The sequence below is a fragment of the Porites lutea genome, chromosome 4 (assembly GCF_958299795.1).
Source record: "Porites lutea chromosome 4, jaPorLute2.1, whole genome shotgun sequence".
Lineage (NCBI taxonomy): Eukaryota > Metazoa > Cnidaria > Anthozoa > Scleractinia > Poritidae > Porites > Porites lutea.
This window is the reverse complement of record NC_133204.1, coordinates 46729635-46801723: the sequence shown is the minus strand read 5'-3', so window position 1 is coordinate 46801723 and position 72089 is coordinate 46729635. Positions and strand designations below refer to the sequence as shown.

The 72089-nt window shown below is 38.7% G+C and overlaps 3 protein-coding genes across 5 annotated transcripts; 1 reads left to right on the top strand and 2 right to left on the bottom strand.

The window, feature by feature from the left end:
- Positions 1-4460: 4460 nt before the first annotated feature.
- On the bottom strand, positions 4461-5114 carry LOC140934769 (uncharacterized). The gene has a single exon (XM_073384338.1). The coding sequence runs from the start codon at positions 5112-5114 to the stop codon at positions 4461-4463; it is 654 nt and encodes a 217-aa protein (XP_073240439.1).
- A 41995-nt stretch (positions 5115-47109) lies between these two features.
- On the top strand, positions 47110-49376 carry LOC140934768 (adenosine receptor A2b-like). The gene is made up of 2 exons (XM_073384337.1): positions 47110-47988; positions 49012-49376. Exons 1-2 carry the CDS (start codon positions 47211-47213, stop codon positions 49362-49364), a joined length of 1131 nt encoding a protein of 376 aa, XP_073240438.1. The 5' UTR covers positions 47110-47210; the 3' UTR covers positions 49365-49376.
- Positions 49377-49847: 471 nt separating this feature from the next.
- LOC140933837 (ras-related and estrogen-regulated growth inhibitor-like) lies at positions 49848-70516 on the bottom strand. 3 transcript variants are annotated; one of them, XM_073383497.1, is made up of 5 exons: positions 70414-70516; positions 54938-55091; positions 53033-53089; positions 52540-52613; positions 49848-51550 (listed from the first exon to the last, which is right to left on the bottom strand). In XM_073383497.1, exons 2-5 carry the CDS (start codon positions 55020-55022, stop codon positions 51113-51115), a joined length of 654 nt encoding a protein of 217 aa, XP_073239598.1. In that variant the 5' UTR covers positions 55023-55091; positions 70414-70516; the 3' UTR covers positions 49848-51112. The 3 variants fall into 3 exon arrangements, with proteins under 3 accessions (XP_073239598.1, XP_073239599.1, XP_073239600.1); XM_073383498.1 differs by lacking the exon at positions 70414-70516 and adding an exon at positions 68545-68612; XM_073383499.1 differs by lacking the exon at positions 70414-70516 and adding an exon at positions 56827-57059.
- Positions 70517-72089: the final 1573 nt, after the last annotated feature.

Genomic DNA, 72089 nt, shown 5'->3' with positions numbered 1-72089 from the left:
AGTTAGTTTGTTTGTAAATTGTAACACACGCGACGACCTTCCCCTTTTTTTGAAAGATCGTATAGACGTACCATTAACACTCTGGTCCAAGGGCTCTGAAGTGAATGAGCCGCTTACAGGTGTATAGGCATGCAGGGACCTCATACACTTCTTTTTAAATGCAAATGTGCAAAAAATAAAGAGTGTTAAACATTCCTGGAGAGGCATGTTTTACAACCTCGTCCCCAGGGCTTAATAAAAAGGTAGAAAAAGGTAAAGCGACCATATTTTACGTCAATAACTCGTGACAGTAATAATAAGTGATAAACTTGAGGTCGACGGTGCGCTCCTTTTACCCCCCTCTCTCCATTAATTCTTCGTTTTAAAGGTATTTAAAGCTAGTCAAAGCTACACAGAAAAAAGAGAAGTTGAAATAAGGAGGTGTTGACACCGGGCTCGAACTCGGGACCTCTCGCCCCGAAGGCTGCGCACTAACCAACTGTGCCACCCTTGCTCCTCCTTTTCCCCCTGAGGACGAGGTTGACATGTTTTAATCATTATCTCAAGGACAGGGTTACCAACGAAGCAAATTATAATCTAATCTTAGCTACACAATTACAAAGTGGGCGCGTTGTCAGTTACGGTTCATGAGGTCGTTCATGTGGCATGTCAAACTTTACGATTTTATCGTTTAGGATGTAATACATTTGAGTTTTATGTTATTGTATGACATCTTTGAAAGCTGGCTTTGTGATCTGTTTAAATTGATATGTAATGATATTATCACTGGCAAGTCTTAGCAGTGTGACACTGATAGCCGCACAGTCCGCACAATGAACATGGCCACACTTACCGTGTGGAGACTGGGCACTAGTCAGTATTATGTACATGTAAAACTATTTTGAATAGTGTAACAACAACTAAACATTACCAAATTAAAACCTTAAAAATTTGCAACAAATGTTTTTTAGCCAAATCAAACAAGAAGAGTACTCACCACAGGACACCCAATCTGCTATTATAGGTGAAAGTTAACCCCCCCTTTTATCTGTAATTAGGACCATTTGTAACGGGCACCCCCTCCAGTATTAATCGGTAGGTGCTAAGGAAGCTCTGTGCCAAATTTGACACTTTTGTCACGTCTGTAACGATCCGGCCTATATTTTGCACTAAGAGACCTGACTATAGCTGGGGGCTTCCGCACTCGGACCGGGTATCGTCTAACAGGAACAGGTTCACTCAAATTTGGTGGACTGCTGGCTGAAGGGTCAGCCACTGGACTTGGTGGTAGAACATCAGTCTCCATTTCGCTGGCTGCTGGCTGCTCACTGGCTACAGACACTGGGTCCTCACGACTCTCAACCTGGATTGGAAGTTCTGAGGTCTGGGTAACAGGGTTGCTGCTTGGTGTTACTGGAATGCTGGTATCCCTCAGTTGGTCTGTGTGTCGACGCCACACTAAGCCAGGTTTGACTTCTACTTCGTAAGAAAGGGGGCCAAGTTGTGTGCGGATGATGCCAGGTACCCACTTTGTACTACCAGTGTAATTTCGTGCTATCACTGTCTGACCGATGGAGAATTCTCTGGTTACAGCACCACCCTTCGTGACGGTTTGGTCTATCTGACGGTTGCTTATCTTCAAGCGGAGATCTGGTTTCAGCAAGTCCAGTCGAGTGCGTAATCGTCTTCCCAAAAATAGCTGAGATGGCGCTTCTCCAGTGGTTGAATGGGGGGTATTTCTGTAAGCTAGCAAGAATGTTGCCAGCTTAATGCTCAGAGGTTTTACTTCCGTTTCACTTTTCATGGCTGATTTGAAACTCTGCACACAGCGTTCGGCTAGACCATTGGTGGCAGGGTGGTATGGAGCAGATGTCAGATGTTTGATTCCATTTCTCTTGAGGAACATCTGAAACTCTTCAGATTTGAACTGTGGCCTGGCCCATTGTCACTCACTAACTGGGATGGCACACCATATCTAGCAAATAAGCTTTGCAGTTTCTCGATGGTTTTGGTTGAGGTCGTGGTGTCCATTTTCTCTATTTCCAACCATCTAGAATGGGCATCCACGACAATTGAAAACATGCAGCCGAGGAAAGGTCCGGCAAAATCAACAGGTGCGGTACTAGGTTCAGCCTGCATTAGCTGGCAACCCGAGCAAGTCTTCGCGGTTTCCTCAATTTCCTTGTCAATCCCTGGCCACCAGATGTAGCTTCGCGCTAGGGCCTTCATCTTCACCACTCCAAGATGTCCTTGATGGAGTTCTTCAAGCACTTGTGGACGAAGTTTTGGAGGTACTATGACTCTGATTCCCCACATCAAACAACCTGAGTGTACTGTTATCTCATCCCTGCGAGCGTAGAAGGGGTCCAGTACAGGAACATGGCTGCTTAGCCATCCTTTAGTCACCATCTCATGGACTTGACTCAAGACAGGGTCCCTTTGGGTTTCTCTTCGGACATTGTCAACTGTGATGGGTAACGGCTCAAACTGCATCATATTGAAAACATTTACTGGATCCACAACTTCTTCTGCTCTCTCTTCGGTTTTAAGTGGCAGCCGGGAAAGGCCATCTGCATTGCTATGCACTTTAGTGTTCTTGTACTCGATTTGGTAGTCATATCCAGCCAAGAATAATGCATAGCGCTGAAGCCGGGCTGCCGTAACCACTGGAATGCTCTTGTGTGGGTGGAAGATGGATGTTAACGGCTGATGATCAGTATACAGGGTGAAAGATCGGCCAAACAAATACACATGGAATTTCTTGACTCCCCAGATTATTGCCAAAGCTTCTTTGTCAATTTGCGCGTACCCTTGCTCAGTTTTTGTTAGTGTCCTGGAAGCAAAAGCAATGGGTCGCTCAGTCCCATCATTCATCACGTGGGATAGCACGGCACCAATTCCCACAGGGGATGCATCACAAGCAAGCCTCAGTGGCAGACTGGGATCATAGTGTGTTAATACTTGCTCTGAGGTGATCATTTCTTTCACGCTGTAGAATGCGGTTTCGCATTGGTCCGTCCATTTCCATTGATGGTTGTTCTCTAACAACTGGTTCAAAGGGTGTACCACTGTGGACAGATTGGGTAAGAATCTGTTGTAGTAATTAACTAACCCCAGGAACGACCTCAGTTCAGCTACATTGCTTGGGCGAGGCGCTTTCAAAACTGCTTCCACTTTCTCTGGTGACTTGTGGAGACCATGACTGTCAATATCATGTCCACAGAAGGTTATCTTCTCTTTGAAAAACTCGCACTTTGTCTTGTTTGCTCTTAAACCATGAGCCTGTAAGCGACGTAAAACTTCTTCTAGGTTGGCAAGGTGCTCATCATCATTCTTTCCAGTGATGATCATATCATCAAGGATACAGCTTGTTCCAGACGTCCCTTCTAACACTTGATCAATGGTGCGCTGCCAGATAGCAGGTGCAGAGGTGATACCAAACACTAGTCGGTTGTACTGGAACAGTCCCATATGGGTGTTGATTGTGAGGTATTTCTTTGAATCGTCTTCCATCTCTATTTGGTGATATGCTTGGCGGAGGTCGATCTTTGAGAATTTCTGCCCACCAGCAAGGTTTGCAAAGATGTCTTCAATGCGAGGAAGAGGGTACTGCTCTGCTTGTAGTTCTGGATTCACTGTGATCTTGTAATCACCACAAAGTCTGATGGAACCATCTTTCTTGGGGACAGGCACAATCGGTGTGGCCCATTCACTCCACTCCACTTTAGTGAGAATGCCTTCATTCTGGAGTCTCCGCAGTTCCTCCTCCACCTTCGGCTTTAATGCATACGGCATCGTTCTGGCCTTGAGAAAGCGTGCTTGGCTGTCGTCTTTAAGAGTTAACTTCGCTTTGGCTGATGTAAAGGTGCCCAGTTTATTTTCAAAAACATCAGAGAACTTGTCTAGCATAACGTCCAAACGCTCTTTAGGACTTGAGGTAGCTAGTGAAGCCTGCAGCGACTTGATAGAACACCAGTCAAGGTCTATGGTACGTAGCCAATCTCTTCCCATTAGAACAGGACCCTTATTCTTGACGACATACAGGTCCAGCACCTCTCTTTGGTTTTGGTAATCCACGGGTACTTTGAGCACTCCTACTGGCATAATGTTTTCCCCGGTGTAGGTTTTCAAGGACAGTCCAGTTTTGTGCAGGGGAAGCCTGTTAAATTTCTGCTGGTAGAGGTCAAATGAGATGATAGACACAGCCGAACCTGTGTCCAGTTCCATCTTAAGTGGTTTACCATCAACATCCAAATCAACCCAGATAATATCATTGCTCTGTTTCCGCACATTGTGTACCTCGAAGGTGGCTAATATGTCTTCATATGCATCAACATTAACATCAACCTCAACAGCATGTACCTCTGGGGTTTTGGTTGCTTGCTTAGGCTTGCCTTGCTGTTTGGAACGACAAACTCGCTGGATATGGCCCTGTTTTCCACAGTGGTGGCAGATCTGGTCCTTGTTAAAACAATTGTGTGTCATATGTGTGTTCCCACCACAGCGGTAGCAAGGGGGGGCGGGGGGGGGGGGGTGGTCGCCGGTTTCGCTGGGGTTGGTTTGTTGTGTTCAGTCAACTTGTCAACGTGAGGGACTGGGTTGGGGTTGAGCTCACTTTGTAATTCTGAAGCATCGCGGATGGCAGTTTCCATTGCTACAGCAATCTCCACAGCTTTGGAATACTTCAGTTTGGCTTCTGACAGTAATCGCCTTTGGATCTGCATATTTCGAAGTCCACAGACCAGTCTATCTCGTAGCGCTTCGTTCAGATTCCCGCCAAAATTGCAGTGTGTCGCAAGCTTCCTTAGTTCGGCCACGTAAGACAAAATGCTTTCTCCTTCATGTTGGTTTCTCTTGTAGAAACGAAATCTTTCCGCAATTTCCAAGGGCTTTGGGTTCAAATGCTCCTGGAGAGTGGTAACTATCTGTTGAAAGGACTTTGTAGCTGGCTTCTCCGGTGCAAGAAGATCCCTCAGCAGAGTGTAGGTTTTCCCGCCGATCAAGCTCAACAAAGTTGGCACTTTATGGTCATCATCAATGTTGTTCGCCAAGAAAAACTGTTCTACTCGTTCCACATAGGTTTCCCAGTTCTCTTTTGTGTCATCAAAACTCTCGATCTTCCCAATAGTGGTCATAATTACTTGAATTTTACCTCGTCGCCACTGTCATGTCTTTGATTCGAACGGACTACGTTCCGGAATGGCGCATAAGTGCGCATGCTCAAAGTGTATTGGCCGCTGGCCAAAAACACCACAGTTTTTACATTTGTGTTGACTAAGGGACTTTTTTAACCTCCCAGACTTTTTAATTTCTACCTTCTATTATGCTCCATTGCTTCAGTTCCCGGAATCAGAGGCAAGAGATTTATGACGGGTCATTTATGTCTTAGAACTGATCAGTTGTATAAACTACATGTCTGCGAAGCACCGATGACTTTATTATTCTGCTTTTTCGCTTTGTCTGTTACCTGTGGTTGCTGCACGAATTTATTTTTTTATGACTTGCTAGAATTGCGTTGATATCGTAAAAACCTCTTCTTTGTTTTTGGATTATGTCAGTTCGACGAGTCTCGCTATTGTCTGTTGGTGAAAGAAAAAGAGTTGTCCTGTTTATGGGAAGTGTCCACACATCTCCGTGCGGGCTTTGTTTGTGACCGCGAGGAAAGTGGATGTTAGCGAATTTCAGGTTAAAAATTAGGCCATTCTGTGGACTCCAACCTCGAAAACCGATATTCTAATTTTTCTCGCTAATTAAAGCTTTTGGCGGAAACAATTTACATAACTTTTCTTACCTACCTAAAAGCTATCTATGGACAAAAAAGCCGGAAAGAAATCGATTTGTCAACTCTTGCCACTAATCAAGATTTAGCTCAATTTGTCATGACCGTCGCTCTAAAGAGGGCGGAAACCAAGCTAACTGCATATGGACCATGTATTAAAAACATAATAAAGACTTTAAGATGCAACGACTCGACGGCAACGAGAACATCGCTATCATTCTATATCGCGATAATTCCTACCCATTTACTTTGTCAAACGGAGGCGAAAACTCCTGAATTTGGATTCCAAAAGACCATTTCCAAGTTCAGAAAGAGAAATAAAATCTCGTTTTGCTTGTCTGCGTTCTCCATAAAACGCGAAATTAATAAAATTCATGTCGTAGTTGTGCAAAAACGGCAAGGAAATGTACAAAAAAGAGCGACGCACGTGCAAAGTTGTTGTTTTGCTTATGAAACCTATTGTTGTTATTTTTTTGACGTTCTCGTTGCCGTCGCGTCGTTGGATCTTAAAGTCCGTCCCTAGTATTTACAGTAAAAACCCGCATACAAGAACGCCCATTTTCGGGGTTCAGGCTGATTGGGTTCTTATATATCGGGTATTTTAGGTGAAATCAGCCTGAAAGTGTTCTTAAGTGTTCTTAATTTTTTACTTCGAAAAAAATGTAACTTGTTGTTGTACATTTGCTATACACAGCAAGTGAAATTACTAGCATTTATACAGAGATCTCAGTGCAATACCACAGTAAAGCTGCAGACACTGTTCTATTAAACTGAAAAGGGAAGTGTTTTTATATATAAGAACAATTTTCAATTTTCAGGCTGAATGTGTTCTTATATATATGCTCCTTTTTTACCAAATTTCAGCCTGGGTGTTCTTAATCCACATGTTCTTGTATGCGGGTTTTTACTGTAGTAAGAACCTGATAAGTTATCAAAGACTTATTTCATTTAGAACTCACACAAACCCATATTTCATCATAAGTCTGGCTAAATTCGCCATGTTACCGTTTTACCGGGAACTATAGCGTGCATCACATTACTGAATCAGGAGCCGATTACTTGGAACCTCCATACGTGCTGTACCCTTGAGTCAACCCTTTCCGATAAAGAATTATTTTTAGAACAGGCTTTCCCGCGAAATTAATTTTAATTAATTGTTTTCGAGGACGTCCGCATATTTCTGTAGTGAGAAAAAAATGGCGACGAAAGAGGGAAATTGACTAACAAGTTTACTCCTTGTTCCATCACCGTAGCTCCTGCCTCCGTTCCTTCCCTTACAACAGAGGAAAGCTGGTTTCGAGTTAATATAAATAATATGTAATCTGGCTTAAAAATATTGCTATATTTTGTTGCAACGCACGAGGTCGTGTTTGCTGTTGTAGCACTGTACGGATGTTTAAATTTTGCTCGTAATGTTGTATTCCATCGCCCTTATTTAAAAAGAGCTTTTCGAAGAATTAAAAAGTGAAACTCTTTGTTGGAGAGCCAGACTGTTTAAAAGGGAATTGGAGCGCTTGCAGTAAGGTCTGTATGGAACCGGCAAATCGGAGGCAATTTTGCGCCAACTGTCGTGTCTTCTTTGTCTTATCTACCGCAACCTGGGACAGCGAAAATCAAGATGTTTCTCATGATTTTGAAGGATTTCATTTAAAGAAGCAAAACGTCGAAGTGAAGAAAGGTATCGGTTTATATTATGTTGTCCGGATTTTTATTCATTTTGATGGTGCTATATAAGTTATGACATTTGCAGACTGCAGACTGCAGACTGCAGAACACAGACTGCAGACCACAGATTGCAGATTGTAAATTAAAAGACACCAAAAATCTTCCTAATAAAGGTGACACCATCAAAAATATAACATCGTGTGAAAGTGAGAAAGTAGCCAAGTTGGCCTCATTTCCAAGATGCTGTTGGCTATTATTGTGAATTGATAATAACAAGTAGCAATGCCCACTAATGACTGTCTAAATAGCAGTCTTCTGTAAAAAAGAGTTTTTAGATTGCGAGCACTTCGTGCTCACTACAGTTACGTCAACAAAAACAACTAGGATAGATCAAGGACATTTAACACCTTTTAAATAGCCTGCGTGGCAGGCGCAAAAAGGGAGGGGGGAGGGGGGAAGGGGGAGGGAGAAAGGGAAAAGGGAAGGGAGAACAACAAAGGGCCTAAAATTGAGACAAACAGACAGACAGATCACTAGATAGATAGATAGATAGATAGATAGATAGATAGATAGATAGATAGATAGATTGATTGATTGATTGATTGATTCACTTTTATTTGAATACGGTAATTTCATAAGTTACATAACTTCTTTACATGAAAGCCGTATAGAAACAGAAGTAAATACTGTACAACTACACTAAAAATATGTACAAATAATAAAATATAGTAAAATGTAGTCAACAGTTTGCCTGCCTACTAGCCAGTTTTCTTTTAAAGATAGCTTTAGATTCGGACGCTTTTATGTCATTTGGTAAAGAATTCCACAGCATTCCTCCTCTGTATGAGAAAGACCCCTTATAATATTCTGTTTTTGGAACGTGGTCCAGTACAACATTATATTCCGCATTTCTTAGCATAGAATTATAAGGGTTGTTCTCACAGACATTCGAGAAAGGATCGCTTAAGTAACTAGGTATATTTCCATTCACTGTATCATACATTAATAGACTTAAGTGCCTTTGACGCCTCGAGGCAAGCTCTTCCCAGTTTAGTTGTTTTCGTATTTGTGCTGAACGAACGTCATAACCTTGAAAGGTTATTATGCGTGCAGCACGATTTTGTAATTTCTGGATCCTAGTGGCAAGTCCCTGGTCTAAATTGTCCCAAACAACGTCGCAGTAGTCGAACACAGGCTGGATAAGAGATTTGTAAATAGTATTTAGAACATCTAATGGTACACAATCACGTGCCTGTTTTAGACCACTGATGGATCGATTGACTTTTGAACAAAGTTTGTCAACATGCTCGTTCCATTTAAGATTTTCATCTAAGTGAATTCCTAAATATTTTGTTGTTTGGACTCGTTTAACATGATTGTTGCCAATCTTAATTGGAAAGTCTCTTCCTAAGTTAGATAATTTGAAGGTAGTTGTTAAGAACGTATACTCCGTTTTAGTGACATTTAAGCTTAACTTATTTGCAAGAAGCCAGTCCCTAACGCGAGTTAGGTCATTATTTACCTTGGCATATAGTTCAGCAGTGGATACAGAGGACGCATATATCGTGGTATCATCGGCATACATGTGTGCTTTGGTATGGAGAAGACATCCAGGGAGATCATTGATATAAATTAAAAACAACAAAGGGCCTAAAATTGAACCCTGTGGAACACCACAACTTATCAACTGGGGCTTAGATACACAGCCCTCTACTACACACTGCTGTTGCCTATTTGATAGGTACGAGGAAAACCAGTCGAGCGTTACACCCTTCAGACCATAGAGCTGAAGCTTTTTTAATAAAATATGATGTGAAACGGTGTCAAAGGCTTTGGCAAGATCGAGAAGTACAATCAAATTGGTCATGCCTTTGTCAATGTTAAGATACCAATTATTTGTTAAATGTAACAGCGCTGTCACTGTAGAGTGAAGGGAACGAAATCCAGACTGGTTTTTTGTCAACAGGCCATTTGAATTTAAGTACCTGTATAGTTGATCGTAGACTACCCTTTCACAAATCTTAGAAATGGCTGGCAAGACAGATATTGGTCTATAGTTTTGTGCATCTGTGCGATCATCCTTTTTATACAAAGGAAATACTTTAGCCATTTTCCACTGTGAAGGAAAGAGGCCAGTATCTATGGTTTTGTTTATGATACAGGTTAAAGAAGTGGCAATAATTGGGCCAGCTTCTTTTAGAAGCCGACATGAGATGTTATCAAGGCCAGTGGCCTTGTTCGGAGATAATTTACCTAATAACTTTAAAACTTCAGTGGCAGAGGTATGTTGTAAATTAAAAGTCGTGGAAACAGGCTTTATGTAAGAGTCAAAACTTGTATTTCCACTAGGCAGTGTGGAGGCTAGGTTTGGACCGACAGATGTAAAATGGTCATTTAAAATCTCACACATTTCTGCGGGTTTTGTGAACGAATTATCACCACTTTTTAGTTCACTTATTGAAGAGTTACTAGTGCACTTACGATATGTTAATTCATTGATTGTCCTCCATATTTCCTTCGGGTTACCCACATTTTGTTCCACTTCTGATTTATAATAATTCGCTTTTGCCATTTTAATCTCATTATTTATTCTATTTCTTTCTTTTCTATATTTATCCCAGATAGATGGCTGTTTTGTTAATATAGCCTGCCTTTTCAGTCTGTTTCGACCTGTTATCAGCTCCCTCAGATCAGCAGTAATCCAAGGGGATTTTTTATTTCTTACTCGCCGCGTTCTTATGGGCGCATGAGCGTCAGCTATTTTTAAAAACATATTTTCCCAGATTTCAACCATTTCATCGGGAGTAGTGCAGTTTCTTAGGCTATCCCAGGGCGCTGACTTTAGGTCTTCTCTGAAAGCACTTGCATTAAAGTTTTTAAAAGAACGAGTGATCACATGCTTATGAGTGTTTTTAGATGAAATAGCAAACTTACGTACTGCATAGACCATACTATGGTCACTTAATCCCATATGCACCACTCCTGATTTTAAAATCCTTGACGGTTCATTTGATAAAATTATATCAATAAGTGTACTAGAATTTGGCGTGATTCTAGTAGGTTCATTGATTAGTTGTTGAAACTGATAGGTCGAACTTAATTGCTTCAACTGAGACAGGTGCATGTTATTTCTATCCGATAGATAATTGCAATTTAAATCGCCTAAGATAATTTGTTCCTTAGATTCCATGTCAATAATGCGAACAATAGCTGCTAAAGCTTCAAAGAAGCCAACCGTACAGCTAGGGGGCCTGTAGGCCGCAGTTATGTTAAAAGCTTTACTATTAGGCTTTTTAATATCAACACTTAACATTTCAAACTCGTTATTGGGAATTATTTCATTTCTAAGGCAATAATTAATATTCGATCGAAGATAAATGCACACGCCGCCGCCATTACGGTTTCGATCCTTTCTTAGGATTGAATAGCCGTCAATATGAACCAAGTTGTCAGTTATTGTAGAATCGAGTCTAGTCTCATTAACAGCTAGCAGATCAAGACACTGATCAGCCATAATTAGTCGAAGCTCTTCAATATGCAGCGGGAGACTAGCAACATTAATACTCGCAATTTTGAAGCCCCTTACTTTCAAGGCAGGGGTCATATCATCATAACAATTTGGTTCACATTCAGGCAAAAAACTGTTGACTTCTTTAAATCAATAACAATTACTAATATGACTCAAAATATTTTTAGCAAGTGCTGCGCTCCTTTCTGATTTAGGTGCAGGCCACTACTGTTCAGCATGCTGCTTCCTATTTTGCTGTTGTCAATAAAACTTAAGTCACGGCCACTTACAAATGACTTGATAATCCTGTTCGTTTCGGTTACTTTGTCCCCCATGCTTGGCTCGTCTGTTCTATGAGTGAGGCCTGAAATGGTTACACTAGCTGTGGTATTCTGCGATATGTCTTCGCACAGATTTATGATATCTTCTGCGACTTCTCGAGGAGATCTGTTGCGAGGATCGTTCGTGCCAACATGTAGTATGATCTCACTTGGGATGGCATAGCTTTCCATATCGCTCACTGTAGCACCCGGGAAACACCTCATCTGAACTTTAGTGTTATTTTTTGACATTTTCCACCATTGTAATCCCTTCACAGTAGAATCGCCAAGAATAACTACCCGATTTTCTGAATCTTGTTGGTCAGATTGCCGATTGAAGCTTGTGCCGGGCCGTGAGTTACTTGATTCTAACAATGTATTCTGCGGGGGCCGTGTTCCTGCTCTTTTTTCTTATCTTTTCTGTTGCCACTGCCTTTCTGGTTCTTCTTCTGGCTCTGGTTCTTTTTGCCGTTTTGATTGGTTTTTGTTTGCAGGGCTAACAACAGGGATACTTGTTTGCGTGACTGCTTCTGATGGCGTGACAGCTTCTGTTATTGTCCCAACAGCCGTAAGATTATATGCCTCATCTTGACTGAGCTTTAAATCATTTCGTTGGAGAATTCTTATCGTTGAAATAAGGGTTGATTTTTCGCTTTCAAGGGTTCCTATCACTTCCTTCAGCTCGGCTAGATTATCTTTCGCGACTTTCAGTTGATTACGAAGTAGATTATTCTCTTCCTGTAATTTGAAATTCAGATTTTCAGTTTCAGCAGCACCAGCAGAAGATATGTTAATTTTCCCGCCATTATTCAAAATATACGAGATATCATTTTTCATCATCTTTATCTCCTCTTTTATTAGTTGTAAATCAGATTTTACCTCATCCTGACTTGTAGTAGTCAAAGCATCCGTCGGATCTAATTGTTCTATTGCATACGTCTCAATATGTTCATCTGCTGCCGAAGCTTCGCTTTGCTGGCCGCCATTAATACTATTCATTGCTTCATCTCCGTTGTCTTTAACGTTCAAAAAGTCGGAGAATGCCTTTGTCAAACTTGCACTGCCAGAACCTTGAATAATGATCTTCTTTGTAGTAGTGTACAATTTAATTGTGCAGTCCGCGGCCTTGAACGAGAGCATTTTGTGATGTTTATCTTCGTTCACCTCGGCTGAAGCAATCGCCGTGTTCTTCAAAATTTCCGACACCAAAATCTTGAGTGAGTCAACATTACTTGACCAAAGAAAGTAATTTAAAGTACTATCATATGATAAACAATCCCTTAGCGTAGAATTTTCCATCGTTGAACGTACTATTTTGAGCAAATAATCCGATTTGTTTAAGAGTCGCTTTCAGCGTGTGTACACGTGGTTCATAGAAGCTAACCGTGAGATAGATAGATAGATAGATAGATAGATAGATAGATAGATAGATAGATAGATAGATAGATAGATAGATAGATAGATAGATAGATAGATAGATAGATAGATAGATGGATGGATGGATGGATGGATGGATGGATGGATGGATGGATGGATGGATGGATGGATGGATGGATGGATGGATGGATGGATGGATGGATGGATGGATGGATGGATGGATAGATAGATAAATTAAGTAGATAGATAGACCGATAAATTAAGATAGATAGATAGATAGATAGATAGATAGATAGATAGATAGATAGATAGATAGATAGATAGATAGATAGATAGCTGGATAGATAGATGGATGGATGGATGGATGGATGGATGGAGGAATGGATGGATGGATGGATGGATGGATAGATAGATAGATAGATAGATAAATTAAGTAGATAGATAGACCGATAAATTAAGATAGATAGATAGATAGATAGATAGATAGATAGATAGATAGATAGATAGATAGATAGATAGATAGATAGATAGATAGATAGATAGATAGATAGATAGCTGGATAGATAGATGGATGGATGGATGGATGGATGGATGGATGGATGGATGGATGGATGGATGGATGGATGGATGGATGGATGGATGGATGGATAGATAGATAAATTAAGTAGATAGATAGACCGATAAATTAAAATAGATAGATAGATAGATAGATAGATAGATAGATAGATAGATAGATAGATAGATAGATAGATAGATAGATAGATAGATATAGATAAATAGATAGATGGATAGATGGATGGATGGATGGATAAGTAGATAGATAGAGAGATATATAGATAGATAGATAGATAGACAGACAGACAGACAGACAGACAGATAGATAGATAGATAGATAGATAAATTAAGATAGATAGATAGATAGATAGATAGATAGAAAGATAGATAGATAGATAGATAGATAGATAGATAGATAGATAGATAGATAGATAGATAGATAGATAGATAGATAGATAGATAGATAGATAGATAGATAGATAGATAGAAAGATGGGAACTAATATCACAAGACGGCACTTTTATTCATTACCATGTTTTTTTGCTGAACATTCCTCTACTTACCGAGTCTAAAGTGCCACGCAGCTTATCGGAATTGTTTTTCCGTTATTTGTTTGTTAGATAAATAGATAGTTTATTAAAGTGATACGGGAACTAAATCCGCTTGATCGACGCGAGTGACTCTCACAACCCAATACGTCTTACGGTTAAACTTTTTATTATAAGGAGACTTACTCTCTTCACAATATTATTCTTCTGTTAACTTCTAAGCTTTCTTCTTCAACTTAAACTTCATTGATCTTCAACAATTCTGTACTTCTTTCTTCAACTAACTTTGTGTCCCTACAAAGTGTCTACGAAATCAGCTCGGAATGGTTCGAGGCATTACAATTGACCTGTACAATTGGTGTTCACCGACTAGTGCCAGTCCTCCTCTAAGTAAAATTATCGACAGGAGAAAGACGTTTATTGACCTCTCCTCATTCCGATTGTTTTTACGAGACGACTATCAGTAGCCACTTTTTGGACCTACTAAAGAAAAACGGTTTACTCTCTTTCTGGTGGGGATTTCGACTCAAAGGATTTCTCGATAAAACAGGGCGTGGCTGGTCCCGTGATGTAGTTATGAACAATTTTTAAAATGAAATTGCAAGATTTCTTGGTTATGATTGGCCTTAAATTGTTAGTCATGGGGTGTCTTGAAAATACTGTACGTTATACCACCCCCCTTTAAAAATTCTGAAAACTGTGTAATGACCCAGGCCTTAATCTACTTGAGGACGCGAGTGACTCTCACAACCCAATACGTCTTACGGTTAAACTCTTCATTATAAGGAGACTTACTCTCTTCACAATATTATACTTCTGTTAACTTCTAAGCTTTCTTCTTCAACTTAACATTCATTGATCTTCAACAGTTGTGTACTTCTTTCTTCAACTAACCTTGTGTCCTCTGAAGTTCACTTTCTTTCTCTCTAAAATCTACTCCTTCGCATCTCGCTATTTATCTGTTTGATGGTCATTGTTAATAGGTTCACATACAGCTATTTCGAGAAAGGTTGTCCGAAAAAGTGCACGCGACAATCCCGATAGGTATTGTGGATGGTTTTGAGTTAACTTTTCTTCGAAGAAATTTGAAAGAATAGCACGAGAGGCTATGGACATATGTTTGCGAGTGCTAAAAGGAAAGCAACAAAAGAAGGTGCGACAGCTACAGTCGTCAGGAACTGTGTATTGGTCATATCCCATATTGCCATTCGGGATTCTCGTGCGCACATTTTTTTCCGACAACCTTGCTTGAAATAGCTGTATACAGGGTGTTTCAAAAGTTCGTTCCGATTATAAATTGTATTTTGCGCGAGGTATTTAATGCTTCTTTAGGCAAATGTAAACTGGTACAGATATGAAATTTATCTAAATAACCGTTCAAAGCAATTTCACACTAAAATTTGAAGAAATTATAATTTTTTTAAATTTTTGCCCTAACTGTACAAATACGCGAGATTTTTTCCGCCATACTTTTCCCGCCCATTTTGTAGGTTTTCTATTTTGGCATTTTTATCGTTTTCTTTTATTTTCTCTACTCCTTCATGAAAATAAAGGCCTACAATGTTTGTGCTAGATCTTGGGTATCTATTTTTATGGTCTTCTGGCTATTCAGTAAAAAAATAAAATTGTCAATTTGTTGAAGAAGTCTGTCGATGACCGAGCAAGTGGTCAAAAACAAAGACCTTAGAAGACAAACCAGGGAGTGGATGGCCGTTTTTTCACAAACTGTTTGAGAAATAGTATCGAAAAAACTGTAAGTATATGCGTAATAACTCCACAAAAACAGAAAGGTAAAAAAAATTCAACTTCACATTATCGATCAAAGTTTCGAGCACAACAGTACGAGGATAAGTTACCAAAAAAAGTTAACAGAGAAAAAGGCGGTGCACACTTCATGCACGCATGGTGTAAGATTTATACCTAAGGAGGACCGGCCGTTAAACTCATGTGATGTGAACCCCCTAGAGACCACCTGGATTATCGTAAACGAGACAACATACAAAGATCCAGCCCCCAAAACACTGGACGAGCTAAGACAGTGACTACGCTTCGCCTGGAAGTTTGTGACTTTGGACACGCTTTGGGAACTCGTACATTCTATACTTCACTGCTAGAAAATGTCGGAAAACATACAGGAAGACATTCTGGTTACTAATATTTTAGTTACTCAATGTTAAATGAATAATGAATTACATACTAAGTTTTACAAGAGGGTTTTTTAATAATTAGTGAAATTTAAGCGAATAAAAAATCGGAACGAACTTTTGAAACACCCTGTATAATAATGCGTAGGACGTATCTACCAACAAAAACGAGCCACAAAACTTATGCTTCCTTAGTTAATTACTAAAAAGGTCGAAATGTTCATTTAAAAGATAAGTATCTTCCAAGGGACGTCAAGTTTGGAGACAAGATCTCCCACTCTCAAAAAGTACACTGTTAATATTTATCTTTCTAATTAATGAAAAGCTTATTAGTAAATTGGTTATTCAGCATGTTTCATTTTTTAAGGTAAACACTTAGAATGTTCTAGAACCTTAAAAGCTTATTGATCGGATATTTATCGAACTTTCATTAACTTTCCATATATCTTTAAAATCGGGGAGATAATTCCTGTAACAAAAGCTTTAGAATTACAGCTCTAGAGCTGAATTGGATAAAACTTTACACATGCATATAAACAATTTCACTACGCTAAAATGTAAACCCATAAACATCACCTCATGAAATCGCCTGTATACAATTGCTGTAAAAAATTAATCTTTAGTCTGTCCTTTTACAAATAGAAAGTGAAATCCTCGGTTATTTCTCGGATTAAAACTATGTCAATCATTTATTCCATGTTCCTCGTTTTAAAGAAGAAAGGACACAAAGGATAAAATTTGCCGAAGAACATTAGCTTCGGCACGTTAGAGATGCACTGTTGACCTATCTATACCCCCAGTGGTAAAAATCCATTGCACGTACAACTTAACTTAGAATCTACATAAAATTAGCCAAGACACTTTTATGGCAAAATCACAAGCTTCATTGCTAATTGAAAGGCATTATCAATTTACTTTCTTGACTTGAAAGATTTAAGTATATATCAGATAGAGGTCACTGTATTGTATTGGGGATCCCCGCTATTTTTAACACAATTACACTTTCATTTTCGGAACAAACAGTACATAGGGGAGACAAAAGGACGACATAAGGACACAAAAAAGGACTCAAGGGATATTTTTTCTGCTAATGAACAAAGACTTACCGATTACCCATCAATCAAACCCGCCCAGCACCCCTCCCCCCATCCCCTTATCCCCCATATCCGCGCGCGGCTGATGACAAATTATGCCAGGAACTTTATAACCTTTAAATCAGCAATATTAATCATCAATAGTGACGTTGAGGTAAATTCCTTTTGTGGGTAGAGAAAAAACTAGAAAGAGGTCTGGGCACACTACCGCATGCCTGCGGTCAGGACTGCGGTGACTTAAGAAAGTACATGTATCGCCATCGCAGTTGTCCCTTTCGTAAACGGTCGCTGCCATTTTTGACAGAAATTTTGACCTGTTATTGAAAGCGTTTCTACTAAAAAGAAAGAAAATCGCAACCCAGGGTCGAACCTGAACCTCGAACCCGGACACTTCGGTTCCTAATCTCTCAGGCTACCTTACCACTACACTACACACCGACCCGCCAAAATTCCCCCAAAATTTAGTACATACACTAGCAAACTGTCTTTCTTAACTGTTTCATCAATAACAGGTGACCCTAACCCTTTCCATAATTTTTAACGTAAATTCAACTTGAGCTTTAACTTCGTTGTTTCTAAGACTCTTCAAAAAGGCGTATTATTTGCCTTATTGTAACTTAATCCAGGGAATATATTACATCTATCATGACTAAAGGCTTGGTTACTAATGGTGGCCGTGGTAACGACCGTTCACGAAAGGGAAATAGGCATCGCCATCTTACAGTTCCAGTCTCTCAACTTACTAAGATCTGGGTGAAAGGAGAAAACGAGGTACCATTAGCTGTTTGACCTTGTGATACGCTTTGAGCAGTATACCGCTGCACCACTTAACTGAAATTTTTAAAGTGGAAGAAAAATATCAGGCTGCTGTCAAACCAGTTCAAACAATGGGGAGCTTCCCAAGCAAACAGACTATCGTGACGGTAAGATTGTATTTGCGAAATTTTGCATCGCTTGAAATTTTAATAATATCGCACATCTAAGTTATTGCTTTCGCTACCAAAATGAATGCAGCTCAGTAGTCTGGCTCATTGGAAGACGGCCTTATGGACCGTCATATGTGGCCCGTCAAAAGACTTCCGCTCAGCCGAGTTACGTCCCATTTCTGTTCGATCGGATATAACTGTTACAGTATAAGTGTCGTTCTTAGTAACGATCGGGTAGGGCCAACGTATGGTGGTTGGGCAATCTCGAAATTTTACCTTTTGCTTCCTATCTGATAAGATTGTGATTGGTGATACTAATATTACTAGGCCTGTCTCGATTGTGCTCGGCAGCTTTTGAGCAAGTTTTGGTGTTTGCAGCAACTTTTTGTGGTTCTAGCAACCTAGAACAAGTTTCGCTTTTTGAGAAAGTTTTCAGCAAAATTGGTTTAGGGCACATATCAATCAAGAAAAAGTTAACGATTTCTCAGAAAACTTCAGTCGAATTTCTTGAATGTTTTTCAACCTTTTGAACACATTATCTTTCACTTGAAAACGTTTTGCAGGTCTAAAAAGGCATTTAAACATGCTTAAGAGTCAGCTAACAAATACACGCAAGAAAGCTCTACGGGTAAGCTTAAGAGCGAAATTCAGTGCACATTTTGCTAAGCTATAGAGTAAAGAATATCAGTCTCATCTTATGATTTTTGCCGTATGAATAATTAATTAGCGTGGTTTTTCTCACGGGTTCTCGGAATCCTAAGACGCCTGGAACGCAGTTAACACATAAGTAAACACAAGATAATATTCAACAATTATTCCTCGAGCCCGAATGGGCTCTGAGGCAATAGCCCATGAGGCCGAAGGCCGAATGGGCTATTGACTCAGAGGCCATGAGGGCGAGAGGAATAATTGTTTTGGTAAAATCCAACGAGTTGGTCAAAAATATCGAGAATAAAAAAAATTTAGCTGCTTAAAGCTACTAGTGGGCTTTAACATATAGCCTAGTAGTAGCTCAACCAATCAGGGCGCAGTATTAATAATAGACCACTAGTTGGAGTTTACTAAGAAAGGTAAGAGTTTAAAGGAAAAATTTGCTCAATTATTAAGACTCATGTATCGTCTAACAAGTGTTGCCGTATGAATAATTTATTAGTATCCTTGAATTTCACCCATAATTGCGAGCAAGTCCGATGTTATGCATTTCAGGGGGGTTAAACATCGCAAAAGTGACAATCCGTGCTTTCAACAACTTGTGCATTGTCAAGGGTTTTAATCGCAAAATGGAAATTCACATAGCGTGACGTTCTCGGAAAAACAGGATGCTTGTCAGACGCGTTGGACTCATTAGAGTCTCATTACCATAATAATTATATACATTTAGCCAGGACTAAAAGCAAAGCTCCCGTTAATAAATTTATAATGACTTTTGAGGGAAAGGCTAACTGATTTTACTGATTTTAGAGAAAAATAATTAGCAAACAGTCCAAGAGTGAAACAAATCTTACATCGAATTAATAGCCTTACGGTAAACCCAAAAAATAGCAATCATTTTCGATCACAGTCAAGAGCATAATGGCTCTTGATCACTGTAGATTATAGGCCTGGAAAAAAAATTCTTCCCAAACAAAATAACCCAGTCGTCCACCTACACCACCCTTATTTTATAAGGTTAATTGGACAGCACCGAAATTTAATTTTATGTTATAAAGGTCGGTTAGAAGACACGATAGTCCTCGGTGGCAGCCAATTTACACGTTATAGTTTATAGGTTACATTCCTCTATATAAAAGGGAGGCTAAAATAAAAAATCAGGCCGAATTTTGTTTGGCTTTCGACAAGTTTACTTTAAACAATTTTGCCCACAAATCTGGTGGCGTGTAAAGCAGCCTTTTATACTTTTCAGTTATACATCACATCTGAGGTAAACAGTACTACGAGACGCTGTTTTTTATTATACAGACCTCGGACATAATGCAGTTTTTCACAATTTTGCAAGACAAATTGCACTCATTCAGTATTCAGGACGATCGAAACACGCGCTTCCTTTTCACAACAAATTAAAGAACTGACCACATTATAAAGCATTTTCATGAAGAGAATTCCATAATGTCGGAACTGTTCACTCATAACAATAACAATCTGCTCCTATGTGGTATGCAAGGTAATAATGGGCTTTTAGTCAAAACGTTCAAAAAATTTCCAAAATAACCTTTACGGCTAGTCGGTTCTTACTTTTGACAAGCGCCAAATTTGCAGTGCGAACTAGCTAGTTTTTGAATGAACATTAACAGAGTTACGCCTTCACATAATAAAGAATTAATTATGTTTATTTTTTATGTAATTTTTTTATAACTACGTGTAATCTTTGAAAGCGTTCGATACGCGCGTGCGGCATTTTGAGTACTGCTGCAAGCGATGTTCATGTACGACGTACTGAAAACAACCTGCACAGCGATTAAAATTGCAACAATAATTACTAACAATCAATCTGAACAGAAATATAATTTGGTGAAACATTTACAGAGACAACAATTTTCATTTACGAAGTTAAGCATTAAAGTGTCTCCAAAAATCCTCAGTCTTTAAGCTTAAAGCGGGAGTTTATGTTTTACGTCGACTTCCCGATCTTTGCTTTTTACTGGGCTGCCTTTGCGGCCCAGTCATAAAATGGGCTTTCGGTCGTCTGCGGCGAAAAACGGCCTCCCGGGGGAGGGAAGACACGAGGGTCTGGTACCGAAAAACGATGTCCTCACAAATGGTTTCATATGATTTTCTCTTTGCACGGAGCCCTACACGGATACTTTTTGTACCTCGTCTCCGCTCCCCCTGAAAAACCCACAAGGCGTTGCGAACCTGAAGAAAGCTATTTGCGTTGTTCGAAGCGATTCGATCATGGGAGTCACTCTATAATTTTTTTGTTGTTCGAGTTTAAGTCAGTTAGATGATGTTGGCGCTGGGAAACTCAGAGAAATGCTCGCGTTGCATTCAAACCGACACGCCGTTCACGGTAGGTTCACACTAAAAGATGACTTTGAGCGTCAGGTTTGGAACGCCGTGGCCGCTTCGTGAACTCAAAGAGAGAATTATCGATCGATGTAGTATATGAGCAATTAAGAAGGTCAATTTATGAGCAAAGCATTTCACCAGTTGACGACACTATGGCCGAAGACTTGATTGTAAGCCGTCGTAGTCAGTGAAGCGAACAACTCAGTTGCCGATGAATGGCAGATGAATCCTGATGTTACGCACGTCCATAAGCGAGGGACGTGACAACTTTGCCATGTTAGAAGACTGGCTTTTCCTTTAAATATTTCCTTCTATTTAATGCAACACACGCCACTTTGGAGGTCTAAATTTCGGATACTGAGGATAAAGAAGACACGGACAAAAACAGGGACTCTGAGAATTTCGCACACAAGTTTAAAGCTTCACCGGGACATCCCATCCGGGAGCTTCACAGAGAGCGATTTGAGGAAAATAGGAGCTATTACTGACAAGGTTTGGTGACTGAGTAGAGCATACAAGTGTAGCCCACGTCGAGGTTTCAGGGGGTTTGCTTTTGTTTGTATCTGTAGCTTGCTAAGCTTTTATCATTAAATTTGTACATGATCTTGTGATCACAATTCTGTGTTTTCGCCCATTCAGCAAGCACGCTATATTGATGTCAGCATTAGTGAGTTTCAGGAACATGCCTTTGAAAATTTTCAGCTCTCGTGATGTTTCTTCATATTTCTTTTACCATTTTATGGACGTGTAGACTGAAGTCACAGCAAAATGGAAACTTAAAAAAGCTTATAATCCATTTATCTCGAAACATAACACACATGACTTATACGACCTTTATTTTCGTAAGGGTGTTTTGAATACGAACGAACACAGTCAATGAGACGGGCAAAAACAGCATAATATAAATGAACCATAGGGTTTTAACTAATATAAGGGTCAATTATTGTGCATTGAGATGAATCGCTTGAAAAGAGAGACTTCGCTTGAAGATGTGATCAGAAGTAAACAAAGGCATAATAGTGCCTCACGGTTTTCATACAATACAATATTTCTGTTTAGTGTAAATCAGCTCGGTCTGTCGCATTTTATGCTCGTAGAACGACAACAATTTTTGGAATTTCCGGTTACGTCAAATTAGTCACGCTATACTGTCACGCTATATTTTGGGGCACAGAGGGATTGGGGGAGGGGTGCGTGGAAATAATGCAAATTGTTTCCTGCTTAGAATTAATGGCTAACTTGTTTATTTTTATTCATAATGGTGGAATTCAAAAGTTATTAAACAGCCCCCACTTAAAAATGGTACTCTTTTTTTGGTTACGAAAGTCTTTCAAAAGGGTACAATGTTCTGAATGAGTTTATGTTTCAGTCTCACATGAGATTCTGTCGCATGCAATAGTTGCCGACAAGGTTTTATGGTAGCCTGAGTGTGTATAGCCGCCCCCCTCGAGGTAAGGAAATCGCTCAAAGCTTTCTTTTTGCAGCCAAAATTATAACTAAATATTCTTCGGACCGTTTTCTTTCTATTTGCGGTGATGAGAAAATGTCTATTTAAGGCTTTTTAAAAAACTGTTTACTAAGAGCCTGCGATCATTTGAAAACTAGTAATTCATCAGCGGATAACTTCAAAAAAATACTCGACCTCGACGGGTAGATACCTGAGCCAGCGATACGGTCAGGTTACACTGGTCAGCGGATACCCCGTTTTGACAGATGTCAAGTGATCACAACATTTATGTAATATCAGGTTGTTCCTGGGATCCAGGGCGTAAGGAGCTAGGGCGTTGAAAGGAGCGGGATCGAGCGATCTAGCTGTGATGCAAGGGTCTGGGTACTACCAAAGAGACAAAACAAGATGGCGGACATTATACTGGACCGTCAGACATATTATCCAGTTAACGTTAGCCATTATCCCGTGGCATTCATTTGCTGCAAGAAATTGCAAAGGAACAAATTAGTTTTTCTCACGTCCGTTTTCTGTTTTGTTTAATTTTCTTTCCCCGCGAACAAATATCTGTATTGAATATATTTTCCACCTCCGTGACCTGTAAATTTCTTGACTTGGTAAGAAAATGGCATCACAACCCAGATGATGGCACTGACATTATTTTTAGACTAATATTATCTGTTTTTTTCCGTCAGTTTACTATCAAGTTGTGTAATTCATCATCTGCTATGGCATTTATTTTTTGCCGCCCAATTTCAAGGCCAGATGATCTGTTTTCACCATTAAAGTTTGGATTTGTTGGTGAACATCAGTATTCTTCTCTTAACACCTTATTGAGCTATCTCCAATATTGAGCACTACAGTTGGGCAGATTGTGAAAACTAAATTCCGGGTAAATTTAAATAGGATTATCATTGTTTTTGTCTGGCACACTAATACTGCTGTGCAACGAAGAAAAACTAAACAAAGAGATTGCAAGAACACAGATAACTTGCCCAGTAAATATTTTGGTTTGACTAAACATTCACTAGTCTTGCATTGAAACCAGACATTGCTAGAAGATAAAACTTATACAATATAAAACATGTACAACATACAAATTCAAAAGTATATTGCAAACAAGAAATACAGAATTATGTACAAATGAAGTAAAAGTGACCTGTAGCAGCTAATAGAGGATGTTAGCATCAACAACGAGTACGAGTACGAGAACGACTTCAAGCCGTAGTCGTACTCGAAGTCGTTTTCTCAGCTTTCTATGTTAGCGATGACTCCGAGTTCGAGTTTATAGAACTGTGTAGGAAATATCGCGTTCGGTTGCTTTTCCTCGACTTCAAAAGCAGTATTTTACATAAAACATAATATAGGAATGTTCAAGATGATAAAGAGAGGCTAGAAACGAAAAGAAACTGCATTAAACGATCGGAATTTACCTTTGAAAACCAGCTCTTCCCAGTCGTTCTATTCACTTCGAGTTTTTGGTGAGAACTCGTCGTAGTGCAACTTGACAGGACGACTTGAAAACGTGGAGATGCGCAGAACGGATGCGCAGTACGCAAAATCGCTGATCTCGTTCTAGAATTCGTCCTCGTTGTCGATGCTAACATCCTCTATTAAACCACTGAAAAACAAACTTGTTAGCGTGACCAGTAACCCTAGCACACTTGTATAGTTCATGTCCAGTATGATTCAATTTTATTCTTGGTTAAATTTATTAACTGCAGCCAGGCATAATCAAACTTTATTTAAAAAATTACTCCTGTTTCCTTGTAACTACTTTATACAAAATTAAGAGAGAGGAATTATTGCTAGAAATATTGTAACCTTAAGTGATATAAATGTATACAGTAGTACAATCAAAAGATAAGGCACCTCCAGGAAATCGAGTTGGTCCCCACTATCTTCAGTCGTTTTCTTTTACACTCTATAAGAGTTACACCCAACACAGACATACATACAGACATTTTGTGCCAGTCCCAATGGTGCATGTCCATCTGAGAGTATTAACTGTAGTTTGTGTAACATCACATTTAAGCCTCTGAAGACCAAAATAGAATGCTACTCAGTCTTATTTTTTTCTACTTGTAATCAAATTAAGACCTCCTCATGTTCCTCTTCATATTATGCACTCGTTTATCCTTCAATGAGTGTTCTAGTAATCTTTTCGGGCCGGGCACTCAACGTTGTCCGGCAAAAAATCATAATAACAAACACATTCTATTGCCTAATTTCATGCCGCTCAGGAGCCTGGCACTACCGGATTTTCCTGGACTTTTTAAATTCCGGATTGAAAATGGCTTCCAAAATAGGGGGGAAAGGAAAGGTCATTGCGTGCAGTTGAAGCGATATTAAGGGCCAGATTACTCCAGAAAGTTAATATTCTAAAGCTAAGAACAGTTGTTTTACTGCTATAAAGAACTTCGAGAAAAAATTTCGAGAAAAAAAATATCTAATCGGAGACTTTCGCTACTTGGAAGTATTGGAAGGATTCCCGAATTGTTCGACAAAAAATTTGAACAAAGAACCGTCGAGTTTAGCTCTTTTTACGGCACTGGATCCGACCGAATATTGGGGAATGATAAGGGAGTGGGTGTATCTGTTTTTACAAACCGTGAAAAAAAAAACAAAACAAAACAAAAAGCGAAACACGCCAGGGTGTCCCTGAGTGAAAGGGCAACATTGTATATTAGGTCGGCAAGGCTTAAAATAGATTTTCTCCCCATCGCTGCGTGCGGTCTCAGTAGAAATCCTAAAGATCAGACCGGAAACAATTCTAACTGAACAGTGGATAAAAACAAGTATGCTTCAATCTTACTTCAGAGGCATTTCTCGTCCGGTAACACTGCAGTTCCTGTAATTTGGGCAATCAGCTTGTAATCACAATCAAGAATGTCACGTACATCTACCTTTTGGCTAGCACGCACTGAGTATAGACTAGTCCCTTATCTCCCTTCATGTGAACAACACTAGGTTTAATATACATCACGCCACAAAGTTCACTACACTCAGTACCTTTCACAGACATTACTCTTTTCCGCAACGGGAATAATCCAGGTAAGCCCTTCTGTAATGACCTTTTCAGTTTTGCTCCAGCATACTTAGGCTACGAACGGTACGTGCACAATCACATCTGTGTTCTTTCCTGCAATGATCCTCTACTTTTCATATGCGGGTAGAATTATCTAGGGAATGGCAGAAATACTGCATCCTCTCCTTACTAAGTTTAGACAGATTCTCCGAGGGAATATTGATCAATATTTCTTCGAAAAAGAGTGATTTCGTTCGAGTTTTTACTCCGACTATCCGCCATTTTGAAACTGGACTTTTTAAAAAATCCGGGAAAATCCGGTGGTGCCAGGCCCCCGACGGGTATGAAATTAGGCAATGATTTTATTTTACAGTGGAATCTTTGTGGGAATTTGAAAGCAAATTTCTCCATAGCCTTCATTCTATTTCTGTGCAATACAACCGTTTGGATTTTAAAATGCCGCAGTGAAAGAGAATTTCTTGTTGTTTATGTTTAGACTATCACACGACTATGATCATTCGAATGCAATTTTCTAGTGGACCTAATTAGTCAGAAACTTCTTGGGTCAAGGTTCTGTCACTAAAAAAAATATTTACCATCTTAGTGTATATCGAAAAATGCCAAATCGCTGAATTGGGCAACTGAAATCTTTTATTTTATTTACAAGCTAAACGTCAACTTACACAAAAATCCTTGCTATGGCCATTATGAAGTAGTCACTTCAGAAGTTAAAAAACCTCAGAGGTTCATAAAAGTTCACTTTAAAAATTTGCATGCACAAACAAAATTTATAAAACCACTACAAATTTTTTTTTGGAAACCGTTTATTATCATTTGGTTTTGACTGGCAAGATAAAACGCGGCCTTCAACCTGTAATGCTCGACAGGCCGTTTTAAAACTACATAAACATGAACTGAGGCGAAAAAACACATTACCGTATAAGACTAACTATAACATACCACCTAGATATTTTCTGTGTATCGCATGGAAATACGCGAAATATTAAATTTGATTATAGATTGCAGCGATCAAAAGATATAAATCACAGCTGAACCATAGAGAGCGTATGAGCGTTTCAACGCCCTAGCTCCTTAAACCCTGCTGGGCTCCCAAGCTAGCAAATACGATCAAACATTGTTTTCCTTGTGGTGCGTACGGACGGTCGCTTGGCGTACTGTCACATGATTACCAAATTTTCTCGGATGGGTAGATTATCTTAGCTTTGGGGCTCCGTTCGCGCGCGTTGCGCGCACGTAGTGCTCCGCCATTAATAGCTTATGAGTCAGCAACTACTTATACTTAGCCTGAAATCAGGTGTGAAGTTCTCAGAAGACATGATGCGTATCTGATGTGATGAACAAGCAACAATATGTTTCTTTAATCGCGTACAATACCACTGAGCTTAGTTAGAGCGGCCGAACAGAGTTAAATTGTCTAAACTAAACCAAATTGATTCGACATGGACGGAGTTCTTAAGCGAAGACAAAGTTTTCTAGTTTTCTGTCAATTGTATTTTTATAAGGTTTGATTTAAAACACTGCGAACCGACCCGATTAAAATGAACTCATTCAATTTTTTGACCAATCATGGGGGGGCTTGGGGACGTGAAAGGGGTACCTTTTTTAGGCTTCAGAAATAAAAAGGGTAGAGATTTCCCTAGCTGAAGTATATGAAAGGGTAAGAAAATGCGTCATTTCAGTCCGTTAAAAGGCCCAAAAGGACTAGGCTCACGATCACGCTGTTTATCTTTCCTAGCAAGAAAACATACTTTGCATAGCAAGATCTTGTATCTTCTTTTGCCTTTATTGTTACCTTGGAATCGTTACGTAAACATTTCCGGTCAGTTGATTATTTTTTTTGTTTAATACATTACATGCCATTCTTTAAACATTGAAACAACAAAAGCCTCTGTATAAACATCTACATACGACATAACTGAGATGATTGATCACTAAAAAAGCGATTACAATAATAATTATTGCATACATTATGATGAAAATAAAGAAAGATAAAATCAATAAAATCAATACAAAAATTACAAGTAAGGATATTGTTACCCAACAGCTGGCGATTGAAGATCTGAATTCTTAGATAAGGCTGTTGTGTTCACTGTTGATTTTCACTGATCCAGTTGCTCGTAATGTTTACGTACCCAACAGTTTCAATTCTAACAATTAACTCGGACGATTCTCTTAACGCTGCTAACTCAGTAGGTAGCTCACTTAATACACAAGATTTCTCGATAAAAGATTCATTAGGAAGAGATCTCTTGTAATTGGGTCTCTCGTATAGTTCTTGAACTATACCACTTCCAAAAGGTACTCTTGCCATCTTTTACCGTAGGCTTACCATCAACAGCATTTACATTCTTATGCTTCCACCGAAGATAGATTACTAATGGCTTCGAGTCGTTTCGAGCTCCTTAGAATGTACTCTGCTGAAGTCCGTTGACCTGTTGTACACATATTCTCATATCTTGCGCACGAGCTGAACACGCTAGAGTGCGATTTGTGGAAGAAGAAAAAACCAAGCCTATTTTATAACTGGGCTGTGCCACAGGCAGCCCAGTAATGACTTTACCAGCAATTATTCTTCCCTGCTTAATGAATTAGATTTTGTTTCCTTAAAAGACGCGAGAATCCAGGATATGCTCACGCTCGATTACAAATGTCTGGACAATATGGCATCTTGCTATTTAACTTCTTTATTTCAGGTTCGTATTTAGTAGTAAGTATAATCTAAGGGTGTTAAAAAGCTCATTGTGCCGAAAGTGGACACAACTACTTGTGGACTTAACACTTTTCAGTACTTAGCTATTGCCACTTGGAACTCTCTGCCCGATGAAACAAGAAGCGCTCCTGATCTAAAATATATTCAAATGATGTATAAAGCAGTTAACTTTAAAAAAAAATAATCGTATATCTAGTCGATTTTTTGAAAACCAACCTAACGAAATCTGCCGTCATTTGAGCGAAAAGCAGTCAAAAGGCAGTTTTTTAAGCCCGATAAGCTCCAAAATCACACCAACGAAGGAAAAGGATAGGAGAAAACTCGAGAAAGAGAGAGGAGGAAGAAAGGAGGAGAAGAGAAAAAAGCTATGGTTGCACTCTTTTATAACTTTGGAGATATTTTTTGGCAAGAAAAAAAAACTGTTGGACCGAAGAGATCTATTTAGCGATAACGTTTTCAAAATTCTGGCCAGCTATATATGTGTGTAATTGATGTCTACAGCTGTACATGATATTTATTTTAATTTTACTATTTCTATTATCATTTCGTTTTATTTATTATTTTTACGCCACTCTAAAATCCGAATTGAAAGAAAGATATGATTGATTGATTGAAATACTGTCCCACGGACTTGAGAATCGAAGTTCGTCCTGGCAGGGTCGCCAAAACGTTACCCGTATTTCATAAGAGTCCAAAAAAAAACCGCAAAACGCATTTACAGTTCACATGCTTCACGTCTAAATTTTTTTTTCCTCAATATCCCAGATGAGCTACGTCATTACACAAGACTAGTTTCCGCTTCCGGTTCCGGTAGTTTTTCTAGTACAGTCACATTTTCCATATTTGGATGATGTCATTGTGTACATAACTTTTGAGGAACATCTGGAGAACTTAAGGACCGTGTTAATTCGACGTTTGCAAAAAAATTAAGTCTCGTCAAAACCCAGCAAGTGTAGTCTATTCCAGCGTGAAGTATGCTTTTTGGGAAGATTTGTTAACCAGTCATTAAATCATCTCGAATCATAAACGTCCTTTTATCAATACAGTGTATACACAACATCATCTCTGGAAACATAACGTGATTTTGTGTGTCCACATACATCATACCTGGAATCATGACGTGATTTTATGTGTTCACATAATATAATCTCTGGAATCATAAGCAGATTTTATGTGTACACATAACATCATCTCTGAATTATAACCCTGATTTTATGTGTATACATATCATTGCAATTGTCTCTGGAATCATAACGCGATTATATGTGTTCACACAATATCATCTCTGGAATCATAACGTGATTTTATGTGTTCACATAACATCATCTCTGAATTTATAACGTAACTTTATGTATACATATAGCATTATCTCTTAAATCGTCACTCTGATTTTATGTGTTCACTTAACATCATCTCTGGAATGATAACGTTATTTTATGCACGCACAACTGTCTAGTTTGCTCACCTTCCACCCCCACTCTTCAATTTTGTTTGTTTATTTGTGTTTTAATATTTGGCCTACAAACTTCCCCTGCCCTGAATTTCCAGGAATCATCTATAGGCTGGATATAGATATTTTTTGGAACCACACAATACGCAATAATAATCCAATGTTATGGCAATACAACAAGTTAACTTCTTCCTTGAGCGGCCATTATACTTTCAGTGTATGAGCTGATATAGTAATAAATCAATCTTAACGTAAGAGAACGAGAATAAGTGTGGTAAAATACAAGAAGCTCAGATTCAACTCAACAACAGAGAACATTATAAACCTCTCCGAAATCCCATGGCAGTGGAAACATCACAAAGAGTTCACGAGCTTGTCGCACAATTGCATCAAAATAACTTTATTGATGACATGACAAAGAAATGGTTTTCTCAAACGCGAGATCCGCCAAGAATACCAATATTTTACACCCTTACTAAGATCCACAAACCAAATCCGGTCGGAAGACCGATAATTTCGGACTGTGAAGGCCCTACAGAAAGATTATCATTTTTTGTGGACAAACTACTTCAGCCCATCGCACAAAAACAGAAATCGTATCTAAAAGATACAACGGATTTCGTAAACTTCATAGAAAAGACAAAGCCTCTCAAGATACTATCTTAGTATCAATGAATGTAACAAGCTTGTACACAAATATACCACAGGAAGAGGGGATCACAACAGTATGCAGAGCATACCAGGCATTCCACAACAATAACCCTCCTATACCGTCACACTACCTCAAAGAAATGCTTAAACTTATCCTTCAGGAAAATTCATTCCAATTTATTGGAAAAAATTATCTTCAGACCCATGGCACTGTAATGGTTACAAAAATGGTCGTTGCATTTGCAAACATTTTTATGGCCGATATTGAGACAAAAATGATAAGTCAAAGCAAAACAAAACCAATAGAATGGAAACGTTTTATTGATGACATTTTCTCACTATGGGACAGTGACAAAAAGGAAATTAACCTGTTCATTGAAGGAACTGTTAAATCAGACAGGAGATACGCCTTTTCCACCTCATCGCGATAAGTTAGCCTTAATTGGCCAATGACATGGGGTCGTTCTTTATTAAGAAAATATCGGATATTCGTGTTAGTCTTGATGCAACTGAGAATTTGTGCAGCATTGTTAACCGCCATTCTTCTTATTGTTCTTCGTCTATTAATGCTTTTCGCCGTGTAAACATGGACTCTTTAGGGAAACTTGTGCTTAGAGCGCCAACAAAATCTTGTTTACTTGATCGTGTTTCCGCTAATATCTTGAAAGATTGCCTTGATGAGTTACTTCCGATATTACCAACTACCATAAACTTGTCGCTTGAATCCTGATTTTTCCCTGACATTTGGAAACTGTCGGTTGTTACACCACTGTTAAAATTTAAGGTCTTGAATCGGTTTTTAAAAACTTTCGACCAATGAGTAATCTTTCCTTTGTTTCAAAATTGGCTGAAGGAGTGGCAGCTGATCAGATTCAGTCCTACTTAAATAAGCATGATCTTTTTTCTTCATTGCAATCATCCTATCTACAGCACCACAGTACGGAAACTACCCTCCTTAAAGTCAAGAATGATATTTTGATGAACATGGAAAATCAGCAGGTCACGTTGTTGGTGCTTCTTGATTTAGCGCCGCGTTTGATACCGTGGACCATCGGCTTAGATCTCCTCCAGTCTGATTTTGGAATTTCAGGCTCTGCACTTAATTGGATTGAGTCGTACCTTTCTAACAGACCCAGTGCATCTATATAGACGGAGTTCTATTGAGTAATTTTAATCTTAAATTTTGAGTTCCACAAGACAGCTGTCTCGGGCCATCATTGTTTTCTCTCCATGCCAGCAAATCCCATTGTTATGCAGATGGCACGCAACTATACATCACGTGTAGATCAGGAAATGATTTGGAGGAGACCGTTGCTATAACTTCCATGGAATCATGTATTGCTGATATCAGTCAATGGATGCATTCGGATAGTTAAAACTGAATTCCGATAAGACAGAATTCTTCTGATTGGAACGCGACAACAACTTCAGAAAGTCAGTAACATCAGTACTTATCTGTCGGTGACTCCCAAATTGTGTCCATCATGTGAAGTTCGAAACCTAGAAACCTGGTTTGATTCGAAAATAAGTATGCTAAGTCATATCAACAGAACTTGCTCATCCGCTTATAACATGCGTATAGAATTAGGAAATATTTAAGTCGTTCAGTCAGCAAATTAGTTCATGCTTTCATAGCCAGTAGAGTAGGTAACAGTCTACTATATGGCCTCCCGAATTCACATATCATGAAACTCCAACGAATTTAGAATGCCGCAGCTCGGTTAGTCACTGGAACACCAAGATTCTGCCGTGTTACACCATTGCTTTTCCACATACATTGGCTTCCGATAAGTTAACGTATAAAAGTTAAGATTCTACTTTTGACTTTTAAGTGCTTATATGATAAAGCCCCTAATTATTTAATTGATTTAATTACTATCAAAAAGCAATCCAGGAACTCTCTGAGGTCAAATGAGTCTATATTCCTCGAGTTAGCTGGCATTAAGACCCATCCAACTCTTGGTGATCGTGCATTCCAGTCAGCTGCACCTCATCTCTGGAATGCATTACCTTCGGCAATTCACAACATAAAGACATTGGACACTTTTAAGACTGCTGTTAAAAGTCACTTTTTTAATTAAGCTTTTAAATAGATTTAATTGTTGGCTTTTATTGTAGTTTTTAATAGTTTTGAATAGCTTTTGTTGTAGTTTTTAATAGTTTCTTACGCCTTAGTCACCTTTAACATCGTGATATAACAATATTGTAAAGCGCAACCGAATATATTCATATAGAGGTTTGCGCTATATAAATGTAAATTATTATTACTATTATTATTATTATTATTATTATTATTATTATTATTATTATTATTATTATTATTATTATAAAAAGCTTTAAATGCAAAAAAAAAGTTCATAAACTTCTGTCTCAAAGCTGGCCATAGTGCTAATTTGAAACATTCAAAGTCCACATGAAGACAACTTAGGTACAAAATCATGACATCAAAAGCTCTGGGCACAATGCACGTTCAGCACTTGTTGATCGTGGAACGGGAACGATGGATCTACGACAGTTGTCGTTTTGATATTGGGCGTTCTCGTGCGAGCCGACTAATTAAGAATTGAGTCTACACCCAAGTGACACATTTGCATTTCGTAGTGCCCACAATAACTCATTCCTTACGCTATGCGTAACCCAGAAGTTAAAAAGAAACCTCCTGATTATAGTTACCGAACGAAAATTAGGGCCGCCGCGCTTATTCGAACAATTACGGGTGCTTTTGTTATATGTTCTATATACGAAATGTTTTTTTGTTATCTTCATTGATAAAAGCCTGTTTTTACATGGTAGCTTATATGTATTCTCCTTTGTTCTCTGTCAAATTAGGCTGATGTGCGCGAATACAAGAAAGCCAAAATAACACCCGCAACTTTGGGCCAAGTGTTAATTTCGCGATGTGGTAACGAGGGCAAGTGGCCTTCCAATACACCTGAACAAAAGCGTGACCGGGAATTCCTTCAAAAAGGAATCTCCTTTGTACCTTTTTTGCTTCCCAGGAAGAGATTTTGCTGTGACATCAGGAAATCATGACTGGGAATTCACCTTTTTAGAAGAAAATGGTTGCATTAAGGTTAAATGTACTCGGGAAACCACCACACATTGGCTATGGAATGTTGCTCAGGAATGTTGGAGTCAGAGCGTCGATTATGCGCGAGATTTCACATTTCAATATCTGACGCTTAGACCTTACGTGAAGGACCCCACCTTAACCGCAGGCGTGCGTTGTCCAGCTTGTAGAGAGCTAAACAGTTCTTCTGCCCGTTACTGCGACCGTTGTGGGAATTCCCTTAACTGAAACCAGCATGATGTATTGGACAGAGACGACAAGGAAAAACAAGCACGCGAATATAAGCATTTGATTGGCTTTGGAAGAGGTGATAGTCATCAAATCACAGATATGGGAGAAAAAAAAATCTTGATTCCCCGACAGGATTCTGACGTAATTAGAGCTGATTATCACATCTTTCAATTTCTTTTATTAATATATACATACTGCGAAATTCTCACCAAAAAGCTATTTCGTAAATTTTCATACGCAAATGAGTTCTAGCAAATCAGAGGGGCGAACGAATTTTTTTTCACGAGTGAGAAAAATCATACTTCCAATCAGACGTCACAGAGGCATGTGAGTTTCCTCGCCAACAATTAGATTCGGTTTTTCTGATATCCGGGATATCCGACCTTTATAGGCGCTTCCAACTTTCAGCGCCCTCTTTTTGCGAATGCTTCGCAGACATTCAACAAGAAACGATTTTTTCGAAGAGTCGTTCTCGTGAAAAGAGCGAAAGACATCTCGGAAATTGGAGTAGAACAGTTTCGTGTATTTCTCTGTTGATGAAGAGAATTGAAGAGAGCCGACTAAACAACAGCGGAAGGGGAAAAATAGAACGAGACGTAAGCTTAAGTTGTGCTTTTTATAGAACTACTTTGTTTTCTATCCTTTCTTAAGTTAAGCTTATATTCAAAACGGCCATTTTACTTAAATTCATTCATTTTCAATTGTGCATTCAGAACAAAAAGTTATCATTACCTATAATTGTTGGATTGCCTCATATCCTTACCCTCAATAATGTTAATAACAAACGTTTTTACTAATAAGCTGATGCTTCGTTTTGTTTGTCATTTCACGATGTGTAGCGGCAAATCTTAGCATCTTGGAAAGATTTGAAATAAAAAGGCTGCCAAAATGATGAATGTCTCAGTATGTATATAATAAACACAATACCACATGGAAAGGTCTTTGTACGGTACATACACGCTGGTTTTTGTATCAGAAATCGAAGGAAGATTTCCGATACGTCCACAACTCCTGCGTTAATACCGTACGCCCGCACTTTCCATGAAGTATTCGTTATTTATGCAGCTTAAAACTTTCCATCGTTTCATACGGTACGCTCTCGACATTACTGATTCTGGCAGTTCACAGTTCTCGTAGTACGTAGGTTGATAATAGAGAGATTAATATTCACGTTTACTCCAAACGGCAACTCGCCTGAATTTGTACCACGTGACCAAGTTTTCCCCTTAATTGTCGTTTACTGTTTATTACTTCTACTAAAAAATAAGTAGCTTCGGGCCAGTTTTATCCACAAGAATTGTCCTGGACAGTTTTTATCTGCTTATTTTGTGTTTTGAGAAATTCTCAACTTGAATCTCACGTTTGCCCTTTTGCCGCAAACCGGTGACTCTTAATCTCTCTAAAGATTACTCCAGTTGAGATGTTTGTCTACGTCAAGCTAACGCTTAGCTAAATTCTAAGGCCAGCCTCCTTAAAAGAGGCAAAAAAATACCTTATTCTAAACCTTCAGATTTTGTATTTAACGATTTGGTAAAACCAATGCTAGAATATGGCTATTCTGGGTAGGGAAAGACTACGAATGAAAACTAACCTATTAGGCTTCTTAGAATTCAGAAGCGTAGTGCAAGTTAGGTAGACTTTTTAATAGGTAAGGTTGGATCTGCATTAATGAGATAATGGTATTAAGGAAACTTTGTATCATGTATAATGTTATCTATTATTAAAAACTGAATCATTTGATAATGCAATTCTAGCATTTTGATTGGCTTAGCCGCTATGGTATATGAACTATTAGTATATACACACTCACTGATCTTGGTGATTTAAGCAATCTGACTGGTTCGCTATCTCGGACTATTCAACAATATTCACCTCCTAGCGAGTGGATAATGTGTGAGCTCGATGTTTGTCCCATTTTTTTAGAGAACGATCTTTTAAAAGTCGACAAAATCCTAGCGCTGACTTTTTTTTTTTAAGGCAAGAAAAGATTTGGAAGGATTTAATACGGCGTTTTTCAATTTACTGTAGCTGAGTTTTGTGCTCGATGGATTGTTTACAACTCCCGTGTATTCCCGTAGAAGAAGCCGTTTCGTGAATTCAGTGTTTCTAACAAGAAAATTTTGGCTCAAAAATCGAAGTTTATTTACAAATTTAAAAGGAAATGTTTGCAGAAATTCTACGTTTCAAGTAAACAGCAAAAAGAATGATACAGGAAGACGACGTCTTACCTCGAGCAACTGAACCGGCCATTTTTGTAAGCACTTCATGCGAAGAACGACACAACAAGCCCTTTTGGCTATAAACTTGGCGAGTCAACAGAAAACAACAAAGCTCCACTTTTCTTCTCAGGTAAGGAAAGAGTTCAAACTTTTAGCGGTTCCATTTAAGCCATTACGCTGTTGTTTGCGAAATGATAAACTTGTGAATTGCCATGTTTGAAAATTCTGCAAAGATCTATTTTTAAACTTGCGCGTGATTTAATCTGTCAATCAAATCTCGGTGAATAGTGGCTTTGGGAATATTTACCTCGCCGCTTTCGCGGCTCGGCAAATATTTAGCCACTATTCACCTCGATTTCAAAGAATAATTGTTAAATAAGAAATGTACCGATTACACCTGCGATTATCTTCATCACAACGGGGTATTCCCTATAATGGCCTTATACGAGGAGGCTCTGCCCGAAAAGGGTACCTTTTACGGGCTTCGGGTATGTGCAGGGGTAGAAAACTGTCATTTGGGTCTGTAAAATGACCTAAAAGGATTTTACGGCCGTGAAAAAGTCGAGAAAAGTTTCTGGTTTTGTGATTTATTCATATTTGAAAGACAGTGCGTTTACAGCAGTTAAAAGGGATGTAAAGTTCTAAACTGTGTGTGTGAAAGGGGTACCATTAATCAATAGAAGGTATACGAAAGGGGAACCTTTTCTGTCAAAAATGGTATATATAAGGGTAAGGGAATAGACCTCGTGGCGCAGCCTCCCCGTATAAAACTTTGTTGAGTACCCCCTGGTTTCATCGTTATTATTTTTTTTTTAATGTTAATTCCAAACACAGTTACCAGTATTATGAAAATAGAGAGTCAACTAATATGAAGCTATCGGTCCAGTTTTTTACCAATGTTAAGTCCGGTCAACGTACATTTTAGTGCAAGCCGGCACAAGCCTATGGAAATAAAAAATTAATCTAGCTGACTGTTAGAGAACTAACCACTATTGGTTTTCTAGGAATTGTTTTATCCAATCAAGGTCTTTACCTACTTACCAGCTTACTTTAATTACTTACTATTGTTGTTCAGAGGACTAAACTCGAGAAACTTCATCCTAAACGCATAATCATTGAGGTGTTCTTTCAGTGCCTCTAATAACAACAATAATAATAATAATAGTAATAATAATAATAATAATAATAATAATAATAATAATAATATAAAGGAAATAAAGGGAGATGTAAAGAATCAACCATAAGAGGACACAGAAAAAATCTGAGCCCCAGATGGGATTCGAACCCACGATCCTCCTCGGATGCTGAGCATCCGATCTAGAACACGGAGGGTCGTGGGTTCGAATCCCATCTGGGGCTCAGATTTTTTCTGTGTCCTCTTATGGTTGATTCTTTACATCTCCCTTTATTTCCTTTATAATATTAATATCAGTGGCATAGCTAGGTTAATAATAGTAATAAAACTTATATGGCGCCTATATAAGTAACATATAAACAAATAAATCTCTTGCAAAGTCTTTACGGGAAGGTACTTCATTCGTTTCAGTGCACCGACCTTTTGTGCAAACACTTTCTTACTTGAGAGGTATGATCAGGCCATGAAAGTCTGTTATCTAATTTGACACCCAGGCAGGTTGATGATTCAACTAGGCGTATGTAACCAAACCCAAAACGCAAAGGAGGCAGAGGGCCATTAAAAGGAGACTTCCTAATTAGCATAGCTTCTGTCTTGATTGGCCCATGGATGTATAGTGAGTTGATTATTCATGCTCCACTGCAGCACATTCTGTACCATAGTGTAGAGAGCAGCAAAAGCTTCATCAACACTTTTACTAATAACAGATAAGGTGGTGTCATCTGCATATAAATAAACATCCCCGGTATGGCCAAAGCAGGCAGGAAGGTCACTGACAAAAGTAGCATAAAACCTCAGGCCCAGGAGAGATCCCTGGGGGACGCTAAACCGAATACAGCCAGAAGAGAATTTGCAGCCATTAACAAAACCGTAAATTGAGATCGATTTGTGAGGTAGTACATAATCCACTCATGCACAGACCCAGATATGCCAATAAATTGCTTGAAGCTTGCGTGATAATATTGGGTATGAAACAGTGTCGAAGGCTTTCTGGAAATCAATGAACACTGCTCCTGCACCGAGGCCATTATCTAATGCCTATTTCCATTTCTCAGTCATGGATATAAGCATGCTTTCTGTGGACGGGTCTTTTACAGAAACCCCATTGATTCCTGTTTTTAACACTGTTATCAGCGAGGAGGTGCGCGCGAAAGAAACCCATTGGAAAAAACAATTTTTTGCGGTTTCCGACGTTGATGTCAAATGAAGAAAGCTAATTGGCTTTTTTGCCTTGGGTATTGAAAAACCCTAGCTATTTACGACATTAAATGTCACGGGCAGTTTTGTTCTCCTATTTGGTGTAACCGTGGATTTTTTCCATGGTAAATTTGACGCGGGAAAGTTCAGTCACATTCACCACACAAATGGTATCATGGTAAACGATCATTTACTACGGTAAAAGTGTCTTATGTAACCGCACCTATTGACCTGAGAATTTCCATGAAAATCTTGTTCCACAACCCACCTACCTTTTCTTTCATCTAACCCTACATGTAAGATCCAAAAAGCTTTCAGAAAACTTTTCGCAACAATATAAAGCCTACTAAAAGCCCAGCAAAAGAAAAAAAAATGAGGCAAGAAAAGCGAAAAAAGAGGGGAGGAGAGAAAGACAAAAGTAAAGGTCAACACTGAGCAGTTGTGTCATATTAAACCCAAAAACTATCTTGAAATTTTGCTTCCTGCACATGCCCAAACTTTGCAAGCGAATATTTTGCAACTGGATGAGAAATCAGCAAAGTGTGCGACCTGCAGTCCGTGCCATGATATAATTTTAATTTTGCATAGAGCTTCTCATGTAGCTCTTGTGTGACCTTACAGGATCTGAGTGCATCTTAAATGATTTCCCTGGCAGACTTTTGAACAACTGGAAACTGGGGAATACCCCTTTCCCTGCTTTGAGGCCAGTACTGTTCACTGACAATGTTCACTTGTTGTTCGGTATAATACAGCAAATAATGAAGAATTCAAAATAGGAGAAAGTCGGAAATCTTATTTTCACCAATAAGATTTCTACTGCTTGATTTTCTCTCGAGTTTCTTCTTATAAAATATCATCAATATTGAGAACAATAAAAGGTATCGGGGCTTTACTTCAATTTTGAGTCCACTGTCAGTGGGTTTAATAACATCTTCCGATTTTTCTTCTTCGAGAGCATGGGTGTCCTCTGGCTATGGAAACTCAAAGTCTACCTCCATGGGACTTTCTTCCTCTCCGTGAATCGCTGATTCATTGTTATCATTAGGGGCTGGACAAGTTGAAAGTTTTGCTTTAAACACAGCCAAATAAAAAACATCCATCCAGGCTTTGGCTTCAAATTCATTGATTGCCATGTTAGTTTTCTTATTTTCTGACGTCTTTCCATACCCCATGTGAAAGGAAGTGATCTCCGGCACTTGAAAAAGGGAATAATCCTTTGACCTTAAAATATCTTTTGCAAGAAGGTCCAATAAAAAATAAAGGACCAACACCTTTCAGTGTTCTTGCTTTTTACTTTTTGGTACATTCCTATGCCGTTGTTTGCTAATGAGCAAACGAATAATATACAACGTCATTAACCAGTTCAAGGTAGAAAACTGCTACAAATAAATTCAGTTAGTTTTCCTCTCTTTCTGTGCACAGGCTTAAGTACCTGGATCAACATCTCTGTCAGTAAGATAAAGACAAACTATAACACTGTATATATCTGAACAATTTTAAAGCAATTCAAAAGAGCGCAGATTATTGACATAAACATTTTTGCAGGTGGTAGTTTCAAGCTTCTTATTGTGTTACGACGTTGACTGAAAAGGCAATTGAAAGCGATAGGCCGGCGAGAATTGACGAAAATAAAGTTAGATCAATCACCCACGTCAAATGATTATAAAATGGTTTAGACTTTTTCCGCGATCAAAAAATGCGAACAATCTACAAATATATACATACATAACCCTTCATGATTTAAACTAAAATTTTGATGTTACAAAAGCTACACTATATACCTAATATCTTCAAGTCGAGGCTAATAACTCATCATATGCATCCGCGGGAATTCTAAATGATGATCACACAAGGGACCTTCAAGTGTATTTCGGAAACAGCTCAGTAGTAATGTTTACCTGAAACATTTCCTACTCTCATAGGCGCTTTTCATTTGTTACAACTGACCGGTTAGACCAGTCCAGTTGTAAGGAGAATTCCACCATTAATCAGGACTATACAGCCAAATTAGTCTAATCCCTATTCAGTCTGTTCCTATTAAAGAGAGCTCTTTAATAGGTAAAATAATGAAAGAAAACTGTTTTACTAGCTGCGTTGGTGATGCTAATGTAAGCACGTACCTAGACATTTTTTAGAATATTCGGTGGTAGTTGGGAATTGTTGGGAAAGCTTAAAAAAGCAATGGTGCATGTATCGGAAGGCTCAACGTGAAAAGCGAAGCATCGCTCCCCGTTTTTGCCCTTCCCATGTTGTGCGCAGCTGCCACCGACAAGTAACTCAAGATGCGTTCTGGTACGATCACCAGAACACACTGCAGTACATGCAAGCCAAGTGGAACGTCTCCGTTTTATCCCACCAGATACGTTTCGCTCCTTAACAATTCCAACAATCCGGGGATCAAGAGTTCTGAAATAATATAATCAGTGCCAAGAGCCATAGTCAGTGCGCAACAGCATAAACAACTTGCAGCGGCGACAATAAAAAACAGCTTGAATAGAGGAAAAAAATATCTAGAAATGTATTTTTGAAAAATATTTTTATAACTACGGATGTAATCATAACAAATGAGTTTTTTTCGCGAAGCCATCACGTACATCATAGGAAAAACACTACAAAAAGAAAATCCAGTCAAGCAGAATATAGTTTCACTCTCTCTCTGAAAAGAAGCATTTTTTCCTGCAAAAGGTTAGTTCATAAATCAAGCACACTTTTTTCCAGCTAGCACAACATTCATTGACACAGGGAGAACGAAGTCACATCATACTTGATATTTGTACTCGTGTTTTGTTTTGTTTTTCACCATTAATTTGTTACTAAGGCCCCAAAATTTCCGAAAAGTTGAAATGTACGCAATTTAACAAACAAACAAATTTGAAAACACTTTTCCGGTGCCCATAAGTTACGCTTGGTGTGTTTATTTCCCAAGAAATATCATAGTTGATATTCGACATGTATTTTTTTCTTCACAAAACAGACTGGAAGCAGGGTCGCAGCAAGAATTTTTCAAAGGGAGGAGGAAAGGTGGAGGTCACAATGTTTCACACCCACGGGACCCACAGCACTCACCAGTTGTGATGCCGACATCCATACAGTGATTCACTAAAAGACACCTGACAGTTTTTCGGTTAAGCAGTCAGCGTGGCGACGGAGGGCGGGAGTGGGGGGGGGGGGGGGACGGAAGAGACAATCCTACTAAATAACTGCATTCTTTAGATGAGTCACAAGGCGAGGAGCACCGAATAGGTTGTCTATATAAATCACTTTTGGCTACAGACTAAAAATCTTCGATGGCAAAAAAATTAAATTTTGAACAAATTTTGCGAGCTTTCAAACGGTGGTATTTGCGAAAAGTTTGGATGCAAGATGGCCGAGAGTCGTCATTCAAAAACAGTTAATTTTAGGATTTTAGTGTGATCTTTTATTTAGCCTGTTTCTACCGTTTTGCGGAAAAAAGGGAAAAGGGGGCGGGGGGGGGGGCGTCAATGGCCCCCTAGCACCCCCGAACTATGCCCCTTTGAGGGTCTACGAAATATCCGGTATTACTAAATCCGCTGGGTTGCCATTGGTTCGACGAGTTGTTGGTTTCGTATTTTGTACATATTCTAAATCAGTTTTTGTGCACAATAGAAGGAAGTGATTCAGGGAATAGGACACTACCCCTTACTGCGCCGACAGTTCGCCGAAATTCACTTAAAATTAGCAAACTCCCGGTCGGCGTTTTAATGAAACTATAAGGTTAAAATGTTAACCTATGACCCTCTGAAAAGAGAGAGATAAGCAGGTTAAAAAAAGAAATAATCATATCGTAAGAAAGATGATGAGCAAATCTCTTTGCCAATGTAAAATAAGTATAATTTAGTGCGCTCCAAAAAAGAATGGATTAACCACTTCATTTTACGAACATCCTCGGTCACTTCAATTGTTGCTGTATTTTGTGAGTAAGTTTACAGCCTTTTAGTAATAGATCTTCACTATGCAAAAAAAACGTAATTAGGCTGTATAAAATCGATCTGATCAGTTAAGGATTTCGACCCCTGAATGGCGGAAGAAAGTTCAGTTTATAAAAAAAGCCGTATTATTTACAGAAAAGTAAAAAGTTGTAAAGTTCATAGAAAACAAAAGATTTGAGGCTATTTGAATATATTTAGGCACAATTTATCTTTTAAATAGTAAAAACATTTCAGGAGCTACCATCAGTAATGGTGAAATACATATCCATGGACGCAGCTGCATTGGATGCCTTCAAATAGCACACTGACATGAAAATTGTCCCTGATAAGCAATTCGCCGGATTGTGCAGTTCATTTAGCTTCAACCAAAATGTCATTAATACCACTTTTAGAAAAGAACCGGTAGCTATGAAATACCGTCTCTGAAATAACATATTCGCCAGAGCAGTAGATTAAGGCTACAGAACTGACAATGAAACCGCTTCCTTCAAAAACAGTTCTTCATGACTCTGTAATACATGATTGAGGCAGCAAAGTGGTATAAAATAATACCACATAAGCTTGCTAGTACAACCGCAGGTAGAGCATATTTAGCATTCATTAGAAATATTTTAACGTCATTCGCTTTCAGAGGAAGCCTAATAGACTAAGACGTAAGACAAAAAAGGTAATGTATAGGACTTAACGAAAACAATAGAAATACATCAAAGACGTATAACAAAATCATATTAATTTTTCTGTCAGCCTTTTAGAGTAAATATACACTCAAAACAAAAAAGACCAGCGTACAAAAAAATGTTAGCATTTTAAAGCCAAAACAAAACAAAAACGCACAAAAGGATTTAACTGATTTCACCACTTTTTTGATAAATGAGTAAAAAAGATCCAACTAAAAGGCTTTTACGTTATCTTTGTTTGTATGTCGCTAGGTCTGTATTGATGGCGATAAACACATTAATCATTGGCTAGCATTTATCTGTTAAACCAAACATCAGAACCACCGCAAACATCGGCGGAAATTGAATAGAGAAAGCCAATTTTGTCATGTGCATGTGCACGAGCCGCGTGAGGCATTCGGCACGCGCCGCTCGACGTGCACGAGGCGTTGCTGTTCACGCGACATTATTTATTTTTCATGAGGTAAGTTTCTTTGACTGAAACCCTTTTTCCTTAACTGGAAGTAGCTATAAAAAAGTTCCCTATTTGCTTTTGTATTTAGTGTTTATATTTAGAACACTTTTTGTTTTAACAAATGGTTGACGCACCAGATCAAGTTGGAAAACGAAGACAGAATTGCACAATCCCTGCGATGTGCCTTGAGTACCCTCACGTGCGAAAAAAAGCGAAGTTGAATAAGGGTTAAAGTGTGCCTGATTTAGTTTGAAAACTGCCTCAGCTTACTTGTCTCCACGTGATTTAAAGCAAAGTTTAAGGGACGGAAAGGGACGGAGGTCAAAGGTTGCAAAAAAAAACACTTATAAACCGTACCATCTAAGAAAATGCACAGTTCTAAACGAAGATGTCTCAATTTCACTTGCATTTCGCCGAGTTCCATTTGCCAAAGTAAATTACAACTGAGTCTTTCATTGTAACTTTAATGTCAACATGACCACATCGATGCAGAAGTTTCAAAAATTTTTACACAGGAATCATTGAGGATCATATGATTTTTGCTTACAGAATACAGAGTTCTAATGCATTGTTGATTGCTCAAGTTTACTTGCTTTTTAAGTTCCATTTGGAAGGTGAAAATTATTACACAGTCTTTTACTGACGTATTATTGTCCACTTGAATACCTCAATGAAGACATTTTACACATTTTAATATCGGAAGTACGAAACATCATGCATTGCTGCAGCAAAGTTTTATTGGCTCTTGGTCTGTCAAAGGACAAACAAGGTTACTGTAATTGAAGTTAAGTGTCAAAGTTTATTAATATACCGGAAAAAGTCTAAGAATGAATATGACTTATGTGGCTGATAAATATTAAAACTTACGTATTTGATTTCCAGCTGTCCTCGGCTTCTTTTTTTGTTTTTTTTTTCCTTTTTTTCCTTCTTCTTCGTCTTATTGGATGTTTTCACCTTTTTTCTCGGTTTTCTCTACCTTCATAAAAAAGAAGCGATAATGCCACAAAGATTATTTGACTTGCCCATATCCTTCAACCGTATAAGCAAGCAAATGCACTACATTACGTAAGGAAAAAACTCTACAGCTAAGTAGCTAGTTAAAATGTTTTGTGAGGCTTAAACCTGAACTCCCGCCCTCGCACAAAAATATGAACCCCGTGTTTATGGTGGAAAATTATATTAAAATACATTCATGGACTTCACAGAGGAAATGCAGTTTAATTTACGATTTTATTCATCTTTATTTTGTTTCGTAGGTTGATAATGTTTAACCCCCCTCACCGTATAAACAATTCTACATACGGCCCACAAAATTAATTACCAGTTTATCTTTTCTTTCTTTTGACGAACCGGCGACAAAGCCTAGGCATGCAGCTTCTTCTAACCTTATCTTAGAAATTTGCAAATATATTGGGTTTAAGCTGGGTTTATAAGGCACTATCGCATCCAGTGTTTCTTAATTTTACTGTATTTAAAAAGAAAATGAACTTTGCCATAATCTGTTTTCAACTGCATTTTCAGTTCCGTTCAAACTAAGTTTGCATCTACCATCAAGGAAAGATTAAAGAACGAACTATTGTTTTGTAGAAGAACCAAGAAACCTTTTCTTTTCTTTTTTTTTTTAATGAATCACCTACACGCCTTATCTTTGATGCCTAAACAGATAATATTGGAGGATATCATTTTACCAATGTGTGCATGCTCACGCTGGGTCTGTTACGTAACAGTACTACCAGTGAATGTACGAAACGTTTATAAGATCGAGAAACCGAAATCGTCATTTAATCGAAAGTATGAATGAAACATGATTTGAAAAAAAAATTGTTTTCTGTGCTTTAGCTCTATTCATTTTTGTTTTTTCTACCTGTTTGTTCTGACATTCTGCAAAACTACCGCTTAAAAGCCCTAGGCTTTCTAAGGCATGTTCTAAGGGGTTTTAGGAAGGAGTTTCAAACGGAGGGGCTTATATCCGAGGGGGCTTGTAACCAGAATAGGAAAAACACTTCAAAACAAGCTGTAGCAGTGTTGATCAAAATACATTTTGCATTTACTGGTTTTTAATTAAGTTTCAAAAGGTCATAAAAATCGAATTCATTTCAATACATGATGTATTGAAATGAATTCGATTTTTATGACCCAGGTTGGCTTGTTATCAGGAGGAGCTAATAATCGAAGAAAGCAAACTGAGCAGGAGAAATAAAACCCAGAAAGCCTCAAAGAAAATCAAAAGGAAGCGAAGCAAAACAAATTAAACACAAGCTGTTTTTAATTCATTTACTAGTTCGTGTTTTTCGTTAGATATATTTCAACTATGGATGTTTTTCAATATAAATCCTTTTTTCACTCTCATGTTATACCGACACACCGTACACAGATGCTTGGGAACTTTGACTGTGATATTTCGGGGGAGGTTGCTTCCGAGTAATGAGCACAGGGAACAAAACAGGGAATGAAGTTACCGACGGAGCTAGGGTTTAAATTGGGTTTTGTTGGCATTTTTACATTTTCCGGTTCCCCGTTCCCCGTTCCCCGTAACCTCCTATAAAGCGCTACTATACATCTGTCATACCAACAGCATATGCAACTTCTCATTCGACTGAACAATGGCTCTACGGCAACTTTCTCATTTAGCTAGGATTTGTTGCTTATTGCTAGGCGTAATCCTCATCATAATCCTCCTACATAAAATTTCTAAAGTTTAAAATTATTTTAGGATTAAAATTTAATCCTCCGACATAAAATTTCTGATCAATTTTGTTCTGTTTTTCTGTCGGCCGACCGCGATAACTAATAGAAAGCTTTAGCAACCACGTCAAAGATAGCAGCAAAAACGTTCCTTTTCAAAATGAATCTGATTCGCATTTTTTCAAACTTTGTTGCGCTTATTCTTATCCGCTGAAAATGTCAAATGTAGGCGAAGGTCCCTGGAGTTGATTTCTGTGGGCACCGCGCTCTAGTTCATCGCCGCTTGTCTACGCCCTCCATAAAACGTGAAATGACTAGGCATTTTACCGTCGATTGTAGTCGTATAGTGACGGCAAAGAAATGTACAAAAAAGTGTGATGCACATGCAAAGTTGTTGTTTTGCTTAATAAAGCTATTAGTTTTTTTTTTACGTTCTCATTGCTATCGCCGTCGTCGTAGCTAAAGTTCCCTGTTTTCGCGAATGCGAGCATGCTAGCTAGTAGGAACGAAGCTACCTTCACGGCTAGTTCGCTATCTCTGGAGCCTGAGTGGTCCTTCCAAGCTTAGACTCGACAGACTGAAAATCATCAGTAAAAACTTCTTGCAGTCTAATTTGTCAAATGTTGGAGAAGTTTCCTGATAGAAATGATTCTTAAGGAGTGTATCCTCATAAAACGCAGCGCCGCATTAGGAAGTTTCACCTAATTCTCTCTTGGTTTCCATGATTCAGGTGTAGACCTGTTATTTTCAGTGCTCATAATACCAATTCCTGTTGAATTTCTCGTTGAGACTATCGTCTTGGTAGCCAACGTAGCATGAGTTTGAAGTGAAAGGGAAAGGAGAATTATGGCGCGCTAACACAGAGTTTGTTTTAGAAAACTACTGGGCCTGGTATGAGATAGCTCATCTGCCTCTTCCCCAGACGTCTCCTTTGCGATGTAAATTTGCGCGCAAAGGACGATAAGAAAAAGAAAACTTCGCCTCTATTTTACTTAGCCTTCTTAAGCTTTCTTTATTGTTCTCTTGATCCCTCGCGTTTCCTCACCGGTCACTTGCGTTTGTTCCTCGCCTTTGTTTGCACCAAAGAGAGCGTAAGACAAAGCGCTTGTTGATGATAGTAATGAGGAGGACGAGGAGGAGGCAGACTTCACACAGCTTAGGGCCGTGATAATTCAACTGAAACATACTCTGATTTAGCTCGAACGGATGACATTGTTCCGTTCGTCGAATGACAAAGACAATTAAAACGTTTTCATTTCGTTTGGTTTCAGGATATTCAGCTCCTTAAACGTGCATACTCTGAATGAATTACTGGAAAGACGGAAGTGTATGGTGCTTTTCCTTGAAACTTTCTAAAGTTTCATGAAAACCTGATTCATAAATAATGTGCGGAAACGTATCTCAGCTAAACTGTTCTGAAACTAACGTACACACTGAAGACAGTTGGAAACTTCAGTTGAAGGTTGAGGATATCATTATGGCAGGACTTTTCAGTTTATTGGCTGTTGTCACTGTTACAACTAATCTTCTGGTACTTGCCTCATCAATTTCTGTGAACCAACGTCTACGATGCCCCACATATCTCCTTATTTTATCCTTATCAGTAGCTGATTTGACAGTGGGACTATTGTTACTTCCAACTCGAAGTATTGAGCTACTCTCGTACAGTTGGACAAGACAATTTATCTGGTGTAAAGTGACATTGTGTCTCAATCTGTTCAGTCTGAGCGCTTCCCTGCTAAATCTCTTGGCAGTGACCTTTGACCGATTTCTTGCCATCTCCTACTCTTTAATGTACAACACCATGATAACAAAACAAAGAATGTACGTAGCAATAACTGCTGTGTGGCTGACTGCGTTCTTGATGATACTATTCCCGCTATGCGGTGTTGGCATAAAGCCTTCGGAGGATTACCATCCCCAAAGAGTATGCAGCTATGGCGATCTACTGGAAAGAAAATACCTGGCTCTTTTCTTTGCCTCAATCTGCACAGTACCAACCATGATTATAACTGTGGCGTATTTTAAGATCTTTGTCCTTGCGCGCAGTCAGGAGAGACGGATAGCGTCATTACAGGTGTTTGTGGACAGAGGCTTGACGCAGTCTGCGGTTAGTAGAGGGGATGGTCTTAATAGAGAGTCCAAGGCTGCTAAAACAGTAGGTACGATTCTTTTAGATCTGTTTTCAGACAACTACTGGCCTGCAAGCAAATAGGTCTTTGAGGGCCTCTGGCACAAGCACATAAAGTGTTTCTTGATTTCACTCATTTAGTTCTTTTCCGTCAAAAGAAGCTTAAAGACTGAGCTTGCTCGCAAGCTGCAGACCAACAGATTATACTTCATGCCTTTTTAGCAAATTTTGAGTCACCTTTAACTCAGTAAGTGTCTCTCTCGTGGCCATACTCTTCGTTTATATAGTGCGCAGGTCTCAACACTTACTTCCGACACCAACTGAAACAAAATCAAACAAACAAATCAAAGCTCAACTCAATGGTCCTTTTTCCTTAGTTCAATCTCAAAGTTAATTGAAAAATTATCATCAGTATCACAAACGTGACAGTGCCAGCATACTTTGCTTTCCCATGATTGCATCGGTTTAAACTACGGAGCTACAAACTTAGCATTAGGATGTCAGTAAGAACTAAATGCTATCGGAGTTGCTGCCAAGAGTAGAGAAAAGGGTGGACATTTATTCACAGAAAATTTGCACTGATATCTACCTCGTTCCCAGTCGCTCGCGATCTTCGGGGGTGAAAGGAGTGATGGGAAGGATCACTCCCTGCTCGCGCTCTGCGCTCGTTCCCATGATCCCCCTCTCGCGCTTCCCGCTTGTCTCTAGTCCTCTCGCTTCTCGCTTGTTCCGTGCTCCTTCTAAGCCTTGGGAGAGCTTATGGAAGAGGCAGCACTGGCGGATATCTCAAGTTAGGCATGCCAAAAATTCTGAGACTGACTCAGAGAGAAGGAACCTCTTCTCTGAGGTTTCGATAACTGTGACCACCATGGAAATGATGAGTGCGGATGTGATCAAGCTGAATGATGACATTTTCTCTCTAAGTTTTTGGGAAGAAAGAAATAGTCTTTGATCCCAGCCGGGCGAAAACTCATATAGTTTAGACTTTGACTAACTTTATTAATGTTTTAAATCTTAAAACTGAAACTTTTTTCGTTTACTTTTTTTCTTAAAGCAATCGTCATCGGTCTGTTTTATCTCTCCTGGAGTCCATTCTTCGCTATCATACTCTTGGCAATATTCAGGAATGAGGCTCCGCCTTACGCCTTTGTTTCTATCACAACCTTGATGGTGACCTCAAATTCTGCCATCAACCCCCTCGTTTATGGCTGCCTCAATCAAGATTTTAAGATCACGTTCAGGAAAATTGTTCACTCCTGCCGAACTCACATCCTGAGGAAACACAAGCTCTCGCCTCCAATCGCTATGGCAATAAAGAAGTCAGAAAAACAGACCATCACGGCTACTATCCCAGCCACGCCCCTCGAGACGGTTGCACGAAGTAACCATTCAGTTTTCCTCTTCTGATGCGTCAAATGTTATCCGTAATGGGAGGAAGTGGCGAAGGAAGCAATGCCGCTCGGCAGGAAACTGATTGGGTTAAACTTCCTCCCACGAAACAGTTCTAATGGCTTGGATGTTCTGTTTTCCCGGTGAAGGAAAGGTCTTTGGGAAATTTGTCCCTTTGTCTTTTCTTAAATTATGCGTATATGTGCACATGGATACGACAAAATTTGAATGAAACAGTTCTCCAGCTTGATTTTCATGACTTTCATTGGGAAAACAAAACATACAAGCTACAGAGGTCTATTCGACAAAGAACCGAACCATTCTCGTGTGCCACGGTCGATACGGTTCATAATATAAATAGGCGAAGTTCCAGGAATAATCAGACATATAATTTCCAATTTTTTTTATTAGATCAGGAAGGTGAAGTTAGTTGCAACATTATAATGTATGCATTAAAGAGGCAATACTTGACTTGCTGGGTTGTTACGAAATCCAGTTGGTTCTATCGGACTGATTTTAATATATGCACATTGTAAATAAGGGCACATCCGCCTCAGACCCTCATATACTATTCATACGATAACCTTGTTATTACGAGTACTGATTCTTTTGGCCCAAACGTATACGTTAATCATTTTTTTGTGACCTGAAAGCCTTTTTAATACGACTTTAGCCAAAGCGACTCTTAAATTTTTTATGGCCATTGGTTTGTCTCAATTTAATAACTGGGCCACTGTACAGAATTATCATAGAGATCATATTCTTAGTGAGGAATAAATTTGAGAAACAAAGTTTGTCTGTACCACTGGCTTTTTCTCAATAATGATACTCTGCTGAAAGCAATCTTCTTTCAACCCAAATATTCTTAAGGTGTAAAAGTCAGTTCACCATGCATCTTGCGTTGAGTGCACGACAAATAATCAGGGAAAAATACCGCAAAATGAAAGGACGGTATAGCGCTTGACTGTCGTGTTCCGCTTTCAGATAATTCTTTTAATGAAGAATCTTTGAGCTTTGAAATTACCGTTGAAGTTGCCACTATCCTGCTCGGATTACCCATCGTGCACTCAAAGGAGTGAGTCTTTTACAAATGCTTAGTTTGTAAAGATGCTGTCTCAGCACTCAACATTAAAAAGATGCGATTCTGCCGCTACTGATCCTCGATAATGGCAGAAGAATGACGATCGATCGACTGAATAAGTAACTTGTGGAGTGGTAATGCTGAAAACATTCACATGGGTGAACTAATTGATCAGTTTATCGAGTTTAATTGCATTAGGAGCTAGGGGTAGGTTTTATGAAACTGGGCTGTTATATAGGGGGCGTTCGATTGAACGGCGTATTCCGAGATTAGACTACATGGTATAAACTCTAAAATTACTTGTCTTGGCTTTCATTGTACAAACTAAACAAATACAGCTGATCTGATTGAAATTAATCATTATAATGAATGTAGCATTCCAATTGTCTAAAAAACTGATGCAGCCCAAGGGATTCGTCAAAAATACTGTTATTTCTAATATGATCAATCGAACACACCCTAGGTATCGATAAAAATGTAGTATTCTTCCCTATAACTGTTTTAAAAAGAGCAATATAAATTTGGGACCAGAGGAATACAGCCCTAGGGCAAGATTAATGGCCATGGGAGCCCGGGAAAACCGAAAATGAAAGAAGTTTTTTTATTATTGTTTGTTGTAGTTTCAAAATAATACTCCCCAGCCAGGCTAATGCCACTGTCACATTGTAGAACTACTGACAACAATTCAGAAGGTAACTGATTTCCTCCGAAACGAACCAGTCCGTTTGATTAGCCCCTCCTTCATTTTTGACAAAGAAGAAGATGGGTGTCTTTTGTCCGTTATGCAGTTCTTTTCATTTCGTAGAAACTGTCTGACTGAAGTTTGCAGTATGTCTGTCACCTCTTTGTATCCATCGCACGAAGAAACAGAAATCTCGTAAAATGAACATTCTAGTTCTTGTGATAAGTCACTTCCCTCCGTTTCATCGATCTCTCGAAAATGTTCCAAGTCTCTTTTTGTTGCAATGAGTATCAGCATGACTGAGTTTCCATTTGTTTTGCGTTCTCTGATATGTCTTCCTATCCGCGTGGCTTCTTCAAAACTTGCACGGTCAGTGATGGAGTAGAGGACAAGAAATATATCACCACGGGCTAAACAACAGTTTAACTTTGTTTCTGAGTTCTGTAATAATAATTATAAGAGAATAAAAAGGTATAAAGGTGATGTTACACGGAACGATTCGCAACGACGATTTTTAGCGCAACCCAGCGTTGCAATGTTGGAACAGTGTTGTAACTATTCAAAACAATGTCGCAACAATGTTGTAACGCTGTGTTGCGCTAAAAATCGTCGTTGCGGATCGTCTCGTGTAACATCACCTTAAAGTACGTTTTTTCACCTTGATAAATGATTTCTGCAAGTGTTTGTTATTTGTCTTATCGACCATTAAGTGGAAAGATTAAAACACACACTCAATTCTTCCCTTTTTCCGCCAAAAGGAATTAAACCCAAGGATGAAAAAAGGCGTGGTTCGATTGTCCGATCGGTAGTCCACTGTTTCTGTGACTTAAGGTTATGTTACACGAGACCATTCTCAAAGACGATTTTATAGCGCAACACAGCGTTGCCACATTGTTGCAATGTTGTTTCGAATTACTCCAACATTGTTCCAACATTGCAACACTGTGTTGCGCTAAAAATCGCCGTTGCAAATCGTCCCGTGTAACATCACCTATACAGTTGGTCCATTGTCGTGATCAGTTGTTTTCCTTTGATCCGGTTTATAAGGCGGACGCTAATCTACGGGCAAGCTGGGTGTATGAATTAGGTTTCTTGGTTTCTTTTCCTTGATAACCGTTCTTCTCACAGAGGAGATTACTCTGACAAATGAAAAGTCTGGCAGTTTATGAAAATTTAATATTTTAGTTGTTGGAATACTTTAAGAATGAGAAACAACCGCAGCATTTCTGACAGATCGTTACTGTTGCACTATACAAGGTCAGTGACAAAGTTAGACTTGACATCAGTTCTAAAAAAGTTCAGCACTTTTTAGACCTTTTAGCCCTTGTTTATTAGCGGTAGCCTTTGTAAAGATGTAGTTCAAACCTCTCCGAAAGTCAGTCAGTGAAATGAGCAAAAACTGAAGTTGTTATGGGAACGGGTTAACGCACCTCTCCTGCTGTATCCATTAAGTCAACGTAGATGTATTCATTATCCAACTCCATATGATGCCGCCAAGTGGACTCTGATTGAAAGATAAGAGAAAAAAGAATTCGTTATTTAATTACTCTTATTGCTGACTAAATGATTATCTTAGAACTGCTGCCTGTAGTATAAATCATAATCAATAATTATTTCATATGTTATCAGCGGGATGTATAGGTGGCTACTGCGCAAGTACCACAATACCAAGTCTAACAAAACTGTCAACTGAATACCTGTGCAAGTGCATGCTTAATGGTACTGTTCACTCGAAGTAGCCATGCATGCGGTGATGATCAAATTTTTAGGCGTGGCAATTACAAAAGAACCCTTGCGATTATGGTTCGCACAAATTGGCGGCAACTTTAGCAAATAAAACACGCCTTTTCCCCTTTTCACTCGATTAGACTATAACCTGTTTTGGCTTAAGCGAATGCAGCCTGATAAAAACGACATACCTACCTAGAGTCTGGTCGTATTCCGTGATAAATCTTCGGGTAAGGAAACGGACTATGAGAGCTGCAAATTAAACGGGAAAAGATTGAAATATTCCAAAAATGTAATAGGTTTTATTTTTGCTCTCGGTCCGATATAATAGCTTGGGTCTCATAATAGGTTAGATAGGATCTCTGTATTAACACGCCGTAGGGTGCAGTAAAAATTGGACTAATTTTTATACGGTTGTTTTTTCGATTTCCTACTCAAACTTAAATCCCAATATGTAAACTACTGGCGCAAAAGAGCTACATACTGAACACATTCCTTCACTTTAAAATTAAATCAAGTTGGTATGGATTTTACAGGAAAGACCTTTAATTAAGTGTTTGTTGAAAGATCGATAGCAAGTTGGGCTGAACATTCGGGTCCATCTGGCTGCCCACATCATCTTGAAAACAGGAAACACTGGTTACATAACAGTTCTTGAACTTTCAAAAATATTTTGAGTGTATAGAAGCACGTGATCAAGTGTGCCTAATCAAGAAATAGCCCAATTTTAGCTTGTGAAGCTCAAAGTCTCGAGAAGATCGGTGTTCAGAGAAGCGTTCGTCAAATCAAATTCAAATGTTTTTACTTTAACAATTAGAAACACGAAAATAACTTATACCAATTATCTTTGCCATCTATGTAAATATGAAATAATTAAAATACATTGGATAGTGCAGGTTTAGTTGGTTTTCTATTATTAGAAATAAAGAATCGAGCTACTAGTACTTGCAGAAAACCCGTGACAGGCCTACGTAGCTTCTTTTCGATTAACTTCAGCCGTAGGTGATGGGTTAGAAAGCAACCTTTACTCGAACCTAAAAGTTGTCAAATAAAGAAATACGGGTGAAGACATCTTCTGTGAGTAGAGACCTTAAACTTTATCTAGTAAGGGTTAAAAACCGGTTTCTGAACATGTAAAAGACTTTGCCATTGCTATTTTACAGCGGTTGTTCTCGCGGAATTTTGACGAGGTGCTTTTAAACAAACTTTGTTCATTGAACGAATAAAGAATTTTAAAAGCTATTTCTATTCTTTATTTACTTCCATTAATCCTTTTGTTTTAAAAAGGTACGCATATTTGGGCTGCTTCGGTTGCGCATATACACAAAAAAAACCACAATGGACAGTTAACAGTAGGATAACCCATTCTTTCTATTTTTAAAGGTAATTTGCTCTGTTGCTGTTGAAATGACCGCGCGGTTGTTCAGTATACAAACTTAGTTTGTTCAAGTGTGGAGCTTAGTAAAAACCCACTTATACTCAGGTGTTTTTAATTTATTACCAGTTCCTTTCCCCGGTGCAGTGATGCTTTTTATATTTTTTCAAATTTCAGATTTTCTAGACCTCGGATGTTTGTTTATCTTTTAAGTTACACCAGTTATCCGTAAATCCAAACTGTGCAAGTGTGCCGTGAACACGCTTCGAGTTGTTCACTCGCGCGTGTATAAAACGATTAATCTTTCAATGAACTGAGTATTGCGCATAAGTAAATCTAAATCCCTCGGTTTTGTGTCTTATAATGATACCTAATGAACTAAATAAACAACTCCAGTTGTTGCCTCAATTAGTATGTGATTTATCTGATTGTCTAGTGTAGTTAAGTTATATTCATCCTAAAATGGGAAAAGTATTACTAATTTTTAAGCTGTTGTTTATATGCCGGAACTCTTTTATTCTTAGTGAGTAATAAAAGACTTAAAACACTTGACTTTCAAGTGGATATTTCTTTTTATAGCAATTCATGGGCACGAAGAGGGGAAAATTGTACTTGGTGCTGATTAGATAATAAATGATCTGCCCCCCATACCGGATAGTGTGAAATGTCCAGTTCACGAAACATCGGCAGATAACTAACTTAACTACTAACTAACTAGTAAATACCTGATTTTCCAACGCCATCTTTGCCTAATACCACAGCCCTTGTAGCTTTGAAGTTTGGTTGATGACTTGTCTTTCTTTTCCGCATGTTGTCGGCGTTGTTTTTAGTTTATTATCAACAGGAAAAAACCATCGAATGGATTCCGTGCTGAAATATCTATGAGACAGAAACGGAAATAAAGCTATTAGCTGTTAGTCGTTTTAAAGTTTAGTGGGAAAATGTTTTCTTGAATACTACAGTGGTCAAATGTTATCAAAAATATCAATAAGAGCAAAATAAGCATAATCTGCAATGTTCCAAAAACAAATTAAACTCCTTTGAAGAAAATATAAACAAGCTTGGCTTGTTTTTCAAGAGTTTGACTTCTTGCATTTTGCTTTACGATAAACGCACGGGTGTGTATTGACTCTCCCAAGCATCGCTAAACGTCTACTAATCTTCAAAATCCAATGTCTATTGTGTGTGCCCTTTTTAAAGTGATGTCTCGTTAGTTCAGTGAACCTTGTGTACTCTTTAAGAGCCACTCGACATTATCTTCTCGGTCGTGATTTTTCACCGTGAACCAACCCTTCATCAAACAAACCCTTACTGCAGCAAAGGTTCACTGCACCAGTTTCAATTTGTGGCAGTGAACTATTTGTTTGCAAGAGTTTTCTCATTATATTAGTCGAGGTCTCATTATAACTAAAATGATATTTCGCATCATAAGAGCCTGACGTTAACCTTATCACTGACTTCTGACCGCAAAACAAAAAATATAAGTACCTCTGTGGACGTATGACTGCCTCTTCAGTACAATGAATGTACAATAGCGAAAATTCTACACATGAAGAGTCGGACGCTTGTAACGTAAATTAAGCAGCTACTTCTATTTTAACTCTTTTATGTCCTCTAAAAACAGCACAGTATAACCTGTCATCTGTGTGAAACAATTCAGCTGTTTCTATTGGCTAAGCTCGCCGACCGAGACAAATGAAACACCTCAAATTGCTCGGGTTAGAATGCTCGAGGATTGTATTTATTTTGTTGTATTATGTTGCGTAAATTTTTTAAGAATGAATAAGTTTAAGACGTTAATCAAATAATTAAGACTTCGGTGTTTAGATTTGGACCATTTGGGATATGGGTTGACTAGAGATGCATTTGATTTCCCATCCCACTATTTGGCCAGTTCAAAACCCATCACTTTATGATAATTCTGGTCTGTTCGTTGAGATCAATGTAACGATTAGAGACTTTGTTGTGAGTGTAACTGTATGGGCTGAATACGTTTCACACCTGAGTTAGCAGACTAAGGGAACCTTCTTGTTATTTATTTAGCTTAGAGATTGTTGGTACGGGAAGACTGAATTGTCATTATAGGCGCGAAATAAGTGCCGCTTCTCCATTATTGACATCTTCAAGTAATTTCGTCAATAACCTTGAGTGGAAAGCGGAAGACTAGAGGAGAAGAAAGACAGAAATTCCGATAAACGCAGCAACATTAGTGATGGTGTTGTGGGATTGTAGATCGCGATTCCTGCTAGTCTGTTCTGACTTGTTAGTGTAGTATTGTTCCACCCGTCTTCTCCTTGCCTTCACTAATCCAATGTTCCTCAAAAATTGTGATTTGAAATTTTGAATTTAACACTTGAATTCCCGTACTAAGTGGCTCACGGGAGTATTAATACGTATAATGAAATAAGACCTTTTTTGCAAGTAGCGACGTGTGCCAGAAGAGGCCGCTTTTCTCTGATACCAGGGAAAAGAGACCACTGCCAGCAGGGAAGTGCCGGTGTTAGTGGTATATAGAGCCTGCATTCCAAGTTGGCAGTTTCAATACCCACATGATGACTAAAAGGTTCGGTTAAAATCAGAGCGGAGAACAGAGAGAATTTTACTGCATACTCACAGGCTGGCATTTCTTGCTTCTTACAATATCGAGACGCATACAGACTTCATCCAAAAGCCGGTACGAATACGAAGAATGTTAACGAGATGATAAAGATATAACATGCTTACGACCGTCGAACGACTAATAATGTGTTCACACACGAGTTTCATTTCTTTTATCAGGAACGCCTGTTATTAGGTCTAATTAGAAAGGATAAAAGAACAAACTTGGCTGTTTTTTTATGACAAATGTAGGCTGTTCTAAGAGATTGTATTATATATTGAGCAAGCGTTGACTGACAGATTGATTCTGCGTAGTGGATTCAAAGAATAAGTTGTATATTTTTGTGCTTAGTTCATAGGACTATGAAAAGATACCATTAATCAATCATTATGAGAAGACTCTGGTAACCATGTTACTAGCGAGTGGAGGTGCGGCCTGAAACACAATTACTTGCCAAATGAATGCATGGCGGATATGTGTAAGTGCTGCAAGGTACGAAAAGCGTCGAAGCGGGAAAAACCGACCCAGCCATTTCCTTTTCCCGTTCTTTTACATCTTCCCGTCTTCTTTTCCTTTTCTTGTTCTCCTCCTCTTCCTTCTTCTTTTCTGGTCTTGATGACTAAACACACAGCCAATCGAGCGACCAGCCTAAAACTGAAGCCCGGGGGTTACTTCCTCATAAGAGGCTAATGGGGATGTGCCGCTGGATGGGGTCGTATTTTCACGACTGGATTGACTACAATGGGGTCGCATTTTCATCAGAGTTACTAGAATAGGGTCGCACATTTTCGGATTTTTTGGGGTAAGACAGTTCTTTATATTTACGGTTAGGAGCGGTACCAGAATGTTTGTACTGTAGCAAAGTAAAGTGTTCTTCATTTAGTTTTAAAAATGGGTCAATTCATAAAAATATAAAGTGACCAAATTGGGATGGCGAAAACTATACATTAGCCCAAAAGTGACTAAGATGGGGTCTATAATTGGTCACAGAATAGACTATAATGGGGTAGGGGCTCTGAGAGGCCAGTGGCACATACCCAGCAAAAATTTACCCAAGGGCGATGAGGCAGTTTATTTTGAGCAGCAAACGACTCAGAAGAATATGTTTCGTTGGAACTTTTGAACGAAACGAGTCATCAATTACCACGTGATTTACTCCAGATCTGGCATGATTGCTCTGCCGCCTGGTGCGCATTATTAAGACATTTTCATCCCCTCTTAGTAAATGAAACACTTTGCATGGCTGGTTTTAAGTTTCAAGTCTTGTTGTGTGTTCGGTTAATACAGTCAACTCTCGCCTTGCGGACACCTCGCTATTACGGGCACACCGCTAATACGGACAGCTGCTGAATCAACCCCCGGTTAAAATTACAGACATTTGACTGAAACAAATCTCGCTATTACGGATTCTCGCTATTACGGACTTACAGACACCTCTCTCAGTCCCGACAGCACAATTTTATTGTTCTAACTCTCCTTATAACGGACATCAATCAGCATCTTTCGACATTTTAGCAGAATTATCTTAGATTATAATTCATTTCTTCCTCTTCCTCTCTTCGTCTCTGTCACTTTGGTTGAAAAGTGAACATTCCGATTCCCGTTTAATATGATCCTTCCATGAAACTACCGTACTTACTTGCAAAAAACAGTCTTGATGTACAAAATGTACAGAAATTGGATTTTCTAGTGCCTTACTTTACGGTTTTTGTGACCTAGAAATTTTTCAGTGACTGTTGCGGTGAATGAAAGGGAGATGCAAGTTGTGTTCTGTTACGATTTATCGTGTTTGTAAATAAAGGCGTGACGCTGTTTATATGCGAAAACTGCACTGCAATTGGTTCTGGAGACAATGTACAATATTAGTAAATCAGTGTAATTCCTCTAATATCAAGAAATTTTTTCTTGCACCTCATTATTACGGAGTGTCGCTATTACGGACACAGATCAAAAACGAAATGATCAAATCTAGCCTAAACGAATTAATGCCTGTTTATCTAAAACTATTTAACACGGTCCTCGACTTAGGAACTATGCCCCAAATGTGGTGTGATGGCCTCATTACACCAATTTTTAAATGTGGTACTAAAAGCGATCCATCAAACTACCGTGGAATTTGTATTTCCAGTTGTATTGGAAAACTATTTTGTTCAATTCTCAATCAGAGACTTCTAAAGCACGTTGACTTAAATAATATACTTCACAAGTCTCAAATTGGTTTTCTAGCAAATAATAGAACAGCAGATCATGTCCTCACACTTGGAACAAGGAGAAAATATATGCGTGTTTTGTTGACTTTAGGAAAGCCTTTGATTCGGTTTGGCATGATGGGCTTCTCTATAAGTTATCTAAGATCAATGTCCAAGGAAAGTTTTATAGTCTAATTAAGAGTCTATACTCGAAGTCTACCTGCTCTGTCAGGATTGGAAATAACAAAACGCGATCTTTTCAATACGAAAGAGGAGTGCGGCAAGGCTGCATTTTAAGCCCTCTGCTCTTTAACTTATACCTTATCGATCTAGCGTTCTCATTTGACAATGTTTTATCAGACCCCTTCGTGTTACCAAATGGCACCAGACTCAACTCTCTCCTTTACGCAGACGACTTGATAATATTATCGCGATCCAAACTTGGTCTACAAAACTGCCTTAACGTACTATCTTCATATTGCAACTCATGGATGCTTAGAATAAATCCTAAGAAAACCAGAATAATGATTTTTCAGCGATGCACACGAAAATGTGAACATAACTTCCGCATAGGCAATGAAGTAATCGACGTTGTCCAAAACTATACTTACTTAGGAACTCGCATTACATCTTCCGGAAATTTTACACTTTCGCTTGAACATCTCCGACAAAAAGCTCTTCACGCGCTCTTCAGCCTCAGGCGGCACACGGATTTGAATAATCTTAAACCCTCACTTGCGTGTAAAATTTTTGACTCTATGATTTCACCAATTCTAATCTACAACAGTGAAGTTTGGGGTGCTTTTGTTAAATCAGATTTTAAGTCCTGGGACAGCTCTGCAATTGAAAAAACTCATTTGCAATTCTGTAAACGTTATTTACAAGTACATAACAAGGCATCCAACATTGCTTGTAGAGCTGAACTCGGTAAATTTCCCATGATCATTGATATAAATAAAAAGATTCTAAATTACTTAGACTATCTGAGAAGTAAAGATGAAGATTCTATAGTTAAACAGGCCTTACAAATTTCAATTGACCTTCATCATAACGGAAAAACTAGCTTTTACTCTAATCTCATGAAAATGGTTGACTACTATGATCTAAACTATGACTTTTCCTGTAATTCATTGAGTGACTCAATAGTTAATAGGTATATCGGCATAATGAAAAATAAGTACGTCTATTACTGGAATCAGACCCTTCAACAATCACAAAAACTCAGTTTTTATTGTACAATCAAAGACGACTATAGCCCATCGCCGTACCTAGGTTTAACAAGAAAAAACCCTTCGAGAAAAGCATTAGTTAGATTTAGAATAAGTAGTCATCAACTTAGAATTGAAACAGGTAGATACGAAAACATTCCTCGCAATGAAAGGATATGTCACTTTTGTACAAGTAACAAAATCGAAGATGAAAATCATTTCTTACTAGATTGTAAGGCTTATTCTCAGATCAGAGACATATTTTTCTCCAAACTAGAAACTAAAATACCTGACTTCAAATCACTTTCACACGATACTTTAATATCTCTTCTTATGAATTCTTCTGATTATTTAATTAACTGTCAATTAGTTTCATTTATCTCGCAATGCTTTGAATTAAGAACCAAATTAATATCAATGAATGAATGAATGAGAACTGTAACGTTTTGTAATGTTTTGCACGTACTAATTAGTTGAATTAGTACTTAAATTTAGACTAATAGCTTTTGCAATACTGTAATTCCTTTATGGTCATGCAAATAAAGCTTTTGGTGTATGTATGTATGACTTTATATAGATTGTTTCCTATTCTTCAGTTGTCACATAGGAACTCGCCACAAGTGTCGATGCATTAACTTAACGCCGAGTTTGTCGAGACACTCAATTTGATAATTTAAACAATTGTAAAATAAATTTTCAGCGCGCATTTTTGCAGCTTACACATTATGTTCACACAGCGACTCATTCCTGCTTCAGTCGGTGAAAGCGCTGAGGTTGACCCATATAATCTAGAGGTTGTCAGTTCAATCCTCGCATGGGTTGGGCCTTCTGATACTCAGGCTATGTAGGGGTCAAAAACATTTCAGGTTTTCTAATTCCTCGCTACCTTTATAAGGACCTGCAGTTCAAAAGGTTTCTTTTTTCTCAAAAGAAGTGGCCATTATCAGAGGAAAGAAACTTGAGGTATAGCCCATGAAGCAATCGTGGATGTTAAAAAACAAGACAGTTTGAGCTTTATAATCCTGATTATATATATCAAAAATTTCTATAACGATTTCAAATAAATTGAGAATTACTAAGATATTCTACCATACAGAAGAATCGTTGGGTCAAAGTTTAATTCAATTTATCCCACTTGTGCTGAAACTTTAGAATTAACATTGCAAGAAATTATTTTAATTTCCGGCTCTCTATTACATTCAACCTTTAGCTTCATCGGTAACATGCCCCCGATACCGAGTAATTTCAGAAGGCTGATTAAATTAAACTCTCTTTTAGGTTTAGTTATTCTGTGAAAAAGAGAGAAGAATGGATTATTCGCCTAATTCTCCCCGAAATTCTTAGAATAAGTGATCCCTGGAGTAGTTTTAAAACTAGCTTGTCCCTTTATGAAGCCTTTCTGGCTATAAGCAGTTCACGTTCAGGCGAGTGACGGTGGAATCGTCTCTTTTTCGTTACCACATTTTAACTTTGAGTTAAAAAAGCAATTGAAAATAATAATTTAAAAAAATGATTACTAACCTATCAATAACAATCTGTTTGGTGACAAAAACTGATAGAAAAAGAATATTGATTAGGCCGAATGAGTTTCGTGTCTATGGCGCGTGTATAAATCCAGCAGATTTGTTTTTCTTAGATAACTGAAAGATCGAGTGTTATAATTGGAATTTTTCAAGTGGCTTACCATCGTAATGTAATTCCCTTGTAGGGTAATTGATTACGCAGGATAAGCGTCATCGGCTAGAATAATTGGTTAAGAGAAAATCTAGAAAGTTCTCCTCGAAAACTGTTGTGAAAAGTTATTTAGTGGTTTTTAATCCACCGTATATAAGATTAAGTTTACGGATTAAATAGTGTTGTGAGAGTTTCAGTTTTCTCTGGTTTACCATCACCTCAATCGATTTGTAAAGCAGTCAGCAACCAACTACTCTGACACAGAATAAACAAATTTACCCCTAAGTTCTTCAGTCAATCACTTTCATAAAAGTTAAACAAACGATTTGCCAAACCATTTGATTTTAATCATACCGATGTAAGAGGGGTCTTAGGACACAACTAATTTAGCCTCTGGCAGGGAAAATGATTCGGCAGCCTTTATTTGAAACTTCAACTGCTCTATTTGTCCCCAGCAGAAATCATTTACGAATTCAACTCTTTCAGTACACAATTTTACAAACAAACCCAACTGTATGTGTAGAGCAAATACTAAGAAATGCGCTTAAATGAGCCAAAAAGGAAACAACAAAAAAAAGAAATAAAGTGTTTAACTTGTTTTGGTCGTCGATCATGATGAACTGCACGATTAAACCATTATTTGTAAGCCGTATACAGCGATAAAGCATGGTTTTAGCTGATCATAGCGCTTATCACATTATAACTATCATCAAATTAAATTGATTGGAACCAGTATAGTTGTTAGGGGTTTAGTCGACGAAAGCCATGGACAACATCGCTTCCTTGGCCTGCGTAAATGCGGCTTTCTTTTAGGAAACACTTAAGTATTATATCTTAATTATAAATATTAGGGCAAAATCAACTTTTCCGGCTTAACATTATCAAAGGCGTGAAGTATCTTTGGAAAAAAAAGAATCTGAGATTTTCGATAAGGTCATGAAGGGTAATATGCATGTCCCAGGTTCTGAGTACGGTGGAACCACTAGTAGGAGACGGTGTGTTTGACGGGCTGAGACAGTTGCAAGGGAGTTTAATTTCCAATAAGAAGATAAACTTTATAAGCTACAAAGAAAAGAATACAACAACAGCTTCCGGCCATGACCCAATAAAAAGGGAAAAATATGCAAAAACTGGGAACTGATCCTATAAGTACAAGTACTATCTCCTTGGAGATATGAGTCATCTATGTACCTGTGCAACTTGTGCCTATTGCAATAGCCGGTTTTGACGAGCAATGTCGCCAGCTATTAAGGCACAAGATGCACGTACAGCTACATTGCTTAATTGGTGCAACATCAATATCCTGAACTATGCTATGTTCATACTATACCGGATTTGAGGGCTTCTGTTCACATATATTTAAAGAGAACGACGATTTTGGCGCGATTTCTATAGCGCGGGAGCCGCGCCGCGCCTCGCCGATTACATAACTGGACAATCACATATCGGATAGGAGTTCACACCATAAAGGATCATAAAGGATAGCTTTTAGCGTCGATCGGCACGAAACGCAATCCAGTATGTTGTGAGATTATATCCTAACATGCCTGCAAACATTATGTGCCAGTGGGCTCCATGCACCATGCAATTTTTTTGTTTCCTTCTTTCTCTCTTTTTTTTTACTTTTTCTTTTTAGTTAGTTAGTTAGTTTGTTTGCTTGCTCTTGTTTGATGTTGTTACTTCCAGATTCACCGATTCCTTGCGCGGAAAATGCGCCGCCTGATTTAACAGCAGTTTTTAAAACAGACGACCCAGTTCCAAAATTCCTTCCAACGTTAAGCCTACTAAGCTACATTACTCTCCCCGGCGCCCTCGACAGCTCATATGTAAGTATGTCTGGGTTACAGATACATTACAGCTGAGTGGCGTTGTTGCCTTGCTTGCTGAGTTTTCTTGAAGGACCTTTCTTGATTACTCTATGATATGCACTACAAACTACTCGACTGAACTGAATTTTTAACCAGACCACCATGGACGGAAAAAAGAGAGTTAGACCCCGTTAATCAAAAGTACACAGACAGACGACCAAGAAAACAGTACCTTAGATGACTTCTGAAAATGGGCGCCGGTCTTTACGGACGGATGAAGAGAAATGTTCCTGCTGTGTCGGTCGTTTCTGCCTCAGCAAACTGAAAAACCTCCAGAGTCTGTACACATAAGAGAGTATACCGTATTCGACCTCCGGCCTAAACCTTCGGTATCAAAGGACGGGAAACTTTATAAGCTGGCTATGAATATCTGGTACAGATGTTTATCAAAGCTATCCTAAAAATAAATTAGCTGCATGCCTTTTGAGTTAAAGAAGACGACCACTGCTCGTTTTACAATGCTGTTTTCTGTTTCACCTAAAATATTATAATAATCTATATTTGTCTGGCATTTTCATAGGTAGACTAGTAAGCTTTTCCATGTGCTTGCTATAGCTTATCCTCCAAGACAGCAAAGAATAACAGCCCACTTAAATTGTCGAATAGCACTAGCACTATGCATTGTATAATTAGCTTGTCAAGTGGAGCTGATAAAAAAGCTGCAAGATTTGGGCCTCAGCTTATTAAGTCAAGAGTATAAACCAGGACCGGATTCTATTAACATTTCTGAACCAAGATGTTCACTTCTAAAAATTTAATGCGATGAGAGGCCATCATTAAAATCGACGACACTGACAAGACCGAGAAAAGTTTGAAAGTTTTTGTTTGTGGTCCGATATCTTGCAAAGCCTTCAGACCAATTGAGTTCAATGCAATCTTGATACCGCCCACTCTCAAGAACCTAATGAGATACAGTCCACAAGATGTTGGAAATAAACAACGAGACATGTTTTTTTAATAACCGCTGCATGCATCCTACTGTCTGCTTGCATGCTTATCGCCCACAACTTATAACTGAGTACAGGTCACGAGGCAAGCCACAGGTGGAAATTATCCCACTGTCCACTCCAAAAGTATTATCGTCATTGTAATCAGAGTGAGTTCTTTAGTTCTAACGGCCTCTAAGCCAGATAACAGGTGCATTTTTTCTACACTAAAGTGGAATTTTTTCCCTTTTATCAACATGTGTCTGACCATGAGTTGGTGAGTCAGTTTCCTTATTCAGGTTTGAGTAATCGCTGCGATTAACAACCTTCTTACAATCATGAGCGTTGATTCTATGAGGAACACATAGCTGAATAGTTTTGATTAGAAGCGGTACCAAATTTATTAAATACATTCGCCGGACGACCTTTTTTATCGACAAGGGCAAACTAGTTTACCTTGATTAGAATTGCACTAGAAATGTTCTTATGTTTGATAATTTACACATTAGCTAGTATCATGATTACGGTTACAAAAATATTTGATTCCTTTCTCGGTAGAGCCCGGGCGATCCCAGAATTTTTGATTCTATAATTCTTTCCTGCCGTAGAAAAACAGAACTTGTCTTTTCATAAAACCACTCTAGCCCCATTTAAGGAGAACCAAGACAGTCTTGGATTCTGGATTCCACGCCGTGGATTCCGGATTCCAGGTACTAGATTCCAGTCCTTGTAAATGGAACTTAGATTCTGGATTTCATTCCGAATTAGTGGGATTCCAGAATCCTTGAGCTGCATATACCGGATTCTAAAGCCCAGGATTATGTGTTACACAAGCAAAAATTTCCCAGATTCCGGAATCCGGATTCCTGGCCCTACATGGGGCGACCACTCAGCCGAACTTACTATCAGCCTCAAAAAGGCCGAACAACTCGACTTCAACTCAACTTCTAGGAAAATCCGGCATCCTGCACTATTTTTTATCGCTTTCCCGAATCCCATTTTTTTTTCTCTCCAAAATACATACGTTAAAAAAGACTAATTGCTGTAGAAGCTAACAAATGTAAGATGCAGATGCGTTTGATATTTTGAATTTACGTGAATTTTAAGGCCATCGCAAAAAAGAAATGCTTTCCGCACCTCAGCATGACGAAGCGGAGGGGAAAAGGAGGAAGAAAGGAAGAGGGAGAGAGGAGGGTTTCATCCCCCTCTCTCCCAACCCCCCACCCCCTCGATGCTTTTTCCTGCATGCTAACTATTCTTTGCGCCGCCCCCACTATCTGAACGCCTAGAAAATAGTGCCGCAGAGACAGGAAATAACGTCACCACTGTCTTGTTCTCGATCGGGAGCAGAGCTGGGGTCACTATACTGTTTCGCATTCTAAAATTTAACTGAACAAATGATTTCTTCAAGATTTTCAATAAATTAAAAGAGCTTGAGCTATTTCAATTGCAAAAATACATGAGCACCAAGTTATTTAAAACTGGTTTGCTAGTACCGTTTGTACCGAGTACTTTCCTGTCATAAGGTTGAAACAAGGGGTCATCTGTCTGTTTGTCTGTTGATTACTTGACAATTTAAATCAGATAATCATTACTAAGATAACTCTATAGTTTGCTTTCATCAAGGACACCGCTGAACGCTCGCCTGTTTGATTTGCATTTGCCGTCAGTAAGACTTCCCGAATTCCCGACAGACAGGAAAAAATTCCCGCATCCCGTGCCCAAATTTTGATGAATCCCGCTTCCCATCAAAATATGTTGCGTTTCCCGAATCCCGCACCGTATTTTGGTCAAATCCCGGATCCCGAAAATACCTTTGCAGACTCTGAAATAAGGTCGACAGTGAGACTTGCGCGGTCTTTATCCTCTTTTTCGCATAGTTAATAACATGCCATTTAATTTGTTCTGAACGGCCAGGTACCGCCATTGTGCCCGACCGAGACCTCTTTAAAAAAATGAATGTGCGCAAGCTTTATGGCCGAATATACCTGCTTCAATGTAGACAGCGATGAAATGGCATCAACAGAATCGATGAAGCAAGAACATCGACACTGAGAAGAAAAACGAGTAGCGATTGAAATGAGCTGCGCTTAGAGACACGGAAAGATCCCTTTTAACTCCAATACAAACTCTTTTTACATTCTCGTAAGCGGGCAATTCCCGTAGGTGACAGCGGACACTTTTTACGTGTACGAGTTAGATTTTAGCTTTATTTTTTAAGCTCTCATAAGCAAACAACTGAAATCTCATGCACCAATGAATCTTGTATTTTAATATATCAACTCAGTCATATCGCTGCTCCTCACAATGAATTTATATTAGTTTTTTCCTAGCTTATTATTATTATTGTTATTATTATTGTTGTTGTTATCACTATTAATATTATTATTTGCGCAAAGAAGATGACGTGCTGTTATGGCAATCTACCCGTGCACGCAGATGGCCACGCGTATATATAACCAACATAGCTACCTGTATCGCACAGGTTACATTAGAACTAGTACACTTCTTGGCTTTTGTTTAACAAGCTGTGGTTTGGTCTCATATTCTTGGAAGTTCTGGCCAATTATCCGACTGACAGATACGAGTTGGGCTGTGATTTGAAGCTTGAGACTTTGCTCGTTAGCTGAATCCTGGTACTTCAAGGGTATGACTATCTGAGTTACGTCATTTCCCGCCATTTCTGCCGATGCTTTCTTGTTTTTTGGAGGAGCCCGGTGTGAGCGCTTGAAGTCTCTGGTCTCTCGTTTAAACTACACTCAACAGCTTAACAACTCCACCATTAATACCTTTGTCAACTCGAGGTGTCGCACACGACTCCCCTTACGAGTTTTTTTATGTGTGTGTTCGTCTGTCACGTGACTTTGGACATTTTTCGCTTGTTATGTTCTGTGTTATCGTTAGCGAGGACATTGTTAGCAACTTTGAAGCCGAACAGTTCGATAAGTTAGCCTTTTTATGGCTTAGACCTTCCTTTTTTCTTTCTCTTTAGGTTTCAGAGCGATTGTTATTGAGAACTCAGGTAGTGGTGCCTGTAATTTTCTTTATCAGAAAACCACCTTCAACCACGAGGTCAACTATGTGCAAGGCTTCGTTTGAGTACAATTTTTTGAGGCGAGATTTGGGGGTTTTCGACGTTCACAAATAAAAAGTTGCAAAAAAAGGAAAAAAAAAGTTCATATGAGTTCCTCGTGATTCGTGCCAGCACGAGGATTTTTTCAGGCTTTTATTCCAAGGACCTATCTCTGTCTGCTCATTTGCTTGCATCAGCACATCGCCCCCTCCCCCCCAACCCCCACCCCCCTTCCCCGAGGCAGGGCTTGTCTGATGTCTGCAGGCAAAAATGTTCTATCGCCGACAAAATTAGTACAGACATTATGCCGTAAAGGGCCTTTCGGACGTTTAACCACTTCCTCTCCATGCAATGTTGTGCCGCTGTTCGAGCTACCTGTAGAAAACAACAAGCACCCCAACTTTGAATGGAGGGGAGTTGGAGGGTTGTGGATTGAAAAAAACTGTTTGAATGCAGAGGTTTACGCAACACTTAAATATAACTGACTTGTTCCTCTTGCCGGATCTCTAGTTAAAGGCAGACGTCACTCAAACCCGGGTAAAATAAAACAAAACTGAATGCAGGGCTAGCACTACGGCAAAGGGCTGATTTCATAGGCCAATGTTAGAGCTAACAAAATTAGCCTTCGTCAGGGTCAGAGCTATACCGGAGTTACCCTCGGATTGAGTACTGTCTCTGCAATGTTGTGGTCGATTGAGAACCAAGTTATACCAATCAAGTCAATCTGTGACACACAAAGATGCCGAAAGTTTAAAGATCATAATCTATTTTATTAAATTCGAAAAGGAAAATTACCTTCATTTATTTGCAGACTAACAGTCGCTTCGAAATGAAAGGAATAAATCAGCCATAGTAAAGGTCTGTATCTCTGTTACAAAAAAGTCGAAACGTTATTTCCGTTAGGCCACTAAAAGATTACTTGTTATAGTCTGCCGTTTTATTAACCTCAACAAAGGATGATTCATCAGTGCCGTAGCCAGACCAAACGGCCAACCGAGGCAGGCGGGAGTTGCTAGGGGGGTTCGGGGGCATGCCCCCCCCCCCCCCCCCCCCCGAGAAATTTTGAACTTTAGTCTCTCGGAAATGCGATTTGCAGCGTTTTCTGGGCCTTTCGGTAATTTTTTTTCGAGTTAATTTAAGTGGAATTTAAAAAGCAATAATCAGAAACAAGCTACATAATCTGGGTGACCGTTAACCTCGCCAATGGTTTTGAACAGTATTTGTTCAAAAAAAATTTGAGTTAACGTACGTAGCCCCTTGAGATCGATGATATGGTAATTTTTTCATAGTATATTGACTGAATTGCTGAATTCTTTGTAATATCATGATGCGTTAAAAATATCCGATGATCGCTTATGTAAAATAAAAATGATCGGCGAAATTCGTCAAAATTTTACCGAGGCGAGTGCCTCGGTTGGCCTCATACTAGCTACGGCGCTGATGATCCGTCAGTAACGAATTATGAATGAAAAGTAATTAAACAAAAGGGTGAGACCGATAGACGACATCTTTAAGCTAAGAAAGACGATCCTTTTCTATGAAAGCGGAAAATTTCATTAACTACAAAAAAAAAAAAATGAAACTTGAATATGGGCTGGAGGTCAACATATTTACTCTGATTATTAAAACATCGCTCTGAAGTTGGTTGGCGTTGGATATTTTGACCCTGATAGAAAAAAAGTTGTTTTTTGTAGGAGCACGGTATGACTGAGAACTTTTTCAGGAGTGAGGATGGAGGAGGGTTGAATTATTGTTTTTAATCAAGAAACAAGGTTTCTTTGGGTACTCCATAGATGCCGTGAAACATTTATCCAAAATAGTTTGAAGCTTTCAATATTTTCAAGGACAAGTACATAGGCAGAAGGATTTGTTTATCAAATTGTAAATGGAAAACAGTGGATTAAACAAGCTAAGGATTGATCGTGATACCGGCGGAGATCGTAACGTATTGCGAACATTAGGCGATAGAGGTTTACGAGAGTTTCGTTTATAAATTCCTTTCTCAGTTGTATATCTTTTGTGAAGTTTCTTGCCATTTTATTTGTACAGACTTTTGCTAATTAATTTGTTTCACGAAAAGGACTGTTAATCAATTGTATTAATTGTTTTTATACATTCAAGCAGCTGTCGACAATAGGTTGTCGAGATATATGAGTTTGATAGATACTGAGCCAGCAGGAACATCAGTGTGTTTCAGTTGTAATACGTATTCGTGTTCAGAAAACGCCTTTATAAAGAGTAAATATTATGCGATTAGAAACAAGTAGGAGACCTTACTTAATTCAAGCATAACAACAGCTGGAGTACCTTGTCTTCCTATGTAAGTCATCTCGGATGTAAAAACGTATAATTATAATTGTTATTAAATGAAAGAGGAAAGGTGAAATTTGACTGTCAAAACTTCTGACCGAGAAAGCTCTATTTGGGGACTAGCTAAGATCATGCAAAAAAAAAATACTCCAGAAGCCCCCAGGAAGGAGTCCAACCAAGATATTGAATAAAGTTAATAGGCGAAGAAACTTTCAAGTGCAAATTACTGTGCATGAATTTGTAAGCTTAATCACCCCTGTTAAGTGCTCAACAAGATGATAAAACTAGTGTACTTGTGCTTGTAAATTAATTTCATAACATAATTAATTTCACAATCGATAGGCTGGAACTTACTCATATTCGAAGGCAAATACCAACAATTGTCCCTCATTCAGCTTGCAGCGTCATAATAATGTTAGCCTTATTGTCCTTATTGCAGCCTTACTCTGTAGACAACAGAATACAAGTGTGTCGCTTTAGACGCACGAGACAGCTCAAGGGGTTTCCGGACTAAATTGAATAATCGCATCTATTTCTTAGTAGTTGATGACAGCCGCGGAAGGGGCCATTATCCGCATCACGCGATTTACGAAGAATTAATCGGAAAATCTATATTAAAAAATATGGAAAAGTGCGCATAGAACTAAGAAACCAAGTCACATTATCAGTGACCTGCAATGGCTCAGGAACGTCAGATCGATCATGCATGATCCAAGAATTTTTATTTTCTCACATTTGTGCCCCATCATCTCACACCTCACGCAGGCTGCAAAACGTCCTGTGCATACCACGTTACATGATTGAGGGTAGACCCTTAATGGGAATTCACATGTTTTGAATAACCCCCTTGTAACTACAAGAAGTTATTTGTGAAGCTGAAATAAAAACAAAAATATGAAGCTAACTGGCACTGATTTATTTTTGTTAGCTGACGGTCGTTGATATAAAGCAGCACTAAAATATCAACCATATGGACACAGTCTAAAGAAAAAGCATTCTAGCTCAAACTGGCTCGGTCCTTGGCGACAAACGTTGGTTAACCAGAGCCTTCCGTTATAATAACGATATCATGATAACCAAAAAAATGCGTATTTGACAAATCTGCATTCGCTTAACGGAATTCGAACAGTTAAAAGGTTCCGGGTGTAGTTAACAATCAAAAAGCTGAATTTGAAGAGAGAATTTTGAAAAAGATACAAAGTACAGGAGGTCATGCACCGACATAAGTCCATTACCCAGTGTGTCAATAACAAAATGCCGGAATCTCACTGATTAAATGTTAGTACAAAGTCCTTATTACATTGCGCCTTGCAGCTTCCAAAGCACAGAAAGCAAAAACATCATAGACTTCAGGAACTGTATCATTTTCTTTAGTTTCAAAGCTCTCATAATCAATAGTGCTTATCAGCTTTTCAAAGTGTAGGGGAAGAAAAAAATATCTGAGTAACTTCTCTTCATGAAAGTCATCGAAACAGTCTGCAACTCGGGAACCGGCAACAATTAAGGCCCTTATTGTCAACTAAAGGCGCGTTTTTTGAACATGTGCAGGTGTTGACGGACCTATAGCTTCAGAGGGGTTCATTGTAGCCTAGCGAGCACTAGCGCATGAAAGGTGCGCGTACCCTGGAGCGAGCACTTCTTTGTGCCCGTTCGACTTTCCCGCCAATTTTGGAATATCAGATAAGTCTTACAAATCAGTCATCAAAAACAGGAGATTAGAAAAAAGTGTTTCTGATATTTTGGTAGCATTTATTTGTTCGATTTCCCGATGTTTTGATGGCATTTACTTCTTCGATTCCCGCTATTCGCACTCACTCCGTCGACGGACCTTTAGTGTCAAACGAATTTCATTTGAGTTTACGTAATTTCCAAACAGATGGCTTTTTTTGAAGAGTTTTTCTGTTTTAAACACTGAACAACAAATGGCATTGGCCATCTTAGGTTTTGAGGGCCGGAATGGTGGTATCAGTATTGCCGATTGGATTGGACAAGTACTCGATCAGTTTAATTTTCCTTCTGCTTTTACTTGA

Excerpts from the sequence above, each read along its gene's own strand:
- LOC140934769 (XM_073384338.1), bottom strand. The coding sequence starts at position 5,114 with ATGACCACTATTGGGAAGATCGAGAGTTTTGATGACACAAAAGAGAAC.
- LOC140934768 (XM_073384337.1), top strand. The coding sequence starts at position 47,211 with ATGTGCGGAAACGTATCTCAGCTAAACTGTTCTGAAACTAACGTACAC. Across the intron at positions 47,989-49,011 it reads CAAGGCTGCTAAAACAGTAG|CAATCGTCATCGGTCTGTTT; the intron begins GTACGATTCTTT and ends TTTTTCTTAAAG.
- LOC140933837 (XM_073383497.1), bottom strand. The coding sequence starts at position 55,022 with ATGCGGAAAAGAAAGACAAGTCATCAACCAAACTTCAAAGCTACAAGG. Across the intron at positions 53,090-54,937 it reads AGATGGCGTTGGAAAATCAG|CTCTCATAGTCCGTTTCCTT; the intron begins GTATTTACTAGT and ends TTTAATTTGCAG. Across the intron at positions 52,614-53,032 it reads GGAATACGACCAGACTCTAG|AGTCCACTTGGCGGCATCAT; the intron begins GTAGGTATGTCG and ends TCTTTCAATCAG.